This window comes from Strix aluco, chromosome 2 (genome assembly GCF_031877795.1).
Source record: "Strix aluco isolate bStrAlu1 chromosome 2, bStrAlu1.hap1, whole genome shotgun sequence".
In the NCBI taxonomy this organism is placed as follows: domain Eukaryota; kingdom Metazoa; phylum Chordata; class Aves; order Strigiformes; family Strigidae; genus Strix; species Strix aluco.
The window spans coordinates 15,497,382-15,558,287 of NC_133932.1; the positions used below are offsets into that span (position 1 = coordinate 15,497,382).

A 60,906-nucleotide genomic window follows, 5' to 3' on the forward strand; every position below is an offset into this window, starting at 1 on the left:
GCAAGAGAATTCTTATAGGTACTAAACCCAGGTTTTAGTAGAATTAACTCTGCATTGTGCATGGACTCTTTTTCCTCCCATGTTTTTGTGCAGCTTGTTAGACATTGCTGCTTGGCAAAGGGAGATCCTGAAGTCCAAGCAAACCCTGTCACTTTTGATGTTCAGTTTGGAGAAAATGTCACGCTGAGGTTAGCAGCTCTCTAGAGTACTCGGATGTGCTAGTGGGCTGATGCTGGCAAGGTGGTTCTAGGCTCCTATCAGTTAAAGGAGCAGGAAAGACTGCCTCTGAACTGATCGTGAAGGCAGCTGTGGTCAGAAGGGAAAGATTACTGTTACACAGAGATGATTTTGTACATGATAGGTTTGATAAAATAAGATAGGATAATTGCCTCTTTTCTATCTGTACTCACTGGTGAAAGTGTGATTCATCTTCTCTGTTTTGAATGCTTCTCTGTCACCATTGTGTATAGACTGAATCTGGAAAACAAACTTGGATTTATATGCCTAACTTCTAGACAGTCTAAGACAGGTGAGATGAACCCTACCTCTCTCCCAGCACAGCACTAGGTATGTGCAGCACAAGACAAGCTTTTTCTCTAGAGAGCTCTATCACTGGTATCCCGGCTTCCTCCGTGATATCTATGTCATATAGGCAGACATCTCAGCTGTGGCTTGAGACTGTCGCATAGATCTCCTGCAGCCTTTCCCTTAATCAGGAGCTCACTGGGCTGGGGTGGGTCACAGATTAGACTAAGGGGCTGCTCCTGGTTGTGTGAGGGTCTTGGAGAGATGTGAAACAGAAAGTCAAGCTGCCAAACAGGTGTGCATGAGGAAGCTACAGCCCTAAGAGAGAATGATGTGAGTAAACCCAAGCGTCACTGTGTGAGTAAACTGCAAAGTCTGTGCTTTGTGGCAGTGGGTTTTGTAGCAGAAGGAAAGCATGAGGAGGTGGAACTGGCCTGGAAGCCATGGCAAGGGCAAGAAAGTAGAATGCTTCTGAAACTAATCAACATGGGTTTTGTGTTGATTTGGGTCAGAAAGAAATGAGAGTCATGTTTTGATATGCATTACTTGCAGAAGATAAAATCAAGCTGCTTAATACCAGTTCATACGTACCAAGTAATGTCTTAAAGCTAGTGGCCCTTTCAGGTGGAGTGTGTGAAAGTACATTTCTCCACAGAGCTCAGAAATGGAATAATTGACTTACATTAACTTTTCAAGCTGACCTGGAATCACTGATATCTGTCAGGGGAAACTGAGAGAGTAAGCCTATGGTGTGCATTGGCTTGGATTCTTTCAATCTTCAGACTTTTTTTTATATAGGCAACATGCAATTAATGAACCAGAAGGAAACAGCAGTGCTCACTTTGATAAGATGATTTTATTTTTAATGTGTTTCATGTTTCATTTCAGTTTGCCAACCTCTTTATTCTTAGCTTTACTTGGAAACAGAATGCACTTATCTTGGAAAAAACTCAAACCCTAATTTTCATTTTAAAAGAAGAGGGGGAAGTAAGTACCAGGCATTGCAACATTGTTGTGGGTTAGCCATGGCTACCAGCCAAACTCCCACCGGGCCACTCAGTCCCTCCCTCCCCTCCTCAGCAGGACTGGGGGAGAAAATGGGAAGAACAGGAAAGAGACAAAAATAATGGCTTGAGGTGAAGACAGGGAGATCATTTGCCAGTTACTGTCGCAGACAAAACAGACTCAACTTGGGGAAAATGGACTTAATTTATTGCCAATTAAAATAAAAACGTAACTACTAATTTGTGCAGTAGGAAACAAAAAGGCAAACATCGAAACAACACTGTTCCTCCCCCGTTTTCCAGGCTTACTTAATTTCTTTACTCGTGACTCCTCTACTTGTCCACACCACGAACTCTGAGTAGCACAGTGGGGATGGGGGGTTATGGTCACTATACAAAGGTTTCTCTCTGCTGCTCCTTCTTTCTCACTCATTTCGTCTTCTCCAGCGTGAGCTTTCCGTGGGCCGCAGTCCTTCAGGAATATCCATCTGCTCCAGTGTGGTCTCCTCCATGGTCTGCAGCATTGACCTCTGCTCTGGCACATGGAGAACAACCTTCTCCTCCTTCTCGATCATTTTTTTTTTTTGCTCCATTTATTTATGTCATACAAGCAGCCCATATACACCTTAGGTATCTGAAAGGTGCATAATAATGTTATTTACTGCATTGAAGGAATGGAAATAACGTCTACCTCAGCTTTTCTATGTAATCTAGAGAAAATGACATATAATCTTCTTACCAGGTTTAAAGCACATATTTAATGCTATACCTTTTGATTGACTCTTGTTGCAACTTCAATAACAAAATATCATGGTTATTTTTATCTTCTCAGGAGAAACTATGTGAAGCTAAATGGCTGAAGAAAAGTGAAATCTGGAGATGATAAACGTGCTTCCTCAGAGCATAGAGGACTTATTGAATAAACATGCAAACGACTTAAATACTGACGAAGGGAAAGTATTTTTATGTACAATGCTCTTTTTATTCTATGCACCAGTTGCTGAAATACCATTTGTATCATAGTTACTCCCTGTGCACAGGACAGTGGAAGGCTTTTGGAATGAATACTTTAAGAGACCACAGTAGTCCTGAAAAAATTAAGTGTAATTAAAAGCAAAAAAAGTGGGAGTTGGAAGTAATTATATGTAGTAATATGGAATAAATTAATAGATTTTCGTATGCTGCTAAAGCATTATTAAGGCCCAGACCTTACAGTATCACTTCATATGGTTAAAATACGTTGCAGTTCTAGAGCAAATAACAATGACTGAGGTCATAAATATTGTGCTTCAGGCCCTAAGCCAAAGACTAACACACAGACAAGAAATATATTAGTTTACAGGTACATTACCTAACTGTAGGAGTTTCTGCCCTGTAGTTGAAGTAATCTATTGCTGGTTACACAGACGGAGCATAGATCATACCTGGAGCTCCCCTGTTATGAGGTCTGACTACTTCTTTTCTATTCTATACCTCTACACTACTGTGGTGCTAAAGTTTTTATGATTGTTAATGTTTTATATCTTCAAAGATAAATTAATAGAAGGATTATTTTTTTTTAATAAAAAGTTGGCATTTCTCCAGTGTCATTTCTGAAGTTGACCCAAGGAAGGCATTGAGATTGTTAATCATTTGAAAGTAAAGACAGCTCTATAGTTAGCATCCATTGAGGAAAGTACTGTTTTACATCCTCTATAAATATTTAATTACCAAAGAAAATAGGATGGAACTGTTATGGTACAAGTGACTTCCTGCATCTGATTACAGAAATGATTCTCAGTTTGAAGTCCGATCTATTTTAACAATACAAAACATGTTGCCTGAACCAGTTTAGTTTTTCGTTACAATAAAATAACCAAATTTGAGTATTCAAAAGGTACATTGCAAAATTCTAGAAAAGAGTCAAAATGCTCTTCTTGGTTTGTAGTTGTTACCTGCTATTTGCAGCACTCTTTCTCAAGGTGCTTACATTTATTTCCCTACTTTTAGTTGCATAATTTTGCTCTCATATTTACATTTTGCTTGCTACTTTTCTTTTTCATAGCAACTAATTTTGTGAAGTTTTAATGATATATAGATTTTAGCACTGCGATTTTGCGTTTTAACAAGTTGGTGTCTATTTCATCTTAAAAAGACTTATGAAAAGCCTATTTTATTCAGTCTGACTTTGATGTCTACAGTTACATGATAGCATCCTTCTAATATTCGCAAAGGAGCAATAGGGCAGATGAGGTTACAATTGGAAACTCATCAAAGTAAATTGATGCCTCTTTTGGTCCTGGACATTGCTGTTTGCTGTCTTCAGCTTCAGAAGTGGAAGTAGTGACTGAGAAAAGGTGCAAGGCTCTTTTTCAGCTCGGACAAGCAATAAAATTAATTCTGCTGGAATGGATGAAAAAAATGATCACCCAGCAGCTAAACCTGAAGATGAACTAAGTGTAAGTAGGTGACTTAAGCGTTCTTGATTTCATACACTTCTTGACACTACTAGATCTCTTGTGATCTACTTCTCAAATACTAAACTTAACATCACAGTTAGATCTGATATAATTTTCTGTTTTATAACTCAGTCTGGTAATGTCAACATGTGTTTGTGTATCTTCAGGTATGTATTTTCAGGCAATTGAAATAATGGGCTTGTCAATGTGACAATATGAAAAGCTTATTTTGGTGTCATAGCAGCATGTTTTTCCAAAAAGAAATCAATTTCTAGGCAAGAAAGGCAACATTAAGGTAGGTAAAGTGTTTTGCTTTTCCCTGAGAATATATAGAAGGGGGTTATTGCATGAGCGTTAACTCATGACAAAGAAGTAATTAAATAATTTAGTGTATGGTGAAGGTCAAATTGCAACTTTAGCTGGAAACCAATTCTAGAATACAAGAACTAAACTGCAGTAGAGAGGAAAGCTGTATTAAGAATTGTGATCCTTAATAAAGGAAGGGAACAGCTTAACTTTGCCTTTGTTTTTCTTACTATAAAATGTTTACGGTAAACTAATATAATCTAGGGAAATATTTAAAATGTAGTGCATAGCATTCAGTATTCCTATGAATCTTGTGTAACAGAGAACTTTGCCATGCAAGCCTTGATACATGAAGTGCATTTTTTAAAAATAAGGTTGAAATTGCAGTAGACGCAATAAGGACATTAGTTGTTTCAAGTGCATGCTTATAGTCCAGTGATGTCAATCTTGAGCAGTCTTTAATGATCCTTGACAGGATCTAATTCTTAAGAATAAATCTGTCTGGTTAGGTCTATAGCTACAAAAAGGGATGACATGAGAAAACTTAAATATAAAATGTTCTTGAGGGAAATCAAAGTGGCCCAGATTTCAGATGTCAGGACTGAGCATTCATTGAGCTGTCTCGAGCTGTCCTACTGAACACCTGAGTGTATAAGGGAACTTATGCAGAGCGTAGCTTTAAACAAATAGGTAATTTGGTTTTCATCCTTAAACAGAATTGTACTTGGTAAGGCTTTTAAAATATACAGATGATGGGCAAAATGAGTCCTTCTTGAGAACATGTAAAACAAGTGCAGTTAGTTACCTAGCTACAAGATATGAGTCTGAAATCTTCCAGTTCAGTGTTTTCACATTTTGTTTGAGGAAACTGTAAAGTGTACTACTGGGTCTTATTACTCATTATTACTTATTATTCATTTTTCTTCTCACCTTTGAACATCCTCAACTCTGTGGTCAAAGATTGCTAGTCATTTTATTTGACTATGGAACTGGCAGGATATTGGTGGGGATGTTGCTTATGCTCTCTCTGTGATGATACACAAAATTCTCTTATTGAAAGCATTACTAGGGCATAACATCAGAGGATCATACAAAAATTTACATTAGTGGGGACTTCTGAAGGTTTTTAATTTTTTAAAAAACAGGGCTAACAGCAAAACCAGAACAGATTTTCTTGGGGCATTGTCCCACTGAGTACGTCCAAGTTCCCTGACCTCTCTGGGCGTGGCTCAGGCGCATGGCCCTCATGGTGAAATACATTCCCACCACCCCCACCCCACAGTCAAGCTGGAATTTCCCCTGCTGCTGTGTGTGACTGTTGCGGCTGTCTCTTCACTGTGTATCAGTGAGAAAAGTGTGTGTCTCTCTTCTCCATAGCCCACTTTAGATAGGAAAATCTATAATTAGATTTACTCACACTGTCTTTACCTTCTTGTCTCGAGCTAAACAACACCAGGGCTCTCAACTTTTTGCTGTACATCATATCCTCCAGCCCTTCGCCTCTTGGTGGCCCTCCCCTGGAAGCAACATCTCTGTTATACTGATGGGCCCAAAACTGGATGCGGTACTTCAGATGTGGCTCTACAAGTGTTGGGTAGAAGGAAACAACCACTTATTGTAGATTATTTTACAGCACCACTTTTGCAAATGCCTAGTAGTAATGCTTGTCACTTCCTGGGTGTCAAGCTCCATCAGCACATACTTTTTGCAGCCACTGTATTACACATAGCATCCCACACTGGTAACTTGGAGTGCAGTTCTTAGCTGGGTACTTCCTGACTTTCACAGTTTTCTCCCTCCTAAAGTGAAATATAGTTAGTAGGGATGAAAAATGAGCCTTGTGTCCACACCTTTTAGTCTACAACAGGCCACGCACTCTCGCAGTGTACCTTCCGAAGGGCTTCAAAGAATGTAATGATGGTAAACAGCCTGGCAGCTTGTTGCAGGCTTCCTCCTAGCTGCCTATCCCTTGTAGCTCTGCAGAGGATAAGTAAGGCCTATTGAGCACAAGGAACAGTCAGATCTGCCCAAGTCAGGGTCTGCTCTCCTATGTGCGTCTGTTCTAGTGTGATTGTGAATTCCTCAGCGTATTTCTGTGTGGCCACAGAAGGGGATAGGTGATGGGACAGGGGTTTGTCCCTCATCAGAAAGAGGCTATCTGCACCTTGAGCAAATCATAGACCAGTTATCACTGGTCTTTGTCAAAGATTCTTGGTTTGCATTGCGGAGAGCTGATGCACCTCTGAGTAGGTCCTAGACCACAAGTAGCATAACAACTGTGAGATGGGGGAGACCCCTCCCTTAAAATGTATGTAGATATTCCAAAGACAAGGAAAAAGATCTTTTTTTTTAATTTTGGTGTTCATCTTTAAAATGGTGAAGTTCAGTTTCATCTTCGTATATGTGAGGTCTCGAGCCAGGTCTTTTTATCGCAAAGTCTGTTTTGTGCTTCATAGAAGGCTCCCCACTAAACGTTTTGCTGCTGATTTCTGACTGGTGTTTGTAAACACCTCCAGTCATGGAGAACCCACAACTTCCTAAAGCAGCCTCTTGAGAGCTTCTCTCTCACTAGCATCAACATGGGTTTGGAATATTTTTCCTGAGTGTTCCTTATTAATGTGGCAATATTGTGTAACTCATGTTATAGTCATGATATAAGGAGAAAATTTAAGGTTTTATAGTTCTAATTCTGGTGCAGCTGAGTATCACAGCTATGCGTGTGTTCATACCAATGCACTTGGTCATTAATGCCCTGAGTGCTCCAGGAACTCTCCAGCTAACCTCTGCATAGATGAGACAATGAATTGATGTGAGAAAAGGTGATTGAACCTTTTGCTGATCTCACAACAAAGTGTTTGACTGTCACCAGAGGCATCCAAGTGGGATTTTTATGCAGCCACAGAGATTTCCCCAGGCAGCTCCTGTTGTGCCTGCAGCGACTGATAGACATTATTTGTATGCTTAAATGCGTTGATTATCTCCTGCAGAGGAAAATGCCTGGGGCAGTGTCTGGTACAAACAGATTTTCCAGAACAGACCAAACTGTAGATAGATAAGATATTTATAGGAAGTGGAAACTGCTCCTGCAAATGCAGAAATAGTCACATAGTAGTCTTTTGTACCTAGATGAGATGGTCAGGAGATATTCTGAATCTAGCTTTAGAAAATCTGGGACTGTAGTTCTAAATAAACCGTCAAGGAGCTGGATATCCAGGTGATGATCTTGTCCAGGTCCCATCCCAGCAACACGTGTGCTGTGTCCTCTTGTTTGTTGGAGGGATCTTCTCAGAGGGAGCTAGACATGCAGGATGAGGATGTCTGTACCCACTGTTCCTCATCCTGAAAAGAAGTGGAGACTTTTTTCTGAGGAATGAATGGGTTGAGCCCACTTGTATTGGGATAGTTCTGGTCTGAGAAGAAAGTGGCTTTTTTTCGAACAGCAGTGACATTTTGACCAGCACTGTCTACCCTTTGGACTAAAGAGGGCTAATTTACACTAGTGAGGGGTGCACAAGGATAATGGCATTGATTCAGATGGTTAATGCTAGTTAGCTGTTGCATGGTGAGCTCTTATCCTAGGGTAAATTGTGTTTTTACATCCTTATGCAACAGGAACTGACTGTGTTATCAGCGTCTGGAAGAAAAGGACCTTCTGACTGGAGTTTTAAACTGCTACTAAGTTAATTTTAGTTGTGTATACACAGTAACAGACAAATATGTGTGGGAATCTGTTCTAGTCGTTGGTCAGTCAATTGCTGTTGGAAATGTTCCACATTTTTTGTTGTCTTTCACCTTATTTTAGGTAGCCAACATCTCAGCCCAAATGGTAGCTGCAGAAGATAAATTGGCAAAGAGGATTCTGGCAAGGAAAAAGCATGGCAAATTGAAATTGAAGAAAAAAGATAAGTTGCTGTGGAATTTTCAAAATAAAATAATTCTTTTTACCCTCATTCTATTCATTTTAGGAGTTGTAACCTGGACATTACTGTGGCTCTTCATCGGTGAGTTGCTGAAAGCTCATGCTGATTTCGTACATCACTGTTCCCAATAACACTTTCAGTTGGGTTTATGATCTCACTTATCCTGAAGGCTGTTTCTCAAACAAACATGGAATTTACTTAAATGGGGCCTGAAAGACTCTTGGGCATCTTTGTTAAGACTTCAGACAGCTGAATTAAGTAATTTTAAGAGCAGGCATAGCTGTTCTCTTTAGGAAGTGTGACATTTTCTTTTAAGTGTTATGCAAAACATTTTTTTACATGTGCTACTTAATTGCACAGACTCAACAGTTCCTATGAACTTGATTCCTCAAATTTTGACTTCCATTGTGTTTCTTGGCCTACTGAAGGCCAGGTGAGTTCTTTGTGTCTCATGTAGAATAGATTCTAAAAAATAAAGGGGAGTAAAATATAGAAGGCAAATATTTATCTTAAGACCAGTAAAAACACTGGAGAGGACAAGAAATTATCACTTCTGTGGAGTGTTTCCTTCTTGCTTAATGTGTCTAAGTGGGCAGTAAAAGCCACATTCTCCTCTTTAAACCCCCAATGCTAATATTGCCTAAGATTCCTTAGGGATGCTCCAGAATCTGTATGTTGATATTGCCTTCATTATGCTGGTTCATCTGTATGGTGGTATCTTATCATGCATGTAGGGAACAGGTGCTCAATTGACCTTCATATTGTGGTACTCATCTAGAAGAGTTTGGCCTTGAAAACGTAGTGTTCATTTGGTAGTTCTTTTCACTGAGGCTGAATAGATTAATTTGGTTTAGAATTTAATCAGAAAAAACTTCATTGTTATTAAAATTTTTTTTTTAAAAAATGGAGGCTAACTGTCTTTTTTGTTTCTTGCAGTCCAGGCAGAAAACAAAGATGCATTGTATTTTGTTGGACTGTTTCGTGTTGCCAACATAGAGTTTCTTCCAGAATATAGGCAGAAGGAGTCGAAAGAATTCCTCTCTGTGGCACAGAATGTGCAGCATGTGGTAAGATGAGTGGGCAGCTTGGCTAGCAAAAAGAGCAGAGCTGTGAGCAAGAGGTGCAACTTTCAGGTGCCACTGAGTCTGCTGTGGTGTTCTTCTTCCCCCCCCCCGCCCCCCCCACTAGAAGACTGTACAAAGGGTGGCTATCTGGAGGCAGGAGGGAAATGACTGCTTTCAGTTTGTTAATCACAAGCTGAGTTTTGAAAAGGTCTGTTTGACTTTTACATTTGCTAAAAATTTTATTTCCCCCCACAAATCAGTCTATGAATAGAACTCTACACAGCCCTTCAAAACTTAATTGCTACTTTTGAGACATTAAACCGATGAAGTCTTACGCATTGAAATTGGTATCTGCTGCCAGTCTTAGAGCATCTATAATTACCCTGGGGCTCTCAAACATGTTTACATTTACATTTCCCTCTGATGCCAGGTATTCTAAAGACCATTATTCTTCACAAACACCTTGCACCTGGCAAAGCAGAAATAGCACTCTGTTGTAGGCAGTTAAGGCTGCTCTACAGTGGGAAGAGAGGGGTGGGAATCTTGGTTAAGAGAGAATTTGACTTTAAAGTCATTTGATGTGGGGAGGAAAAAGACTTTAACGCCAGGAAATGCAGCACTGTCCACATAAGGATTCAAGTAATAGTAAGAAAACTGCTAAAAAACAAAAAAATGATAATAATTTCAGATGGAACCAAGAAATTTTTGAACAATTGCCAAATTTTTGTCATTTTATAATATGAAATCACGTTCCTGTTTTCCAGCTCTATCTATCTTCCCCCCGCTGGATCACAAAAGACTTGAAAGCAGATAGTCTATTTTTCCTAGTCCCGCACTTTAACGGCTGAAGTGCTTTCAGGCAGGGGTGCCAGATGGTGACCACAAGGATTGTCCTTTCCCCCCTCTCCATGGAGCAGCCCTAGCCTGCTGTGAGCCCTGGGTCTTGCTCTTGTCCCAGAGCACCCTGCTGTTGTCATTGTTACATATGGTGGGGAGAGGTGACAGCAGGTGTGAACTGCCAGCGTCACCATCTCCTACCTGAATGTAACCTGGAAATTACTTTTTTGTCTGTAAACTTTGCCTGAACTCACCAACAGATTTTACATTGCTGAAACTGCTTCTTGGTGACATGACTGTTGGCTAAAATTGCTGGTAGGGATGTCTGGGGGATTTAGGATTTTGTTTTTCTCCTTGAAACCCTTTTGTTCATGGCTTCTAGCCCAGAGACCCTCCAAGTGGTAGTGGAAGAACATCTCAAAATAGGCTCCTTTCCCCTTCGGTAGTAACAGTAATATATAAAATCCCTTGTGGCCTAATACAGGGAAAGATTGAGCTCCACCCCTTTTATTTAGTCATTTAAAATAATTGTTCAAACTTCCTGTGTCAAACCCTAAAGGTTAGGACTAAATAAAAGGACTAATATTGATGCGATTTTTACAGCATTTGCTTCAGAATAATCTCTGTTACAGTCCCTTGTGCATTATTTTAACCATTAAGCAGCAGGATGAGTTCTGAACAGCTTGTTGTACATGCCACCTTGTGGCTTTGCAAGCGTCCCTCTGAACAAGAGGAACGAAAGTTATTGTCACTCTGGTCTCATCACACAATACAAAGAACTGGTGGAATTGGGAGCTTGCTTTCCCCAAAAGCAATCCCACAGCATGAAATCAGCAGTTTTTCCTTCTCTGCATATCTTACACTGTGTATTGGAAAGAAATACGTTAACAAGCTGTTAGTGAAGAAAATAGGACAGAAACTGAATTGAAATACAAAAAAAAAATTGACAGAAACATTAGGAAAAACTGTTTAACTGTGAAGGTGATCAAACACTGGAGCAGGTTGTCCAGAGAGGCTGTGTAGTCTCCGTTCTTGGGGATATTCAACTGGATGTGGTCCTGAGCACTTGGTGTAGTTGATCCTGCTTTGAGCAGAGGGGTTGGACTAGATGCTCTCCAGAGGCTCCTTCCAATCTCTGTCTTTCTGTGAAAAAACCTCTGATATGTGCTGTTAACTGCACCTTGGTACCAAGACACAAAATGTTATAAGTACATGCTTATTTCCTGAAGGCTGGCCCCAAGTTTCAGCATCAGGATAAGGAAGTCCTCTGTGTGTGGGGTTTGCTGGGCAAAGAACGTGCACTCTTTTCAAAACTCATTTGTTTGGACAAAGCATTGCTGTACATGACAGCTGGCCATGGGCAGAAGATTTGATGTTTGCTGTGACTAGTGGACTTGTTATGGGCGCATTGAAGAGCTGGTCTGTTCATGTCTGCTGCTCTGCCTCGCTTGGCTGCTGTATGTCTGGAAGCGCGCGCAGATTGCATATTGGTGGAAAAGAGGATGTTCCTAGGAAAGCCTAGGTATATAACATCTCTAGGTATGGCTGATTTTCAGAAATGCTGAATCTTTATGGGCTTAATACTTTCTCTTTCAGATGAACTTGGTCTACACAACTTCCTCTTTCTCCAAATTTTATAAGCAGTCCACAGTTTCAGAAGTCAGGTAAAACTGTAGTTAATGTAGTTGTATATCTGTTGGGTAGTGTATAATGTAATAAGCCTACAAAAGAAACCTATTTTTGGTGGTTATGATTTAATCTCATTGCTATGCACTTGTACTGATAGCAAAATGCATTTATAACCTGTACCAAGTCATTTCACAAAACTAAGGGCAAACTAAAGTCATGTAAGTGGTTCAGTATTGCTTGCCAGGAGTATAATCAAAGGTAAACAGAAATAATGTCCCTAAAGAGGTTTGGTGATGTTTTGGCTGATAGGTCACACAGACGTTTAACCACTAAAACATGCCGTTAGAGCACAAGTCCATATTATTGACCATGTTGCACATATTTTATAAATAATATTATTGGTATAAATCTGTTTTCTACTGACAGAAGAAGGGGAAAATCCCTATGCTGCAATAAAGTACATTTATTCTCATAGTATGTATGCAATTAATGCCAGAAGATTAGTTATTCCAATCCAGTGATATTTAGGAGATAATCCAGCTTTAATTGAAGTAGATATGATGATTTCCATAGAACTCAAAAGTGAGGAGCCCTTAGGAAGTCAGCCTAGTGAAGATCCCCAACCGGGTGTGAGGAGTGCACTTTGGGCTTTTTTTTTTTTTTTTAAACTATTTTTTAGGAGAGAAATACATTCAGTATGTCAAAGCAACAAGGCAAGATGGAAATAAGCCATACTCTTCTAACTTTGTACTTCAGAAGCTCATGCTGAGAATCTAGTCTTCAGAAAACTGTCAACATGATGGTAATCTGTAGGACCTTTTCATTTCAGTAACAACAACAATGGAGGCCTCCTTATTCATTTCTGGATCGTATTTGTGGTACCACAGGCGAAAGGCCAAGTGTTGTGTGAGGATTGTGTGGCTGCCATTTTAAAGGATTCCATTCAGACAAGTATCATTAACCGGACCTCAGTGGGAAGTCTTCAGGGCCTTGCAGTCGACATGGACTCCATTGTACTAAGTGGTTAGTATTAAGCACATCCCCATATCCTTGAGGAAACACCTCGTTGAGCAAATACTTTTATCTTGGAGTAACAAATTCTATAAATAAACCAAAATCTTTATACAGCATTTTTAGCTTCTAATATTAAAATTATTATTATAGGAAAAGGGAAAAAAAAAAAGGAAAAGGAAATTGAAAACCAGATTTGAGGTCAAATCAAGGTACAAAGTATCCCTGTGAGCATTGATTGCAAAACTTCCTTTACTTGGAGCGCTTATGTCCAAATTCAGGAGCTAAGCCTGACGCCTGGTAGCCAGCTCAGATTTGAGCTTTTAAAGTCTGTGACTTTAAAAGTATAAAAAGATGAAAGGTTAAGGTTTCCACATGGATAAGACTTTAGCCCCTCCATTGAGATTGAGATTAAGAAACGGGTTATAAAGCTGCCCATTCATTAAACAACTCCTGTGCCATTCCTGTCTGGGGAAGAAATTAGCAATGTAGGATTCAAGTATCTGTTTAATGATATTAGCTGTAAAATGTTGTATGATTTTCAGCTGTGTGTTCAAAGGACAGAACAAGCTTCATTTGAACAACTCTGTCCAACTGAAAACTGAAAAGGACTGTGGCCAAGGGTAAGAAAATGACCTCCTGGGTACCTCTGTCTCAGTCCTTCAATTAAATTTGACTGCTTAGTTGACATGCAGTCTCTTCTTGCCTCAGGGGCTAAGATGTCTGGGGACATGATACCTCCAAAGCTGCTTGCAGAATTTGCAGAAATGAAGGGGGCTTGGTCAACCCCCCTTGTTGAGATACCTGTTCTGTCCTGTGTTACGATTAAAGAAGTGATTAAATGATTAAATTCTGAATTCTGGATTTTAGGCAAATGGGAAGACTCACACAACTCTTTTTCTGTACAGCAGGTCTTCGATCAGATTATTGGTCAACCACAGGAACAGGTAATTCACATTTTGGCAGCTTCCTGACAGAGCAGAGGTGGAGAACAAAGTTTTTACTTCATGTCTTAGACTCAAAGATACTGTTCAGAGGGTTAAATTCAGCCTTGGTATTTATGTCCTGAGTTGCTATAAGAGTGACCAAGAGTCTTGCATGTGACAAATACAGAAACTGTCTGCCTTTAGTCTGACTGGTAAATTTTTCCGATGTACCGGTTGGCATGGCAGGAAATAAACTCAGTCAGTTGTTTGCTCTTCATTCTGTGTTGAAGAGAAGATTAAGCTTTTCTACACTGGGCAGTACTGAATTTAAATCTATTTATTGGCTTTTGAGATAAACAATAGCAATGCTTTTGTCCATTCTTTATCCTCCTTTACTCCCTTTTCTCCAAGGTTGATGATGAGTTTTTCTTTTCAATGAATTCCCTAACAGAAAGTATTTTAAGCAGTTCGGTTTTGCCAGGGCTGTGGGAGACACTACTTATATATCTGCTTGGTTTCGTGTTGTAAACCTCAGAAGGGTTCTCTGGCAGTGTGCAGAGACTTCACAAGCAGCTTAAAAGTACAGCGCATCTCTGTTCACTAGTATGTGGATTAGCTACCTAGAAGAAATGTACTACTAGGCTACGGAATAGTATGCCAATTTGATGGAGACACCTGTAAGTCTCTGTTGGGCCAGCAATTGTCAATCAGGTAAGGGTGTGTTGGCCTCCCTTGTTCCTTGACACGGGCTTGCTTTTCCTCTTGTGAAGTTGCACCCTTTCTTAAGGGCTTTATACTTTTCCATGCCTGTATTTGCCTTTTCTGAGACATCAACTTGTGTTATTTCAACAATTACATTTCTATCTGTGATTTCTTCTTCTGTTATCTTGCAAGGTTTTAGCCTGCTTACTTTCTCAGAATTCAACAATTACTTTTGTCGGTGCAGCCAAGTAAAGGTCTCCTAGTACTGCTGTCCACCGGTCTAGTACTGCTGTCCACTGGTGGACTTTGCATCACAGACTGGGGCCCATGGTTTGCAATGTTTAGATTGATATCAGCCCATAATTTCTCAAATTTAAGTCAAGTTTGCTACAGCATTCATTTGCTCAAAACTGTTCCTGACTTAAACTGCAAAGCATAGCAATACCAGCCTTTGTCACATCTCCTTGCATGCATTTTAATTATATAAAGGAATTTTGTGCATTGGTTCTAGTATAGCAATTTCATCTCCCAGTTCAGTGTTCCAGGCCAGAGGAATTAGTACAGTTGGGTCTTATGTTTCAATTTATTCCAGAGTGCATTCCCTAAAGGAGAAGAAAATAGGAACAGTGAAACAAAAAAGCCTTGATTCTAAGGCTTTTTTAGGACTTATGTGGTATCTTTGACACAAAGAGAGAAGGATGATTTGCTATATTGCAGACATCTTTCAGAGACTTACAATGCCACAGATGGCAACTGGTATCTATGAGAAGTGCGGTGCTGGCATGCAATGAAGTTACAGCAGAACAACAACAGGGATTGCCACAGGAGTTGAGAAAGTCGTTGCAGTACCTTGAGTGTGCCTGCTTAGGACTACAGAATACAGTGCGGAGGTGACAATTAATGAAGCAGCATGTGAGGAAGGTGCATCGCCTGGTTGTATTTTGAGAGCAACGGAGTTACTTTGGCATGAAGATGCACCTAGTTATTAGTTCAGGCACAGCACTGGAGTGCACATTTATTGAAGAATGGCTTGGAGAAGGGACTTGTACACATTCACAGAATTTCACAGAATCATCTAGGTTGGAAAGGACCTTGAAGATGATCTAGTCCAACTGTTAACCTAGCACTGACAGATCCCAACTACACCATATCCCCAAGCACCATGTCAACCTGCCTCTTGAACACCTCCAGGGATGGGGACTCCACCACCTCCCTGGGCATCCAATTCCAACTCCCAACAACCTGTTCTGTAAAGAAATGCTTCCTAATATCCAGCCTAAACCTTCCCTGGCACAACTTGAGGCCATTCCCTCTTGTCCTATCGCTTGTTACTTGGTTAAAGAGACTCATCCCCAGCTCTCTGCAACCTCCTTTCAGGGAGTTGTAGAGGGCGATGAGGTCTCCCCTCAGCCTTCTCTTCTGACCTGATGCGAGTGACTTGCATTGCCATGGTATCTGGCTATGCTGTATGACTGTATCCAGCTTTGGTTTCAAGCTGATATGCTTGCATTACTTATAGTTCCAGAGCTAGCTCTGAATTCTCTGCACCGTGCTCCACACCAGCAGTCAGTTATTAACCACTTAGTAGAAATAATGGTAGTCACATAATTCTAAAGATTATGATCAAAGCTGGCTTTGATAAGGGTGAGTAAATAAGCACAAATAACTCTTATGAAAAGAATGTTATTGGAAAAAGAGAAGAACAAAAGGGAAGAAGGAAGAACAATGGTTCAACCAAAGCTTTAAATAGTTATAGCAGTAATTCAGTTGAACGGCACGTGACCCCTACAGAACATTCATAGCATTAGTTTCACCACTGTAAATTAGAAGTGGAAGTCAGACAAAGCTTGCCACTTCCTGTCTTGATAACTCCTGGTTAAAAGGCCGACATTTAATTTGAGTCAATAACTGATAGTAAACTCTCACTGTGCTCTAATTGGTGTTCCACGATAGTAGCTATTTTGGAGACTTGTCTTTTTAATTAGCAGAAATTAATGCAAATATTTACTTTAGATCTTATTGTTCCTAATTTCCATTTTCTGCCTTCTTACCTTTCAAAGAGCTATGTTAAGAGTTTTAGATATGACCAAACAAAAAAATCCCTAAGCTTTTTGCTGAATGGGAGCTGCAATACTGAACTGAAATAAAGACCTCAATATGTTTGACTTGAAAGCAACAATTATTTCAGCTTAATTGGAAAATTGGATGCAAGTAGGGTAATTTTCTAGCGATTTTTATCTAAATTATGACACAGCCTTTTTTTGCCTCTTTTTTTTTTTTTTTTTTTTTTTTTAATAGAAGTGTTTTGTAGGCTAGGCTACATTGTTTACATTTCACAGTACTTCCATTTCTGACAGTGACTACTAATGGTGCAAAATTTTTCAAGGTTTGACAGGACTAACTCTCAGTCTGAATTAATTTTGACCCTGCTTTGAGCAGGGCATTGAACAAGAAAGGTCCTAGCACCCCTTCCAACCTGAATGAATTGATGAATCTGAATTTAGTGGTGGCACTTACAGCTCATTTCACAATAAAACATGGAGAAGCCTGGTGTTTGATCATTAATCTAAACAACCCAGAGTCATACAAAAATTTAGCTTGATTTTTATTTTGTGGGGGTTTTATTTATTATGAATATCCTAATATCTGTAGGGGCAAGCAGTTGATTTCTGCCTTGATGAACATCTCCCAGTGAACAATTATTTGATTTAAGTATTTTATCCTCTGGGGGCTCCACAGATCTTTAACTGCAAATACCTGTTGTACAAAATGTCGGCGCTTTTGTGCAAATACCGTACAAAGACTTATTTACACATAGCGCTGTTTGTGACGTTCTGTAGTTTTATGAATAGACTTTTCCTTGACTACAGGCTTGTAACTAAGATGCAAAGAAAGTGGCATAGACTACTTTGTTTTCACGTTTAGCTATGGTTTCATGTGTTGCTTTAGTTTAAAATTATTTTTAGGATTATTTTTTTGTACTCCATGAGGATTTAACAGTTTTGTAGTGAGTGTCCAGTGTTGAAAATGCGATGTTTCCACAGGAACAAATTGTATGTATGATCTATATGCTGATCGCCTACACGAGCACTTTCCTCTGGATATCCGTGCTACCTCAGGGGGAACGATCTGCTATTTTAAGCTGATTGCATCAGTGGGCCATCTTATTCGCCTTTCAATAGTATCCCTTCAGATTGAACCAGATAACTGCATCACTGACTCACTAACCATTTATGACTCTCTGATGCCAATCAAACATAAGATACTTTACCGGTGAGTATAAATTTTCATTGAGAATTCATTGACAATAATTTGTTTTGGTTTTTCTTCAGTAGATTTGTTGAGTGCATTTTTGGTGGGATTTGTTTTGTTTTGTTAAAAATACTCTGATTTCATGCATTATGCACACAACACCTGGCAAAATACTGGAAAATTTGATCTTGTTAATAAAAAAAAAAAGTTAAATAGTCTTTAAATTCTTTATTCTTCAACTGGAGTGCATCTTCACCTAGCTACAGAACTATGAGAAGTTCACACATTACTGGGCGGAATTTTCTGTTTCTTATCAGGAAACAGGTGCTAACTAAAAAAAAAAGTTAAAATTTCCTCCTTTAAGCAAATGCTTCTTCCATATGAAGGTTAGTGCTCTTCATAGCTGCTCTTTTGAATAGTTTAGAGGGTTATTAAAATCTAGAGTTGAAGCTCTGATGGGTTGAGGGATATGGACTCCTTTTTTTTTTTTTTTAAATATTTTTCTATTTTTTTTTTTTTATCTCTTTAATGATGCAGTAGGCTTGTTTGGTGATTTTTTTGTTGTTGTTGTTTTAAATTCCTGTTAACTAATTCCATAGGGCTCTGTAATACCAAAAGGTGGAGACAGCACCTCCATCAAGTAGATGAAGAGCTCAGTGTTTTGACCCCTGAAATCCTATTTTCTGGACTGTCAGTGTGTGTATAAGCCTCAAAAAGAGCATTGTCTTTTCAGTCCTCTTCAAGAGCTGTCCTCTAGTAATCTGAATTACTCACTGACTTGTCTATGAAACAGCAGATGGTGTTCACTTACTTGTCAGTATCTGTAGAGGACTGAGGATATCTGCTAGGTAATGCATATGGAAAACAACATTTTATTTTTTTGAGATTGGCTCAGGTCCTTAATTTCTGACTTGAAGAATAACTTGCTTGTCTTTGCCACTCTCCAATCCCAAGCGAAATCTGTTGGTTTAAAAATAAATTTTCTCTTTCCACAAGCCTTTCTTTACTATTGGCTTCATTCATTTGTGCTTGGAGTGAAGGTTGAAAGTCAGCATTTTCTCCCAGAGCTAACCATTCCATCTTCCTTTCATGTTCGCAATTTCTTTCTTTTTTGTAAGAAGTGACTTTCCAATACTGAGTTTCTAACTGGACTTGTAACAAGTACTTTTGTGTTTAAGAGCATGGAGTTTTTACTAGGTTTTTGAAGTTGGTAAGCTCTACACCGGTGGAAAATTTATACAGAATGAGAGCCATGTGTTGGGGTTTAGTTTTGGTTTTTGTTGTTTGTTTTCTATTGAATACTCTCATATGCTTTCTCCTTTCTTCTCCCTCAGAGCTTGTGAACCAGCCAATTCACTGGTGTCACTTGTGTCCACAAATAATCTCATGCTGGTAATGTTTAAGGCAGCACAAATAAAGGAACGGAAGGAATTCCATGGCTATTTTGAGGTCATTACACAAGAAAGTAGGTTTGTTCTGTGTTTGGAAACGTGTTTATTGTACTGTTTCTAAGATCCCAAAGTGGCTGTCGTGTTCCTGACAATGGCTAAATGACTCTTGTATCTCAGTTTCTTTTTTTCTACATGCCTGTCTCTCGCCCTCATCTCCTTTGCATTACTGGGTTTCTGTTTTCCTCATAATTTAATCTGTGCAGATTAGCTGTTTTGAAGTGAAATATGAAGGCAGAAGGCTGAAACCAGCACTGACTGAATTCATTCGGTCAGGACTGCGATGTGCCAGTAGATGGAGTTGTTATTCCAGGTGTAGCACTGCTCTGGCCTCTCTCCTGGTTTGGGACTCGGTGGTGATGTTAAAGGTGGAAGGAGTTCAGCACTAAAAACTGCTTTCAGAAAATAAAACTTCAGTAGCTTTTTTCTGCATTTTCTATCGATCCCTGCCTCCTCATTGGCGCAAAGGAGTTATGTGCGTCAAATCTATCATCTGTTTTTTATTGCTTTAATCTTTAAGAAGGGGCTAGATCATAATCACAAATAGCACAAAGAACATCATGCTAGTAGCACAAGGAGAAGAATCTAACACAGCCCAATACAAGGAAATCCAAACTGCTCAGAAAAATGCTGCATGCTTTCCATGTTGAGAGTAATTAAGCATTAAAATACCATCATAAAAGCATGTGATGAATTCTCCATCATAAGTAACTTTAAATTCAGGGCTGTTATTTTTGGTTGGTTGGTTTAAATTCAGGGCTGGGTTTTCTTGTTGGTTTTTGCGTGTGTATTTTTGTTTTTAATGAACTCTCTAAATCTATTGAGCAGTCATAACAGAAAGTTTTGGTTTCCAGGAAGCTGGTTAGATTAGCACGTTGTCCATTTCTCTTCTAACTGGCTGCATTTTAAGACTAGAAGTCCTCATGTATCACTGCAGCGTGGATGTATTCATGTGCAACATTGTTCACTGAGACTTATTTGCAGAACTGCCTTCACTGAAATAACCGATATAAAACTTCACAATGTTTTCTCCTGGTTCTGCAGAGTCCAGCAAGCATTCCTAGACTTTTACATTCCTCATCTGTCTGCATTATTGGGAAGGGTATCTTTTTACAACCTGAACCCAGATAAACACAGTTCCTAAGCTGCCCTGTTTTTCAGTGGAAGACTTCTGATAAATTTGAATGCTTAGCCCACTGAATAGCTTTGCTGGAAGAATACTAAGGCTTACCAACTTTTGCCTCCTTTTTTCCGCTAGGGTGTGGAGAAGCAATAGTGACAAAAGAGAAAATTGGCTATGAAGGGAGAATCACAAGTCCCTATTACCCAAGCTATTACCCTCCAAAATGTCTTTGTGCGTGGAACTTCCAGGTAACATGAATCTCTTGGGCACTGTTGTGTGTTTTGGGCACACAGAACCTGCAAGTATAGCAGAAACAATTGTGTAGGGAGTAACCTGCATCCTTACAGCTGTGGCAGTTTATAGAAATAATATAGCTGAATAGCTGGCTGTGCTCAGGTTTTCTGTATTGGGGGTTTTTTTGTGTTGTTTTTTTTTTTTTTTTTTCCTGTGCACTTACTCGTAATGAAGAGAACATAGTTCCTAAGCTGTCCTATTATAAAGGTGAGAAGCTGAGGTAAGTTTTGATGTTTAGCCTGCAGAATTATTTCATGCCAGAGAATGGAAGACTTTACTGTTTTTAATTCCCCTCTTCCCACCCCCAAAAATTTGGAAAAAAAGTATGTATAAAAGACTCCTCTAACCTATCTATTACTGCTGCTTCTCTGATATCTCTTTTCAGTCTATTTTGTTATGCTTAATAAATTGAATTTTTGTCTTCTAAGATGGTCTGTCCTACCATCAGAATCCCACAGACTGTTTTTTCTTTGTATCCTTTTTCTGTATCTTTTCAGGTATTTTCCTGAAAGCAAATGACCAAAAGTTTACATTGATCTAAAATAGTTTTGTCACGCCTTGGTTGATGACATTAGTGGTTCCCTATTGATGCTGCTAAAATATGATCTTTGACTTATGGTTTGCCCTTCAGTGTTTTCCTCTCTAAAGAATATGGCAATGGATATGATGCAGTCCACTGTTTACCCATCTTTCTGCTTATGCTACTCATGCTTCGTTAAGCTAGTGGTTGCCCATGTTGAACCACACCAGTCTGAATGGAGTCCAGCTAGCCATGACCTATGGCCTCTGCCCCTTCCTTTTCTCAAAAGCTAAGGCAATCACTTTCTAATGAAATTTCAGGTCTTCAATTCACCCTGGACTTCTGAGGGAAAAGTTCCTGGATGCTTAACATAGGCAACCCCCAAGACTTATTTCTCAAAACAGCTTAATTTCCCCGTAGTTCAATGCTGAAACTTCCCTCATTTCCTAAATCATGTTTTCTGTAAGAGAGAAGGAGAAAAACCTCCATTTCTGGATTCTTGTCCTGAACCAGCCCTTGTTTTTAAAAGAACATTGCTGTGTCTTGCAAAAAGGTTCAGTTCCTTTTAATAAAGGAAATTCAAATTAATTATGGACCCCATGATACTGCCAGGATTAAAAATCTTTTGTACAATGTTAAAGAGTGCTTGGCTGAGCAGGTGCTAGCAGAAGACTACAATATTATGGTAGAAATGACTCCTAACATTACAGAGGTGACACAGGTATTCAGTGCAGTATCTTAGCTAACAATCCACTGGGGCTGTGTGTCCCTCCACAGGTAAATTTGGATGTGTTTGAGTGCTTTGATCTTGATACAAAAGCTGCTTTCTATGGCCAGTGGCTTTTTGAAGATGAAAGCACTGTTGGCTAGAGGGGAAGAAAGCCTGCAGCTGTGGTGGGGCTTTGCCAACCTTTGCTTTTACTCAAGACTGAATAGCTGGCAGGTGTCTCAGGTGCTGGCTGTTGAGATGGCAAAGTCAGCGCAGCTCCCAGAGCGTGGTATTGCCAAGCACTGTAACTGCTGAGATAAGCCTAAAGACTGCTGTACTATGTCCACAAAAGAAAAAAGAAGACTGCTTGCACTGTCTTTCTTGTTCACAACAGACTCCACAGAGGAGCCTTGGTATAGCTCTGAAGTTTCATAATTATACCATCAGTGAGAAGAATATTAAAGGCTGTGAGCGAGGATGGTGGAAAATTAATGAACGCATGTAAGTACTTTTGCATGGGTTATTAAACTGTTACCAAAATAAACCTTCCTATCACCACTGCAGCTCACTCAGAGTTCCCACAAACACTTCACTGGTGTCTCTTACCATTCTTTCACTTTGACTGATGATGTAACCGAATCTTTGTAAAATATATATACGTATTAAAAAAATTCTATTGAAAAGTATCAGACAGATGAAAAAAAGAGCCTTTGATATTCTCTGGAGAGAAAGAAATGGGAAGAGTTGCGTGAAGGCAGATGTCTTGTGAACGCTAAAATAATTCTGGGATTTCTGGGATCATTGACCAAGGTCTGTTAAAACGCTTTTAAGTGTAACTTAATTCTATGATTGCTCACAAGGACACCAAACCTAATTAACTCCTCAGTGAAAGCTATTACAATGAGATTATTGGGAACAGAAGAGTAACTTCTTCCACATTCCAGTCACTGGCTCTTGAAAGAGAAACCGCACAGGTTGGCTGCCAAGGTATCACTGTATTTAAGTGGTTTTTATTAAAATATTGCTGTTATTTTTTAATTAAAATACTGCTGCTGTCCCATGCACATTGTCCACCTATTTTTTTCCTCAATTTTTAAAATCATCTTTCAATCACTGGGTGATGAGGCAAGGTTAGATTTGGGATGTTGGAAATTTGGATTTTTTTTAACACTTTGTTCAAATGGAAACCTCAGTAAGATCAGACTTGCAACTGAATTTCTGAACTCGTTACTGAAACTAAGCAAAGTCAGTCAGGCCTTTAAAAGTCTAACTGAAAAAATTACAGAGAGGAGAAAAAAGTTTCTCTGTTCTTTGATACCATGTTGTACATATACAGAGAAAATTCAATTCATCAGAAGCTCCTAAAATTGCGCCTTGATGGGAATTGGTTGCTGGACTAGATGGGCACATAAAAACACCAGTCAAAACAGACAAGATTTGGTGTGTTTGTGGAGTTTTTTGGTGTTCTTTTTATGACACAATTGGAAAGTTTCGAGATATTAGGGATGGCTGAGATATGAATCAAATAAAAGCAAAAGCTGGAAAAAAAAACCAGTGATGGGTTCGAATTGTAAGAATTCTCTATATGAAAGAGCAGCTTTTAAATAAGCCTACCAGTTACACATTCCACAGAATCAAATGTCAGAGTGTGACCCTTAGAAATGCACTCGGGGTTACTTTTGAAGTACTGCACAGGAATGCATGCTCCTGATTTCTGTTGCAAGTTGCTGATGATATAAGTAGACCAAGACAAGTTTTCCTTTGAAAGCATCTTCACTGAAAACAAGGCTTTTGAACCTCTAAGAATTTCTGTTCTATGTCTACTTTCCATGGAAAAAAATATCATTTAAAGCACGAAACACTTTGATATTTGGTGTGTGGTCTGTCCCGTGTCGTCTCCCCCCCCCCCGCCATATTTTAATGGTTAATGTGATGGGGGGGAGGGGACCCCCACCTTTTCAGCTTCCTGCAATTGAAGCTTACAGCATGCATATTCTGCTCTCTAAAGTGAAATGGGTTCAGAAGCTTCAGGAGGCTGATCTTGGTAAATAAAGACTGCTACTGTGAAGATGGTGCAGGTAGGGTTCCTTCAAACATCTAAGGGCAACTTTAGCTAACAAAAGACACTGAATGCAACTATGCAGTTCTTCCTTCTCATTCTTCCAGTGGACGTGCAAATGTTCCTCTGCCTAGTTAGAGGAGTTACAGCTGATGAACTGCTTTTGCTGAAATTCTTATAGGCAGAAATATCAAGTCTCTGTGAGCAGAAGGTTAGAGGTTTATGTGAACAAAGAGGTTGCCAGTGTTTTATTTTGGTTAAAACTGTTGGTGCGACATCCCGTTGTCTCTGCTACAGAATGCATGTATCTGCTCATCCCCTGGAAAGGTATCTCACTCCCTGCTTCAACATATGGGACTGGATCCCCTTAATTATTTTCTCTCTGTAGCAATGGTAGAGCTACAGATGGTGACTTGCGACCTCCATTTACCCTGGACCTGGAGAAATGGCTAGAAAAATGCCAGTAGAAGGCTCTGAACGATCTGTAGCTCAGTCTTACAAATCCCACAAGCATATGGCATTTCTCACTGTGTGCAGGGAATAGCTTCCTTGATGTAGCTGTCTTGGCTCTTCCGCAGATGTGCCGGAGTTTCCTCTACTTCTGGTGAGATAAGGTGGTTTTATGTGGCTGAGAAGTGGTCAATGCAGCCTGCAGGGGTTTTTTAATAGTGCTAAGGTTTGTTGGAGGGAAGTTGTCTAAGTCATTGACAGAAGGAAAAATGTAAAAACTGTCTGTGGGCTAATTGAGGGGAATCAGATGGTTAGGTGACATTTCGCTGTGCACTTTGGCAGGCTGTTTTAGGTTGGGAACATTGATGGCAGAGACACTAAAATGAGTGAGAATATGACTTCACTCTTAGCCTTGAGATATTTTTTTTCTTTTTTTTTTTTTTTTTGACAGTTAACTCTCCTTAGTCTTTTAGACTGATAAGTACTTTTCTTGGCAGGAGTCTTAAAGCCAGATGTTTTTCTCATAAGCGCTGCATTTTTGGGACATTTTAGTGGAACCAAGGAGAGGATACTTATTTCTACTTCTAGAACAACCTGTACTGTCAATGTTCACTGCTTTACTACATTTAAAATTGTCTCCAATTTTTAAAGCACGATCCAGCAACCTTTCCCTGTTAAAGAGGTTTTTGGTTTGGTTTGGTTTTTTCCCAGCTAGAGTAGCATCTAAATTCCAGTTGCAGCATCTTTGATGAAAGGAGCAATAGAAATGCATTAGCAATGTATGGATTAAATGTTTGCTTGAATCAGGGAGCATTCAGGTTTCTCTGTGTTAAGTGGCACCTAGGCAGAAGTCCCAGGAGCTCTTTGCCAAAGATGTGCACCCAAGGGATTTTTTTTCATCTAGACTAGTTATTTGAAGACATGACTTTCAAAGGTAAAATTCCAGAATATTAATGGTGGATGAAGGCTGGGTGACTACTTAGAAATATTTTCAGTTTCCCTAAATCTGTTCCCTTCTACCTCCAAATTAGTTGGATCAATTTTATCACAGTGCCTTTATGCACCCTTCTTTAAGGGCAATCCTCAAGATCAGAGCACTGTGCTGACATTTCCTCTCCTACCAAATTTACTTAAGTCTTCCCAAAAATCCAAATCTTTTGAAAACAGGTATCAGAAATGATGACAAAAGTACCCATGTTTGTCTTGATAAATTTCCTCATTACATTTCTGTTCTTCTAGACTTTCTGGCAAAACATCCTGCTTGCATGTGTGTGGCCGTGAAGGACTATGTCCAGCATTTTGGGCAATTTGCGTACTGTTTCAGATTTTGGTTCTTAATTAAAGTATGGCAGCTGACTGTATTGCTGAATTTCAGTGATGTTGACATTTAAATTATATGTAAGGCAATTTTGATGTGGAGGCTGCTTTAGAATTCCACTGAACACTTTTAGGTACTGCGGTTACTATGTTGATCACCAAACAGTCTTCCACATTGCAAGTTCTGCTGTCAACATTGAGCTTCAGTGCAGCTCGAAGGTCTCGGAGAAGCCACTTCTGGTGGAGTATGGCAGCTATAACATCAGCCAGCGTAAGATGGATTTTATCTTTTTCAACACATCTTTGCATTTCAGACCCATGAAGCAGCATTTTTCAGGTCCAGTAAGACTTAATTAGATTTATGCAGGAAATTCTCTGTTGGGTTTTTGTTTATCTTCTTTTCTAATCTTGTCAAGTTAGGAAACTAGCAAACAAAGAGCCTTTTCTAGCTCATCAAGGCTGTGCAGCCAAGGTTTGTGGGCATGTGCAGCATGCTCTGGTTTCCTGTATGCACACAGTCTGCTGTCTTCTGCACAGTCCTTAAAGCTTCCTGCATGGCTATGGCCCCAGTGCAGTCAGCTGAAGTATTCTGTTCCTGCTTGGTTTCATCCCCAACGTTTTGTTTGCAATGTTTCTATTACTACAAAGAAGAGAGAGTACCAAATAACCAACTGCCTATTCCAGTGTTTCCATCAATTTAAATGCAAGTAGAAATCTGAGCTGAAAAACATCTCAAAACGTTGATAACACAGCCTACTGACTGTGCGTTTTTCCAAGTCCTGGAACATACAACTATTTACTGATACTTTTTCCCCTGTGTTAATCTTACATATTCATGTTGTTAAAGTAGTAGAGAAGCAATGGTTTTGAGTCATGGTTACTTGTCACATTAGAGCCATTTTATGCATTGCATATATGTGGAGTAAGTAAAAAGATGGTAACTTCATGATTTTATTGTAAAAGGCAAACATTTATGTAAGTCATAAGTCACCTCAATACAGGTTACTAACCAAAGTTGCAAAGTGCTGCAAATTTTGGTCATCGAAAGCAAGACTGTCCTTTAAAAGAAGATGCTATTCTGAGCTGTCTTGTGTTGCACCATAAAACACTGGCTGATTTGATCCAGTCCTAGTGTAGAGCTGCAGTACATATTGCAGTAACAGCTGAATTGGAACTTTAGAGATGTTTTTTCTTCTTTTTTAAATCCCAGTTTTAAACATCTGAATTTAAGTGCTGCAATGCATACAAACTATTAAATTCAGATCAACTTTGTCATTCTTTGGAACAGCTGAGTGACTGTAAATTGAAATGAGCTGGCAATATCTCGGAAAAGGAAATTTTAAGTTGCTTTTTTTTACCTGCAGCATGTCCACCTGGACATTTCAAGTGTTCTACTGGCTTCTGCATCGAGCAGATGCAGCGCTGCGATGGGATAAACAACTGCTTCGATGAAAGTGATGAACTCTTTTGTGGTTTGTATTCACTTACTAGAGATCTTGACTGGAAAACTCAATGAATGTATTCTCTAGTCTTAGAAGGCAGCTGAAACAAGGTGAAATTTTTTTTGGGGGTGGGGGGGTGGGAAAGATGTTTCCAGCTTCTTTTCTATCTCCAGGTACAGACTACCAGTCAGTCTGTTGAGTGCTTAATTGATAGTTAACAAGGGACAAAATTAAGAATGAAGAAGATATAGTACTGGAAAGCATGAGGAAGGAAGAAAGATGTGCAAAATAGCCATAATAGGCTATATTTTAGTTTTCCCTTGTGATAAATGCTGGTAAAGTTCTGTTCTATTTTGACATGAACTATTTTATTTTCATGGGGGAATGACCAATTAGGGTGCATAGAGTAGGTGAGAGTGATAATAAATGTCCCCTGTGAAAGAGAGTTAGAACTTGGGCCACTCCACTGGGTGCAGGGTGTGAACTGGGATAGGTCACTGAACTCCTTTGTCCTTTATTTTCTCTGTGCATAATGTGGCATTCATACTCATCCTTGTACCATATGGTGGAGGTATGAAAGTGGTACCCGAGCATAGTCAGAAGAGGAGTGGTAGCATTACAAGCACACTTCTGTAGCTGATTTGACTTATGTTTTTAAAGCTGTCCCTGAGTGGAACTGTAACTCCAGCTTCACCATACAGGATAACCTGCTTGCCTGCAATGGTATAAATGATTGTGAGAATGGAAAAGATGAGCAGAACTGCACCCACAGTAAGGCTACTTTTGTGATTAATTTTTGTCTCTCTTCTATTATCTGTCCAATCCTGACTTAAATATGGATGCTGTATTCAAAGAGTTAAGAGACACTATTGAATCTAACTCAGGCTATATAATTCTGTTCAATTTTCTGATATGCTTATAGACAAGCCACTATGGATTTTAAACTCTTTCTTTTTAATGAGCTCATGAACATCTTCTGCCAGAATTTTGCTGAAACAGAATTAAGTATTGTGGGTGCAGGATGGGGATCTAGGGATTTAAATCCTGAATCCCAGATTTTATCTCTTTAAAGCATAATCTGTGCAAATTATTTCCTAGATCTGTTTTATCATCTGTAAAATAACTATAAAAATGACAGTTTCTCTGGAGCAGTTTTCAGGATTATAAGGTTAATGTGTTTAAAATGCTATGGAAGCTATAAATTTAGCATTAGGCGCATGAAAGTTTTTAGTTGGCCATTTCTTTAACTTTAGAATAAATGGACACCAGGACATACGAAAGGGAGCACAACTGGGAAGTGCTACAAGTAACCTCCTCAGAGTAAAGTAATGTTTTTCAACCTGCTTGACTAGACAGTCTGCGAAAGTGGTTACAGGATACTTCTGTGTGTTGACAAGAAAAACAGATTGGGGTTGATTGGCCTCATTTATTGCAAGCCACAGGGAAATGGGAAAATGCCAAGGTTGGGAGTTGCAGTTTAGCTGAATACAATTAGTAAGACTGCTTTCACTGTGGTCTTTCATTTCATCTTTAATACTGAAGTATAAAGGAGGGCTTCTTTCCAGAGTACTGGATGCTTTTTCTTTCTGGCCTAACACTTGCTCTACAGCTAAGTTTTCGCTACTATATCCATGTTCATTAGTGCTATGGGAAAGGACGGGAGGAAATCTTTGTTCAGAGTCAGCTAACTTGATGCAGGCTTTAGTATAGATGCAGTTCTACTTGAATAGTTTATTCTACTTAGAGATTGGCTTAAGCCATCTCAGCCAAAGTGCTCTTTCACTATGTTCCCTCCCATTTATTAATACATGTATGAATCTTTTATCTGTGCAGACATGTCTTCACGTCTTAAGCTGAGCCAACAGTACTTTTTTTTTCCCCACAACTGTTTCAGGTATTCCTTGCACAAAGCACACATTTAAGTGCAGAAATAACATTTGCATTAGGAAACAAAACGCAAAGTGTGATGGGACTGTGGACTGTATTGATGGAAGTGATGAAAGCAGCTGCAGTAAGTCCCTCTCAAATGCTCATCTTTTGAACTTTGACCTTTTCACACAATAAAGCCCTTTATTTCTTTCTGCTTTGGAGTGGGTACAACTCATGCAGCAGATACTGAGTTTTTATTGCATGTTCTCACTGATAGTGGGGTAATGATCAGCTATCACTTTGTTCAGGTCCGGTTGCAGAATTCTCTAAGTTCTTGTGGGAGGGTGATCTTACTCTTATGGGGAGTCTTAGTCAGCTGTAATGCTTATTATAGCTATGTTAAGGAGCAGGGAAGCAGGGTTAATTGCAGAGTGAACTTGGCTAGCTGGTAAGGCAGCATTTTTGTTGCCTGCAGCAGTGTCAGGTGTTTCTGTTGGAGGCAGACTGTATTTGGATATCAGGACTGATACAGCTGCAATGAGATAAAACCCACAAACTTCACTTCTCTGTATCTTCTGGATGGTGAAGACCCCAATATTTCATAGTATCAAGCTAGGTTCTATCTAGGTTCTCAAATCTTCCTGAAGAAACCTCTGTACAAGCTTTTGTTTTGCTGTAAAGTGAGCAGATGACTGTTACTGCAGTAGCAATAAAAGTGGGGTTAGGATTAGTTGCTTAAACTGAATGTTCTTGGGTATTTTGTTTGGCCCTCAGCTGTTTCTGCCATACTATGTGTAAATCAAATCCGCTAGCACCTGTCTTGCATCCAGTAGGACATCTTAAAAGACTCACCTATATGCCTACTTGAGGTTGGAAACAATAATGTTGCTTTTGACTCTGTCTGGGTGCTGGAAAGTGCCCAGAAGCATTAACACCAGGCTTTATGTCCATATGCACTACGATGGGCACGAGGCCCTATAGAGAGGTCTATCTGCCTTGCTCTTCAAATTAGCGTGCAGATTTTTGTGCTGAAACATGACTTTTTCACTCGTGAGTTAGCAATATACAACATTTTCAGATTTTCAGTTGTTTCCATGCAAATTATTGATTGGACCACCTGGTTTCTGAAATGATAAATGACCAAACTCCACCTATGTGGCTGCTACTATAAACATATTTCTAGTATTGTTCCCACTCTTTCAGCAACAAATAAGGGTCCTGATGATGCTGAGCTTCCTTCCCTCCTGATGGACTACTTTCAGTTCAGGGCTGACAGTATTAAAAAGAGATGAGAGATTGTTGATTTCTGTATATTCATTCTGACGCTTACGAAATCAATGGATCCTTTGACATTTCCAGCAAAAGAAATATTTAGAGGCCAAATTTTGCAGCAGAGCTGGAAAAGAAACTTATTAAATTTCTCAGGTCAGTGCCTTTTTTTTTAATGATGTCACCTCTTGTTTCAGGAATAGAGTAGCCAAATAGAGAGCCAAATTAGAAGAGTAGGGCAAGGAAATAGATTTCAAAACATTTCAAAGGGTAAGATCCTTTAATGCCCTGTGTGGGAAACAGTCTCATTAAAGGAGAGCACTGGGGATGGGGATTATAATGTGAAATATCCCTTGCAGGTTGTGGCAGCAGCAAGAGCAGCAATCCCATCTCTCGGATTGTAGGAGGTACGAACACTGAGGAAGGTGAATGGCCCTGGCAGGTCAGCCTCCATTTTGTGGGAGCTGCTTACTGTGGGGCATCAGTGATATCGAAAGAATGGCTTGTATCTGCAGCTCACTGCTTTCAAGGGAGCAAGTAAGCAGTCTTCCCCCTAACTCTGTCCCAAATATCACCAGCATCCCCAAATGCCATTAGCTTCCAGAGTTTGAACTGCACTGAGGTGGGATTCGTCCTCCTCTTTCACCTGCTCCACTGCCAGCAGGTGTTTTGGGGTACTTTAAGAGATGGTTGTTTGTTTGCCCCCAACCAGGCTGGCTGACCCCAGAGCATGGCGTGCTCACCTGGGGATGCAAACGCAAGGCCGTGCGAAGTTTGTATCTACGGTGAGACGGATCGTAGTCCATGAATACTACAACAGCAGGAACTACGACTACGACATTGCGCTGCTGCAGCTGAGCAAGCCGTGGCCGGATACAATGAGCCATGTCATCCAGCCGATCTGCGTGCCTCCCTTTTCACACAAAGTCCGCAGTGGTGACAAGTGCTGGATAACAGGTTGGGGCCAAAAGCAGGAAGCGGGTGAGTTTTATAGCTTCAGTTGAGCTAACTTTGTTCCCAGGTAAACAGCAGCCTTTGGAGCCATGGGTGTGTGTGCAGGACATCTACTTTTGTTGCATGGCTGAGGTGTGCAGAAAATCATAATGCTTTGAATTTACTGTCCTATGAAAGCGGATTCCCGTGTACACATACCTTCAAACACTCAGGAAGATTGGCTGTTCCTCCTGTGGATCTGGAAGTCCTGTGTACTTGTGTTGTTAGCTAAGACTTGCAGAGAGCTACACTTACTCCGAAATAACATGGTATTGTTTTTCTGCTTTGTTACTCTTGGAGGTGTGTTAGCAAGCCTAAATGGACCCTTTGCTGCTTGCTGCAGGGAGATGAAACTGGTGAGTCTCCCTCTCCCACCTTCAGCCTCTGCAGGCTGAACAGCCCTGTAGCGCTGACCCCAGCTGTGAGGTGCCATCTCCATCCTCGGAGTGTGTCTTCACAAAATGGCCACCCCACTGACCAAATGGCCACACCTGTAATGGCAGGCTGCCCCGTGGCAGGGGTAGGCCTAGCCCTCCCACCGGCTTGTCCTGAGCTGCCTCTTCCCTTGTGCGAAAGCTGGTACCTTCTGCCCCTCTTGTGGCCACTTTTCTGAAGACCTTCCAGTGTAACAGTAGGTGTGATGGCTTCCCTTGGCGTAAATCATGTAACCGCCACCGCACCGAGCCCTGGGTCTGCCAGCAGGGGTGGTTTGTCAGCCCCTGCAGAGGCCCAGCCCCACCTGCCTTCTCAGGGCTGCCGGCTCTGTGCTGGCCCGGCCATCCCACCACTCTTGGCGGGTTGTAGGAGCAGCAAATGTATGGTGCGAGGAAGCAGCAGGTAGTTAACCTCCAGTATTTTGACTTGACGTTCACAGCGACAATTACCACCTGCTAAATTACATTCAGCCTCTCTATAAATTGTGAGACAATATATGGTTGTGAACCAAGCGCAACCACCTTGCCGGGAAATGACGGTGGTAAGGGCGTGTGGTGTGGTGTCCCTTTTTTGCCTACTGGTTAGTCATATGTGAAATTTAAAAGCTAACTGTTTGAAAGATAAATGTGATGCCTCAAAAAGAAAAAAAGGGTTTTCTTTTCCCCTTCATCAGTTTACACAATTTTATTGCGAAGTCAGTCTTTTAAGTATTCTTTAAGTATACTTTATTTCATACCAGCTTTATCCAATCCTGAAACAAAGTTTCACAATGTAAACCAGCACTTGCATATTTGAATATATTTGTGAGGTTTCTTCGGCTATATCCAGATTTTGAGAGGATTACATGATAATATTATTAGAGCTGTTGTACTGAAAGGAGGGGACAATCCAGTTTAATTCTGTTTATCTGTAAGTATGTATCTTATAAAAAGGAGATCTTTTACCAAAACTTTCAGAGGACCACATTTTGAGATATGTCCAAGTTCTTTATGCTGCCAAAAGAGCAATTTGCATTCTCTAACTCTGACTCATCATCTTAATTTCAGATCCCACACCTTCAGAGATACCGCCTTAATTGCAATTCTGTCTTGTGATGATTGGAAAACCTTTGTAAAATCCTGTTGCCTTTTAAAAATAAGAGAAGAACAAATTATGAAGTCTTGAGACATTTGAAAAAGGCATTAGAAAAAGGTTTTTGGCCAACCCTAGTGATAGAAAAAGCTTTTTGGCCAAACCTAGTGATTATGTCATTGTATTTGGTGCAGCTAAAGGACACAGATATCCGATACTTAGAACAGGCTTTCTGTGTTATTGTGGTTAATTATTTGGAACCTGGAATAACTTGGAGGTCAAAAGTATCTGTGGACATTTTCTGAAGACTTCTTGTTTTGTATTTCAGTGGATGAGTAAAATGTTAAGCTCTGTTGAATCATCCTTCTTTCTCTTTTCCAGATGATGAAGGTTCAGCAGTTCTTCAGAAAGCAGAGGTAGAAATTATTGACCAAACATTATGTCATTCCACATACGGGATTATCACAGCTAGGATGTTTTGTGCTGGACTACTGTCTGGGAAAAGAGATGGGTGCAAAGTATGTATCTTAGCCCACTTTGCATAAAGTTTATCTTGTCTTTGTTGCATGATGATACGTAAGAATTTACTGGCAGACCAATTTGTGGTCTATACATTTCAGTTCTGAAAAACAGCAATGAAAGAGTTCTCTATCAGCAAATCTGTCATCTGGGTGTATTCAGAGTTTTGCTGCTTTATTGTACATGAGTAGCATCACTAAGTTTCAGTTGCAGGCCAAGGACTGATCAATTTGTAAGTCCCAATGACAAGTTGAAGTCAGGCAATTTTTGGCACAACAGTCTCTCAGTTGAAGAAAAAAACTCAGAAACTAGCTTGTCTCTTTTCAGGACCCCTCCCTCCCAACTTGGAACTACAGGGCTATCTGATGAGATGCAGATATATTTCAAATGCGTAATATTTGTGATCTGGAAATGCTGAAAGATAATAAACATGAAATTCTGCATTTAATTCTAGTGAATAGTAGTACAACTATATATATATACACACACACTATATTTATATAATATATAATATTTTTATTATAATATATAGAACTTATGTAAATCATGTATATTTACTACTAAAATAGTAGTAAATTTACTGCTAAAATAATAGTAAAGTTACTTTTTTTATGATGGAGATGATCTGGAGTCTTCAAGATGTTCTAACTTTCACTGGTCTACATAAAAAGTGGGAGACCACAATGGCTCTCAGGACAAGCAATGTCTGAGGGCTTTCAGAGGGAGTATAATGCACCAGCTGCTTTTTAGAGATTAGCGAGACCATTGACATCAAGCATCATTTTCACTAACTGGAGAATTTTTTTCTGTAGTTATCTGTATGGCTACTCAAGATATAGCTAAAGAAAGGAAGAATTTACATATTTTTTTGTCTGCATTTCTGTAAGGGCAAAGGATCTGTGACTGTCTGACTGTTAGAGCTGATAGAAATGTGGGATTTCTGTTTTGTGAAAAATGCTGATGTTCTGCTTTTCTTTTGTCTCAGTAATTAAAGAAAAAACTTGAAACTTGACTATTTAAATGCAAAATCTTAATTGTCAAGGAAGGAAAAAATTATCTTCTAAGCTAAATCTTTAACAATTTTGTGAGGCAATTCAAAATAATCCTTCTTTGAGCAGCAGGTGACTTTACTAGATCATCTCCTGATGTCCCTTCCAACCTGCATATCCTAAGACCCTATAAAGTTAAAGCAAAATAGTTTGATAGCTCTAAAAAAATATAGGACTAGAAGGAAGGCACTTCTCCTGCAAAGCATTTAGATTTTAACAACTCACCTTTTGGTTTTGGAAGTCCTTTATTGCATCCAGTGTTTTGGTAAAGTTTACTTTGCTACTAGCTGTCTTTTTCAGAGCTGTTGTGTGTACAGCAGAGTCTATCAGGAAAGTATAAACTCGGTTAAGAACTTTTCCCCAAATGGTGGCACTTTTTTTTTTTTTTTTCCTGAACCTCTACCAATATATTTCCACAAGAATATCCTATACAGGAAGAGTACTATTTGCTTTGTCCTGTATTATGGAATTATGTCATCCTGTATAAAACTTTGACACCTATAACAGACTTCATTTTAACTGCTCTAATTGCAAAGACATTATGTGCCCCTAAACATTACATGCTGGCTTGTATCTACTAGAGGACAACACTTTTTTTTTTTTTTTTTTAAATTCTATAAAAACCCAAATCAATTAAGGGATTCAATCTGTTTTCATTTACTTTTAGCTTGAAAGAAGTTATATCATTATTAAATATTGTGGTTTATTTTATTTATTTGATTTTTGAGGGGTTTTTTTAAAGCTTACTGTTTTTTTGAGTTAGGTGTGTAACCTATAAAAGAACATACATATTAACTAGCAGATTTGGGGTCTAGCTGTAGGTTTGAGGGTAGGAAACAAAATGTGAATTTCATATCTAGTCTATGAAAAGTAGTATTTTTATTAGTGTCTTTAAAGAGTGAGAGCTAGTCCTCTCTCCTGTGAAAGAGCAAACTTTGGTACAACTGTGCAATGCCATCAGCTTCAAGGAAAAAAACCGTGTTGACTATCTAATGGTTTGAACTATGTGAATGGGAAAATATAATTGTTGGAATTACTCAGGTAAAATATCTCCTGTGGAATTTTGTCTCAGCTTTAATGATACATATTGTAAACACATAAAAATCAATTCTTTTTAGGGTGATTCCGGTGGACCATTGTCATGTCAAAACAATGGAGATGGAAAATGGTTTTTGACTGGCATTGTTAGCTGGGGTTACGGATGTGGAAGACCAAATTTCCCAGGTGTCTACACAAGAGTGTCAAATTTTGCACCATGGATTCACAGATATGTGCCTTCAGTCTTGTAACTTGAAAACTGTTTTCCTGGAATAAAATATGTCCTGGATATCTGCATTAAAATTTATATTTGGTAAAACTGTTCAGTGGTGGAATTTCTTTGCATGTCTACCTGCTGATTCTGAAGTACACATATGGAAGTAACAAATGCCCTTTTTTCAAGCCTTGGTGAAAGAGGAAGAGACTATTCCTTGTGGTGGTTGTTCTATGCAGATGTCTGGAGACACTGCAATAATAAACTTCTGGCACTTTGTACTCGTTTTCCAGGCACCAAGTGCATGTGTAATCATCTGTCAGGAAACTGAAGATACAAATGACCACCTAGAGGTAGAGCTTAAGCTTTACTCAGTCATTTCCTCTGAGATGTGTATGGCCCAATACAGTAGTAACTGTGAAGTAGCAATCAACTGTTAGTACTCTTGCAAATACTACTTTCCCTACCTCCTCTACCAAGAACAGCTGACAGGGAGAGGAGGGACTGCAGAAAGTAACTCAATCCTCTCAAATCCATAGGGCCCTCGTTTTTGGAGATCAGAAGTTTTGCAGTTAAGCATGGAACAAACCATTAGTTTTATTCCTTCTCCAGCTTTCATCTTAATTACCTGCATGATGTGGAGCTACTAACTCTTTTCCTGCTTAATTTCCCCATATTCAACTTCATCCACCTGAGAATTTGAATTCTTTATCTTCAGGTAACGTTAACAAGATGAGTAAACATGGTGATGTGTGTTATTGCAATAATCTTGCCCTTGCCCAAATAAAACTGATGCTTCTACCCTGAGAGGTATTGATATGGAATTGGGTTCTCTGAATGTATATAATTTTCAAAAAGTTCTGGTAAAATTTTTAGAGATGATGCAAAAGAGCTTTTGTTTCCTCTAGGCTTTTTCTGTGAGTTTCTTTTCCATGAGGGAAGCGGCAAAGTATCAGTCAGTCAGCAGGTTGTGTGTGTAGTGGAGATAGGCTGTTGGAAAAAAGAGAGGACTTGAACAAAACAGTCTGTCTACAGTTGTAGTTTGCATTCCTGAGCTGTGAGGATTGCTTTCCATTTAATCCCTTTTGTAGTCTCTGTGTGATCTGTGTTGGGATTTATTCCCTTTTTGTTTCCTGGGACTGAGATTTCTTGGGCATGTTTTGTTTTTCTAGGTTTTGTTCTTTGTGCTCGCTTGCTCTCTCTTTCTCAACGTGTATATAATACGTTTTTCCCTGCATACATCCTTGATTTTCTTATTTTACATGCAGAATACCCTGAACTTGTTGGTTTGCTGACTTAAAACTCTTTAATTTCAAACAGGAAATGTGATCATGAATTGCTTTGCAGTTATGTTTATTCTGAGGTACCAGCTTGAGGATGGAAAATTCAGATGGTCTGTGGAATTATGCGTTTTTTTGCTTTCATAAATATTTCTGGATTCCACCAGGTGTTCTTTAGAAGTTGCCTTGTTTACCTTGCTTTGGGACATTTTTATCTGTAAATTGCTTTCGTATCCTTTGCATTGTGTCATAAATTATTTCCTCCTCTTGTATTTCTGAAAGAAGTGATCTGTTTTCAAATGATCATATCCATATCCTACTTAGCCAGTTAGGAAAACAAAGAGTTACAGTGATGGTAACTTCTCCTCCCCACCTTCTTTGATTGCAGATCAGCTGGCTCCAGCTTCAAGCAGTATGGCAAAGGCGAAATGAGAGAAGCCTGGTGTGTGTGGTGGGGAGAGCAGCATGTTTAAGAAATGAGGTTCATTTAGGATTTTGTTATTAGGTTTGTCCAAAGGAATTGATCAAGGCGTCATGATACGGTCTTTCCCCTCCAGCCGGGTTTCTGTGTACAGCATACCAGCTCCATACGACTCTGAGCAGACTGCAGGGCAGGTAAGAGACACCAGCTAAGCTTTATAAGTAGGCACACAGTAAATGATCTTTCTGTCCACTCTGGTGTGTGTTGACCTCTGTTCTTCATATGTAAATTGCTCCTTACCAAAGTGATAACAATTTTCCCCCCACTTACATAGCTTGAAATGCATGCCACAAATAAGCAGCGGAGAAATATGTGGGTTTCATGTGTGGCATAGCTGATAAAATGAAAGACGTTATCTCAATTTAAACCTCTTTAAAAACTAGAAGGGTAAATATACTAAAATATGGAACAATAAATAGCTCTTCTTCTGTTATCTTACTAACTGATGCCTTCCCATGTCTTTCTCTAGGAAAATCTGCATATTCACTACTGCCCATCCGACAGAGAAGACTTGTGTCAGAAGTACTGTTTCTTCAAATGGATGAGGCTGTGTTTCTGGAGAAGATGGCTTCTAGGAATATTACCTATAGTTTCTTTAATAGCTACAGTAATCGTGCTAGTCCTGCACTATTCATTCCGTAAGTCTTACTCCCCAGCATGGTCTGGATGGGTATTTTACATTGTGGGGATGATTAGTAGAAAAAGCTCTGCACAAAGCAGCTAAGCACTTAATGCATGTATAAACTACTGACTTTCCCTTCTCCTTAATGTCTGCTAAAGCAACAAAATGCACAATAATTAGCAGTTAGTAGTTGCATAAGAATAAAGAAGGTATGTATTTTATCTCTAACCCTTTTGTCTCTGCTTGTGAATACCATCATTATTATAACTGTCGTCTTTCCCAAGAACCTATAGGATTAAACTGTCTATCTTCGATTCACTTTTTCAAAACCAAATGGGTACCTAACTTATGTATGCTCCTTCCCAGATCTCAACACATAGCCATAAAAAACGTATCTCTTCAGAAGGATAACACTGCAAAAAATGGAAATTTAACAATTAAAGCTTCCTAGTAGAAATGCCTCTCTGAACCTGTACCTCATTGCTCTCCTTTCCTTCTGGGCATTATTCTGCTAATTGGACTTACTCAGCACTTTGGCTATTACTGCATGTTTCTCTTAAGAACCTAGAGACACCAAGGACAAGTACATGCTTCTGTAAGCCTCTTGTTCCAGAAGCTTTTCCGTAATGTTGTTAGGTATGCTAATTTTTTTATTCTTCTTTTTATCAGTTCCAGCTTTCTCCTTTATTTATATTGGTGGAAGTGTAGAAATTCCTAATTTGACTTATACAAATGACCTCAATGATCCAAAGTCACAGAAATTCCTCCTGCAAGCAGAAGCAATCCAAAACTATGTAAGTTCCCACATAAATATAGCGATAATTTCAAAATATTGACTACAGAATCAGACTTGGTATGGGGAGAATACTCCAGTTAATCACAATTTCTTTTCATTCAAAATTGTAAGTTTAAAGCTAGCAAGTGTCTCAGTGGTGTACAGGTTTAGGGATGTAGATAGGCAGCGGGGGGTTGTGTGTCTCGTAGCAAGGCCAACACTTTCTAGGTAATAAAACCTGAGGGTTTCAAGGTTATGGACAAATTATTCTTCTTAAAGGAATTAGGACTGTGTTTTCTGTTTTGTTTTGTTTTACTTTACTCAAACACTCTTCTTTGCTACATTTTTATCTTTTTTTTTTTTTTTAAAAAAATTGCAGTTCCAATTCAATGCTCAACTTCTTGTTTTCTTTTCTCTTATCCTCCACAACAAAGCTTGCTTTCTTGCACTTCTTACGTGAGTTACTATTTGTGAGATCAATGCTGTTTCCTGGGTACATGTGAACAGCAGACTTAAACACAAAGCCGTTCTCTGTTAGCCTGTATTTCCCAAAAGAGCTTAATCTAGTGTCTCAAAACTGCTTTGTGCGCAGCCAATACGAGTTGCTCATGTCCAGATTATATGCCAGAAATTTAAAGACTGAAACAAAAATATAAAAGGTATTCATAATTCTTTTTCATGGCTAATTATCAAGAGCTATCTCAGTGGTCTTGAAATGTGATGTGATTTAAAAGTAAATTTTTTTTTTTTTTAGTGGAAATGAATGCACATTTATGATGTTTATTTGATACATTTTGTGAAAATGATGGAGAGCACTTGTAATATGGGAGGACTGAGGAAGAGGAAAGGAAGAAAAAGACAAATACTTTATAGTGTAAGAGATTATACTGACACTAAAATGTAACACTACATTTTCTTATACCATTATTTAACTGTCAGTTTGCAGAAACATATGGGTCTTCCTCCTTGAGAAAGTACTACCTGAAGTCTGTAGTGGCTGCTTTCAGGTGGGTACTGTTACAGCATATCATATAAATTTGAGATATTCAGTTGTGTTTGTCTTACCTTTTTTAATGCATTTTAAATTTGTTATGTGAAGGAATATGCAGATCTCTGTAACACAGAATGAAAAATGCAGAAATGCACTTAAGTATATGAGCTAAGAGCTAAATAGCGTGACTTCTGTCTTACCCTGTAGAACTGTGAAAGAAATGAAACCTGATTAATTGTTCCTTGGGTTGTGGGTTGCTTTGTAGTCTGTTCATCTACTTTTGATTTTTGAAATCACAGTTCAGCAGGTTTTTCCTCTACCACTTGCAGAATCTTATTTTGGTTTTGTCTGTTTAAATGAAGTTCCTTTTTTAACATCTCTAAACAAAATCTAAAGGTATAATTTTGGGCTGGGCACTCTAATTTAGCTCCTGGTGAGAAATGTAAATACATTGAGCAGATGGCTACTACTGTCCTGGTAGTCTCTGAAAATTTCTGAAAGGTCAGTCCATAGGCCGTTTTGAAAGGAGGAGTGTGATGGACTGTCTCTTTGAATCACTTAAGTAATACTTTGTATATGTACACATACAGGTTGTTTATTTCAACAAGAATTGTCTGAAATGTGGTATGAAAGTATGGGCATAAAATTATATTGTCATATGGTGCTAGCCTCAGTTAAAAATTATTAAGGAGAATGTATCTGGAGCTGTAATATTATCTTAAAATTGTAGAATTATACAGCAGGGATGGAAACATCCAAGTCCATAAAAATTATTGCAAGGATTTTCTGAGAGGTATGTTTTTCAGTCTCAGTATGTAACTGTTTAAGCAGCATATCTTCCAAGTATTTCTACTGTACAGAATAAAACAATTGTTAAACAAGAGCTTTTTGCCACCATGTTCAGCTGCAACCCTTTGCACAGCAGTTCAACTGGCTATGAAACTGCCAAAGCCAAAAATGCAGACCAGTGGAAAGCATGTCCAAAAATACTAATTAGAGTGTATTTATGATGTGGTTTTTTTTTTCCCTCCACAGTGAAGGAGAGTCTGGACTCCGAGCTTACTACTGGAATACATTCTGGGCACCACAAGATATGGTTGCTTCTCTTAAAAAATTAACTCCAGTGGAACAAAAAGAAATCAGTAGTAAACAAGCAGCTCACATGTTCAGTTCTTCTGGGGAGGAAGATTTTGATCTTGTTACAATGGAGCTTTTTGGTAACAATGTACCTGTCATTTAATACCTATTCTGTCTATTTTTCTTTCTCCAGCCTGTGTCTTTGGCTTGTGTGGCTGATAGTTATTAACTTTCAGTTTCAGATTCCACAGAATATGATACGATGCTAAAATCAGGTAATTATGCTTCAATCTGAATTGATATTACTTGGGGGGAAAAAATCCTGTAAAAGAAAAATAGCAGTTTCCCAGTTATCCTTATATCTGTAGGGCCTATGAACCAAACCAGACTAGGGATCTCCCTGGGCTGGTGTTCCAAATAAAGGCTGGGGTGAAAATACTTTAGTTTTTATTCTGGTGTCCTGACTAGAATGGTTGAAATTTAAAAGTTCCCATTGAATCGCAATGAACTGTGGCTCCTTTACTTTGACATCTTTTAAAAAGCTACTGTACAAAATTATACATAATTTATTTGCCTTGTGACTAGATAATTTTGGTTATTTATAGTTAATAATTAGTCAAATACTGTAGAGCTGTAATTCACTTTGCCTGGTTTCTCCATATCAAGCACACCTTGAGAATGACTTCATATAATTAGTGTATTTGTTACATGGAGAGGGGTGAAGAGAAAATGGCAAAGGAAGCAATAGGTTTCAAGCAGAGATTGGTAGCAGTTGCAGCCAAGTTGCACATTCCTGCTCGCTGAGTGTTCGATGCGCCAGTGGCGGTGAGGTATTGTACTTCCTTGACCAGAGCAGGAGAAGGTGATGCAGCCTGGTAGGGAAAAGGGGATAGAGTTGTTAAGGTAAGGGAAAAAAGAGATTAGAGTAGTCAAGAAGTGCAAGTAGGCGATTGTTGCCACCTCTTCTGAAATTTTACCCAATAACTTAATTTATCTTCCAATTTAACAGTTTTTCGGTCACTGATCTAGCTTCTTTTGTATAGCAGTATCCTTTGACCTGTATGCCAAGCCAGGTAACAACAGGACTCTAACTCTGATGAATCCCAAAAAGTCTTCTTATCAATGGAGGCTGCGAGTTCCTTCCAACTATGTGGTGAGACTTGTAGTTATCACTTTGCATGGTGTCACTCCAGAGAGCTGTGCATCACACCACTTATCAGCATATGATTTCCTTCTTCCTCTGCAGAACAAGATCATTACAAGGTATGATAGTACAGAGCAAAGATGTTTTACTGAGCTGAACAGAAACTCTCTGAAACTGTAACAATGTCAAATTGATAATAAACAGGCTTCCAAAATACAAGATTCCAAATACAACTTAGTTGAAAATCTTGTATAAGGCAATAAAAATATCTTCCATATTATCCCCCATCCCCCCCCCCCCCCCCCCCCCAATTAAATTCATAGAATATCTTGAGTTGGAAGGGACCCATAAGGATCATCATTCCTCGCAGGGCTACCTGAAACTAAACCATATGACTAAGAGCATTGTCCAGAAGCTCCTTGAACTGACAGCCCTGGTACCATGACCACTTCCCTGGGGAGCCTGTTATAAATTCCTGTGGGTTTTATTCTACTTTATGACTAACTTTTAATGGTTTTGATTTCATACAATTACTGTCACAACTCAAAAAGATACAGACTTTCATTTTTTTGGAGTATTGTATTCTATTACTTTTAGAAAATACATGTTTTATAGCAGTTCAGTCACAGGCAAATCCCTGTTCATAACAGGGCTGTGTGTCTACAGAAGTCTTCATCCTTAGAGTCACTGTGTAGTCCATTTGCATAAGTGAGATCAAATGATATTTAACCTTCAGTGGCCACACTGCTCCTGCTTTCCAGAATCAAATTTTATGTGTGGACATGTTATCCACCATGAACCTGTCTTCATTAACAAAATAAATAAAGACGTTTTAGAATCTGAGGATGGATGGTTTCAAGGAGGGAATTTTTAAAAATTTTCTTTTTTTTTTTTAAAGAACTTTCAGGAAGAGGCTAGCTGAGCATGGAGATTCAGTTAGCAGTGCCTGAAACACACTTATTTAGTAGTGTTTTAACTTTCTTGAGTAGGTGGTCATCTTCAGCTCTCTTAACAGACTTATTTCTCTCCTTATGCAACAAGACATGAGATCTTACTACTGTTGGCAGACTGTCAGAAGGCCAGGCCTGAAGTGAACACAGGGTTTTATAAGGAGTTAGTCTCAGATTGTAGCATAGCATGGAGAATCCCACTCCTGATGCTGGGCTGCATCTGCTCTGTTGCTGATTATGAGCTATTGCTGGGACTGTTACTCCATTGTGTGTTATTAGCAACGGCTCAGCTTTTTAGGAACCAGAAACGTAGTCAGCCATGTGCGTTAAAGCACCTGGAAGCTAGCAGAACTAACACAGGTGTATGATATAACATGTTCAGAGACCATCAATGCAGTAAGCTGTAAGACAGAAGGTTCAAGAACGTGCATTGCTGTCTGTCTATCAAAGAACTGGAACAGAATTTGGTGACTGAAATGATGTTAAAAGCCTGATGGTACCTCCAAAAAAGTTGACTTTTTTTGGTTATTTTTATTGCCACCCTAGCAAATGTGTGGTTTTGCATATGCCTTTTAGTTTTCTACTTAAACTGAAAGCAGCTAGTGACATACATTGACAGATGCAGTAGAACTAATAATAATATCTTCAATATCCACAACAGCCAGGAATTACTGTATTATAGCCATTATTCCCTGATGTTCAGGTCTAGGATCACTCACACACGGTGACTAAAATGATTCTCATCAGTTTTTGTAAACTGCAGTAATGTAACTGTTCAGTGACAAATACTAAAGAGTAAGTGAGCTGAGATTGAGAGATATACTGTAAAAGCGGTTGTCTCATGTGGACAACTCTTCTCATATGTGCTTGCCTTCCTATTCTGATGATACTCTGACAAAAGGTACAGCTAGAAGATAAGCCAGGCTATCAACTGGGTAGAAGATCAAGATGCTGAAAGATTCCAACATAGTAGTGTGGAGGGGACTCAAATTGTTCATTTTATAAAGGATTTGACAGGTATTATGATAAAAAGGATATAACAATGTCTGCAAAAGAGAGGCAAATCACAGATCCATTGTCTAGTGTCTCACATGAAACGGGAGCAGGGAATAGCCTGCTAAAGCTAAAGATGAATACTTTCAGTTTAAAGTTCAAATATATATTTGATTTTAATGCTGCCACTCTGGATCTCAGTGATTTCAAAGAACTTGATGCAGGGCTGTGATAGAAATATTCCATTACTGTGAGGTCTAATCTTAATTGCTTTCATTTGTTGTGCACAGAAAAAGAGAAAGTTGTTAGAAATCTTTCACAGACAGATTTGTAAATGAATGAAAAGAAATCTGAAATATGCTGTGGATTTCAAAATGGAATAAATATAAAAGTGAATTTACAGATGCAAAAAGTAACCTTTCAAATTACAAGTGGTAGTAAGTTTTCAAGCTTCAGGATATAAATTAACTCATCGTTATTTAAACAGAAGAACAAGAAGAAGAAATTGTTGCCATGCATGGGGCTTCATTTCTTGTGTGACAGCTTTTGTAATAGAATGGAAATGCTCTGGACTTGTTATCTGTTGCATAGATGCTGCTCAACACTGCTACAATGGTTCCTGTTGCCTTATCAGTGTTACCAACTACTTCTCAGTGCCACTATCACTACTGAGGTAATATAATCTGGCACTGCCTTTCTGATGCTTCTACAGGTCTGAAAACTCCAGGGCACCTGTTATGCAAGAATATCTGTGATGTTCACCCTGGGTGACTAAGCCTCAATGCTGGGAAACTAGCATCTTGTGTAGTATCAGTTGGGTAGAAGAATAAAAGGGAAGTGGTAGCCAGGGGAATACTTCTGAAACACAGACAACCAGAACAGTGTTACTTCTGCCCAGTTTCTCAGCAAAGATGACTGAAATGTGGGAAATGTTTTGGGGGTTTTTATATGCAATTTTTTGTAATATTTCAGATGGTGTGGACCTGGGGCCTGGACTCCTCCTGTTGTACGTTTAACTTCGTCAAGTAATGTAATGTTGCTTACCTTCTCACTGGACCGAAGAGAAGAAAGCAACATGTTAAAAGCTCACTTTCAAGCTGTTCCTAAAATCAGTAAGCAATTAATAGAAACAAGCGTCTGATGTGAGCACACTTATTCCTGTTGTTGGTTCTAAAAAAGCTGATATTACCTGAACATATCTGGGCTGAGGGAATGTTGGCACGTAAATCAGGGAACTGTCATTCCGATCCACTTAAAATGGCTGAGAACTGAACAAAGAGAGCTGAACAAGTAGAGAATATCCTTTGGGCTGGGAGATTCTTTTGTCTTCGTGGTTACTACCCAAGCCATGCTTTCCAGACATTAATCTTTCTGCATGGGTAACACTGAGCAATGGTAGCGGAGCAGCCAGCCAGATAGCACCACAGGCACTATATGTCTAAGCAAAACTAGATAGCCCAAATGATACAGCAGTGCTTCTATCAGTTTTGGCAATCTATCCTCAGCTCGGGGAATGCGTCTTTAATGAAAATGGAAAACAAGAGCAAACACTTCTAATATGTCTTTGATTCCTTTCTGAAAGCACTGTTCAGTGTAGTTAAGTGTATAAGAAAAAAGTATTCAAGACCGAAGAAGCGTATTCTAAACCTATGGAGTGCTATGAATTTTGCAGGAGTTCTGGGTGATTAGTGAAATGTTTTGAATAATGATAAACTGTAGTGTTTTACAGGAGATATAGGGGCTTCACAAGTGAAAGTTTAACCACAGTTATTTGGTAAGGTCTAAGTGAAAGAATTTTGACAATGAGGCAAGTGACTATTTTTAAACTTGTGGAAGAAATCATAGGGGATAAACTTCTCCAAAGCTTACACATTTCAACTTATATCTCCGTGGATGCAGCTTAGGCAAATACTCATCCTATGCACATTACAAATTAGAATTGCTTAATTGCTCTGAAGATGGCCATTCCAAATTACGTATAGCCCAGGTTTTGCCACAAAATGTTGCTATTTTCAAAAGTGTCTTAATTTCTGTTATATTCATGTTTGCATTTACTAAGTTACCTAAAGGGAACTAAATGCACTAAGAACTAGATATCCAAGAGATTTCTTTGTAGAAAATAAAACCTCAAAGATATTGTTCAAATGTGGCATGAATTTTCAGACTGAGAACTGACACACAAAATTCCTGTTTTACATGAAATTAATCTGAGGTTTCACTTCATTGGGTTGATTGCTTTTTAATTTTTGAAAATGTCTACAGGAAGGTCAGGAGTAAATTGGAAGGGGGAGGTCTGCTGTGTCCACATTTAATTGCTTCTTCCACTTACCATGAAAGAATGTTTTTAGAAAAACCTTCAGAGGAGTTTTGTACTTATCCTTAATTGTAACTGGATCTAAAACTAAGAGAAATTCAGCAGGATGGGGAAGTAAAAGTTATGCGATTTTCTGTTAATACAGGCAAAACTTGAGTTTAATACTGTCACAACACATTCTTCCACCCCTGTACATAAAGAAAGGTCCTAGCAAGTGAAGTAGGCTCTGTACTTTAGCCCCACTGAGGTAACGGTGTTCCTTGCTGATATATTTCTCTCCTAGTCTGTGGTGGTCATTATATTTCCTGGAATGGGACACTGAGTTCCCCTTATTACCCAAGTTACTACCCACCAAACATTGACTGCAGCTGGATCATCAGAGTAAGTGCTGGGAACTCTTCTGAGTAGTGCTGACTTTGCTTTATGTGATATAGACATAAAACTGGGAGAAATGGCTTTCAGTGTGGGTGAAATGGAGGGAAAACATACTAAGACCACTGCACCTGACTTCTTCTCAGGCACCCATTTCTTTCCTGTCCTATGTATAAGTGCCAGCTATGGGAGGGAAACATTGCCAACTTCCAAAAGTTTTATTCATGACAGAAACAAAGTTGATGGGTAAGATGAAAACTCACAGCAGCCAGAGAAAATCATTTTGCTTCTATATCAGAAAGAAAAAATGGTCATGTAAATCATGCCTCATACGATGGATACCACATTGTATTTCCTTGAACTCTGCAGAAACAGGACCTTTTCTGGCTCAGAAATTCAGCTCTGGATTTCCACCAAGCCCTTTGGCAGAACTTAGAATCTGCTCATGATTTCCACCAACTTCCTGGTGTGTTTATCTGTTACTCCATTTAAGCATTTAACTACTTTTTTGACTTTCCCTGGAAAGTTCTTCATGTCTATGAGTTGGTAACAGTCTCTACCTTTCACCTGCTCAATGAAAATTATTAGCAGCTTGTAGCACTAAACTCTTATCTATATGCAGGAAAAGGAAGAAAAAGGCTTTCTAAAACAGAGAAGTGTCAGCTAATACAGTTGAGTGACTAGCTGCCATAGATATCTTAAATCTTTTATTTGACCTACTGGAACACGTGGCAGTACAAACATAGCATGAACCTCAGATATAGTGCTTTGTGTTGGCTGCAGGAAAGTGTACACTCCTTTATCTGATGCAGTCTGGCCAAAGTTGGGTCTAAAAATATTTCTATACATGTTTAAAATAGCAAAGTTTTTTGGTTCTTCAAAGGTGCTGGTTTGCAAAATAAAAAATGTAGTATATTCAATCTGATAAGTCAAACAAGATTTACCATCTTAGAAGCACAGACCTTTTCACAGGATCACAGAATCACAGAATTGTCTAGGTTGGAAAACACCTTGAAGATCATCCAGTCCAACCATCAACACAACATTGACAGTTTCCAACTACACCATATCCTCAGCGCTATGTCGACCCGACTCTTAAACACCTCCAGGGATGGGGACTCCACCACCTCCCTGGGCAGCCCATTCCAATGCCTAACAACCGTTCTGTAAAGAAATGCTTCCGAATATCTAGTCTAAACCTTCCCTGGCGCATTTTGTGGATGTGTGTATCAGGATATTTATCCTTTCATTTTTAGGCACCATTGCCTGGCTACAAGCTGTCATTAAAAATCCTCATAATACAAATTCAAGAGAAGTCGCCAGGATCCAGTAAATGTGATAAAGACTGGTTAGAAATTGATGGGGTTAGGTGAGTAAATACGCTATTTTCTGACATATTAATTTGCACTTTGATGTTCTGCACAACATACTGTACTTAAGAAAAAAATGTCTTGCCGCTTCCAGTGCAGAAAGATACATTTCAACAAAAACTGGCATGCTTCCACTAAATTTCAGCAGAATAATGTTCTTAATCCTGCCCTAGTACTAAACATTTGTCATTATATTAATTTAAGCATCCTGCTTTTTCTACAGTGTGAGGCACTTTGTTGCTCCCCTCAAGAGCAATGAACGACATAGAAAACTGCAGGATTTTATGTAGTTGCAGTTGAAGTGTAAATTCCTGGCAATGGTCTTGACATGGATGAAGAGCTTGTGTCATCTGAAGCTTCATTGTTCTATACCACTTTTCAGTGATTGTAATTGTTTTCTGTAAATAAGACAAATTGCAATGTGTGTGCTTAAAACATCAAAGAAACAACACCACCCCACCCAAAAAAATCCCCAAACTGAAAATCCAGTGTTCAGAGTAGTTTTTCTCTTGGAAGGAGTGTACTGAAACTGGCAACAGCTGTTGGATTTGGTTGTATGATTCCATTACTAGATTTTTAGCCTTTGGGTTTGCAAACCTAAACGGGAAATCTGAAATAAGCATACTTAGAAGTCGTTTGTATTTATAAGGCAGATTCTAACATTGATCATCTGGCTGTATTTTGTTTCAAAGTTTGCTAGTCCCAGAAAAGTTGTGGAGTGGAAGGAATTTGTAAATAGGCTTTCTGCTGGGCTGTTTTAACACTAAAAAGCAGCTGATCTTTATCGTATTGTTTTAAAGCTTTTTGGCATTGCTAGCCTTCAGTAAATGGAGAGGTAGCTGGATGGTAATGGTCAGTTTAGTTAGAAATTAATTATTCTCACTTTTGCCTTGCTAGATACTGTAACGCTCTTTCAGAAAACAGAAATGGAGAATATGGTTATTCTGTCGCAATCAACTTCCATTCTGATGAACTGGTCACCCACAGAGGGTTTTATATTGAATACAAAGCCTTCAGTCACACAGACCGTAAGTGAATAAGTGTGTACTTTGCTTTTTAAGGAGAAACCTTCAAGAAACCATGCTTGACAGACCAACCACATACAAATCAACCTGCCTTTTTTTCTTAATCTAATTGCAAGACATGAATGTTTAAAATGTTATTATGTATTTCATTGAACAAATAGATGTACAAAATTAGGTAAAAGATGCTTTTAGAAGCTAGTACTTATTTTCCAACTTTTAACAAAACTTCTATACAATGAGAAGTAAAAGTAAAGTTTCCCAATGGCTGTAGATCTAATTATTTGGCATTTTTCTAACATCTTAAAATAGCCAAGCTGCAAGATGAAAATAGTATGGCAGAGAGCCTCTCAGCATGCCTCTTCTGCCAACAGGAGTTAACCGTGAATAGTTAGTCTCTTTCAAATCACAACTCGGCATGTTCTGGATCAGCTTCCAGGTTTAGAGAAACTATTTAAGTTTTCATGGGTAGTCAGTGAGGACCCCTCGCTAGCAGGTGTTATGGAAATATGACTGGGGTTCTTATAGCCCTTTCCTGACTCCCCAGTCTAAGCGCTTCTGGATCAGTGTTAGATTTTTTGGGGGATTTCCAGAGGGTGGAACAGGGATTTTCAGGAGATACACATATTTACTTGTGATATTTCTTTGAAAAGACACATCTGCAATGTATTCTTTGTAAATGCTTTCTCTTTCCTTTACCCAGCTAATGTCTAAAGTTCTCTGTGATTTCAAGAGATCTGTTCAGTTTGTGAAACCTCTCCATATCCTCAGCTTGCTTGACCGAGTGTAGTTCTGTTCATTGCTGACTTAAAAGTAATTTTGTATTAAGACCTCTGGTGTAGATTCTTGCTTCACACCTTTCATTAGAAATAAACAGCAGATTTTATGGCCAGTTGTTCTACAGGACTCAGATATTTTCAGGGATTCCTTTTTCCACTGATGTGTGTCTCTTTCTACGGGAAAAAGTTACAAACTATACTGTGTCCTGTGCTTTCTCTGGTTATTGCCTCAAAAACGGTTCAGAGGCGAGTCAAAGACTAAGAATACCTTTTTTAACAGAGAAAATCCCCAGTCTTTATTGCATGTACAGGTCTTTACTCCCTGTGTGCTCTGCTCAGTTTCTAGCACTGAGCGGGCAAGCAGATGGCTCAAAGTTGTGTAATCAATTCTTAGTCACAATCTTAAGGATCTGTATTAAGAATCACCAGGAGGGGTAAATTAGCTGTGATGTGTCAGTATGAAGTAGAGGGCTATCTGAGAGAGTAGAATGTATTGAGAGCACTGGTCTTCCACAACAGCCTTGCCTATAGCAATAGTAAGGGGGGACGGGGGGCAGCTAAATTAATTTTCTCCCACAGCTTTAGTACCTGCAGTCACCCACCTCCGATTAGCTTCTTTCCATTGTTGGGAGCCTACCAAAGCATGGTTACTAAAAAATCACAGGCACTGCTCTGAGTTGACCTGGAAAGGAAATGACAGCCATCAGCTGAATAACTTCAGGGAATGATGAAAAGAACCCAGAGAGACTTCTGCTTTGAGCTAGAGCTGGCTGCGTAGTGTGCGCTTTCCACCCACTGGTGTCACGTGCAAGGCAGTGAAGAAGACTATATGACTCCTGATTCAAACTGATTAAATAAATGTGGGACAAATGTGTTTAGTCCTTCAATCTGATCTAGCTGTTAATTTGCCTGTGGTGCTAGAGGGGAAAAAGAAACCTTAGCATCGATACTAGTTATTAGTTGAAGTGAAAGTGAAATAAATTCTTGGTGAAAGGTGGTTTCGTAATGGAATTGCTAGATTTGAAAAGTGTTTGATAAAGCACTTATTCACATTAGACGTGAAGCTGGAACGTAGTAGCACAGAGATGAATTTCTACAACATTTTAATGTCAGAAAATTTGTAATACTAAAGAGAATTCTCTGTTTTGACTTCTTTTTTTTTTTTTTTCCCCTCTCCTCTGATGCTCCTGTGTAAAACACATTATCTTAGCACATTGAAGAGGTGTTCGCTATTAGTAGTAATTACTTATCTGTGCTGAATCAGTTTCAACCCTTAGAGTGAGGCAGTGAATGTGAATTTAATTTTCTAATTCCATTTATGTGAATATTGATTCATTTAATTCAGATTGCTTGATAAAAATCTTTGTCAGATTATGCCAAGAAAGATAGCATTTCCTTTTTTAACATTCAATTTAGTTTATAAATAACACTAACTTTGGTTTTTAATAGCCATTTTAATATTTCTTCATAGTACAGTCCTGCGTTAACACATTTAGACTGTAACAGCATTTCTAGTGCCATTAATTTCTTATTTTTCTAGTTTGTTCTTAGATGTGCAGATAGAACATGCGTTCCCTCAAGTAATCAGTCTGAAGGCTGGAAAGGCTGCTCAGATGGTAGTGATAGGGTAGATAGACTGTGGTAGGGCAATTATTTCTTATTTGTGTTCTCCTGTAAAGTTTGTTCCAGGAAGTTTAGAGACTGGCTGAAATTATCTCTAAAATATTGGTGGTTATCTTTAAGATCACATGAAGGATGTGGGTGAAGATCTAAAAGTCTGGAGAAGAGGCTGTGTAATGCATCTTTTTAAAGAGTGGGAGAATAGAAAAAATTAGGAGGCAATTTTACACCAATCTTTACCAGTTAAGCTTAAAAAAAAAAAAAAAAAAAAAAGCAAGAAGTAGTCAACTATCTGTAAACAGTGAAAAAGGTATTAAAAACCAGCATGGAGTTTTTAATTTTGTTTTAGTTCTCTGCTGTGAGAGAATAAATAGAGAAGTTGTACTTTGACACTGTCTTCTGTGACAAACTTATCAGTAAGTAAAGGAAACACAGTGAGAAAAAAAATATAGGAAACTGTTTCCAGAGAATGATTGCCAGTGACTCATTACCAAAACATAAGGATTATTTTTACTGTCGTTCTGCCAGTATCTGCTATGGGACACCTCTCAGTTTTTGTTAGTGATCTAAATGATGGATTTGAGAAGATGCTTGTGAAATAGGAAAGTGTCACACAATAGAAAGAGGGATGTATTTAAGAGGGATGCATTTATAAATGATCCTGACAAGCTGGATAATGTATATGGAGAAAATGATACTCCATTCAGTAAAGACAAGATCTGAATTTCAGTAAACAAATAAACATGTGGATCGCTTTCCTGCTGAAAAATGGCTGGGGGGTGATAGTGACTCAAAAGCTGACTTGAGAGTCACAAAGTCATACAATTTTCTGTGTGTGTTTTGTGTGTGTTTGGTGTTTGTTGTTTTTAGTTCTTTTTTTTAAGTGTCACGCTAGGATGTAAGACAGGAGTTTAAAAAGATCTTCCCAGTCACCACTGGGAAGATTTCAGCTAGAGACCTGTATCCAAACTGGGCACTGCACATCAAAGATAGTGAACAATGAAGGGATGCCAGAGAGAGTGACCAGAAGGTAATCCAAGGTCAGAGAACACAGCACAAGTTAGGTAAAGCAGCAAGTATCTGTCACTGGAGGCCATCAAACCCAAGGTAGACTAATGCCTGGCAGCGATGGCACAGTAACATCAAGGTGACCTCTGGTAGGGAGTGTAGCACATGGCTGCTAGCCAGCTACTTGGACTACAAAGCATTTACAGACCTTTCTTCTTCAGGTTGTAATCCAGAGAAGTTGAACTGTGGTGATGGGAAGTGTAAGCATCAGTATAAGAATTGTAAAGATGATGACAGCTGTGGGGAGGACAGTGATGAAAACAACTGCTGTAAGTATATATTTTTAGCTATTTTCCAAAAGATGGTGGAAGGACAGAAGCAGGAACATGCTTATTTTAATGGATAAATGTAGCATTTCTCTATATTTTTCTCATAGCACAAAGTACAAGCTTTGTAATAGTGAAAACAAAGCATGCAGAGTATAACTAGTTCTTGGGAAAGTCTAGACAGGAAATTAATGAAGCAAAATCCAAGATAGCAATGATCTAAGTTAGGTGACATAACCGCAGCTTGCTGGTGGTCCTGTTAGAAGAGCACTTTTTCCCCAACTGCTGCCAGATCAGTACCAAATAATGTAAGGGAGAGAGACATAACAGCTTTGGGACTTTTGCCCTTTGTCACATGCATGGTCCCCTTACTATAGATCTACCATGGTTACAGGCATTGCTGATACTACTAATGTCTTCCTAGTGTCTTGCTCCATTTTGCCTTCACGATTTTTGCCTTGCTTTGAATCTTCAGTCCCTGAGGTAGGCAGGAGTACGTCCTTGTTTGTTGAAAAAAAATAATAATAAATAAATCCCTCCCACTGTTTAAAGGTTACTGTAAACAACTGATAATAAGAATGATAGTAATGGAGAGATCTGTCAGGATTCCCACATAATAAACTGTGATAGTCCTTAGCCAAAAATTTATCGGAGGGAGGTATAAATCTCTGCCACAATTTTCTTAACTTTTACTTAAAAAAGGTTAACTCCCAGATAATACCTGCTGTGAAGATTTATAATTTGTAATGCCAGTAGCGCTGGTGAAGGTAAAACAACAGATCTGACAAACCTGGCTTGCTCAGTTTAGAGTTAAGTAAAATGGGAATGAGGACAGTTGGGGGCTCTTCTGTCTTTTTACTCATGGGCAGTGGAGACTGAAATTAGTGTGATCAGTAATAGGAGCGGAACACTCACCCTGTCCCCTCTCCATAGAGGGTCCAGTTTACACGAGTACAGACTATGACTTCAGGCAGATTGGAATGTGTATCTTGGAACAACTTTCACCAAATAGGTTGAATGTACAAGGCTTTTTAATCATTTAAAACCATGATTCCAAACATGTGACACTATCTTCTCTCTCTTATTTCAGCCTACAGAAGTTGCTCCCCTTATGCATACAAATGCCTCAATGGAAAATGCTTGCTGAAACCAAATCCTGAGTGTGATGGGAAAAGAGACTGTGCAGATGGATCTGATGAAATGAACTGTGGTGTGGTAACATTTATTTAAAAATTAGTTAATGACTTGGGAAGAGGAGTCAGTAATTTGTGCTATGGTCAAGCATTATTGGACTAAGAATTAATTAAATCAGATGTGGATTAAAAAAAATGAATCTCCTGGTAACATCTGTATGAGAATGCCTGTCTTGAATTTTACACTGTTTCATTTTAAATCCACTGATCCATTCTGTCTACGATGCCTTATTTCAAGCAATGCACACTTCCAGGATAAGCTGGTAGGTCTTACTGCTTGTTTGAGCTGAATGAAATGCAGTCAAGGAGCTGTGAATGTAAGGAGGGAAAAGATATGAGATTTTATTCAAGTGAACTTTTGGAAACAACCCAGCTTAGAATTGTGCTTAAATGTCTTTTCGAGTTAGTAACCTCTTTATAAAGCTCTAAGGGAGTATAAGCAAAGATTGGTTTATTTCTGACTTGTCTCCTGAGTGAAAATGGGCAAGTACCCTTACATTTTTGTCAATTCCACAGTAAGGAAATACTTTTTTTCAACAGCATTGAGGTCTGTGGATAACTGTGTGTTAAACATAGCAAAGTGAAATGAGCTTGTGTCTTTTGTTACTATTTTATTCAATTATTTCTATTAGCTTGTGGAAGACACCAGCTTAAGAAAAACAGAATTGTTGGAGGTGAAGATGCAAGATCTGGAAAGTGGCCTTGGCAAGCAAGTTTACAGATGGGAGCATATGGCCACGTGTGTGGCGCGTCTGTTGTTTCCAACAGGTGGCTCATATCTGCTGCCCATTGCTTCCTGGATTCTGATTCTGTGAGGTATGAAGTTATACTGTCATAGATTATTTGCAGTTTAATAACCTCACAGTGTTGCTTTCAAAAGTCTGCAGTAGCTGTTCCTTGTCTAGATGATTCAGGGTATAACTGACATGATATCACTACATGAATCCTCAATATTGTATTCTGCTGGCTTCAAAAGTCCTAAGTATCTGAAGTAATTATTTTGCCTCCATTGTCAGTGAATCCTGCATGATAAAACAAAATGTTTTGTTGGATTTAGGGTAAACACCACTTTTTTAGCAGGCAGGAATTTTCCGAGTAGGACCTATGGCCTTTTCTCCCAAGAAAAGGACTATTTATTGGTAAGTGGGGTGTAAAACTCACCAATGTTCAGCTTAGATAGTGTAAATTGAAAAGACATACCTCCTACATGTGGGGGAGGAAATACAGTTTAGTAATATGTTTTTCTGACTTTCAAAGCATGGTGCATTGCAAGGAATTGGTCTTATAATTTCCTGGAGCTATTATTTTCAAAATAATAGGTAAAAACATTACTTAATGTTTTAGGAGACAGAGACTATAGTACATCTATCTTCCTAAGTGGTATTCTACTCCATTCACTTTGGTTTTGATGAATCCCATCAAATACCGAAAAGTAGATAAAACGGAGTGAACTGACACTGCATTGCTTTCCAACGGGATCTTCTAAGAACATTCTCTTTACAGATACTCTGTTCCTTCGGGGTGGAGAGCATATATGGGCTTACATACTATTAATGAAAAGAGCAGTCGTGTAGCTGTGAGATCAATCAAAAGGATTATTGTCCACCCACAGTATGACCAATCTATCTCAGACTATGACATTGCCCTGTTGGAAATGGAGACGCCTGTGTTCTTCAGTGAGCTGGTACAGCCCATTTGTTTACCCAGCACCTCTAGAGTATTTGTTTATGGAACTGTCTGCTATGTAACTGGCTGGGGAGCCATAAAAGAAAATAGTATGTTCATTTCCTGGATATACTTCTTGCAAGTTTGGCTTAATTTTAAACTCTAACAATGAAATATTTATAATTGTAAGAAAAAAAAACCTGTGGTTTACTTAGTAGGTCTATAAAAGGCTAGAAAATGTCCCCTTAGCTACAGTCTGTGAATTCTGAATGTTTGCTTGGGTGGCAGGTGATAAGTGACAATATTCATACTCAGGTGTCACAGACCATTGAAAAGCAAATGACTGTAGATTCACAAAAATGTGCCCATCTTCATGCTCATGGCTCATTTTGTGAATAGATCATAAGCAACCTTACAGGTAAGGAAAACAGCAACTTGCAACTACTGCAGAGAAAGAATTTGTCTCTAAGACTGTGTTTGACAATATTGGGCCATGAACAGCAATAACTGCAAATATATCGTGGAGGTTTTTTATTTTGTCTGTCTTAACCAAAGGCAGTTTCACGTATGCCCCATGAAGAGTTCTGCCTCTGAGCAGCTTGGAGTAGCATGCTGCAAGTGAGGGTGCAGGAAAAAAGCAAACGGAGTTGGAGAGGGGCGGTGGGGTAGCCCATGGGATATTGGCTCTGTTTTGGCATTAAACAGGAGCCAGCTTTGGAACCTGGGCTTAGACAGCTCCTCTCAGCATCGCAGCGGTCCCCACAATTGTGCAGAGAGCTAGTTCCTCATGTTTAATCAGAAGCCATATGCTATGATAATTCTGGCTTTCTTAATATGCCTTCTTAAAAAAAGGTTTAAAGCTAGATAATACCATAATAGCTTAATGAAGTGCAGATGGCTTTGCAATTGATAATTTATTACAATTCTTGCTTTTTAACAAAATAATGTAGGTAATATCTAAAAGTCAATATAGTGGCATGTGAAAAAAACATTTTCCTATTTTACCTGTTTTGTTCCCAACCCACTCTCAGAGCTGAAAAAGCAGCCAGACTAAAACCCAGTACTTCCTCTGGCCATCCAGATATTGAAAAGGCTACATTCACCATTGGGCCAAAACATGACTGAGGATATTTAGTTCACAATGACACCTTGTGCCAATACTATAGTACAGAATTAAGCTCTTAGCATCACTTGTGACTTACAGGCTTGATTTTAAAAAATTATTTCTTTTCCCCCTCTCAGTTTTTCACTCCTCAGCTCCTTCCTTAGAAGTGAGAGCATGGAAAAGAATGTAGAAATTTCATCTAGTAGGACTTGGACAATGTTCGCAGCACAACCATAGCATAAATAACAACAAAAAGCTTTGGGCATAATTTGAAATGGCATTCAAAATTAGACACACTGTGTGGAATCTTGTATTATATTCATAATTTGAATGGCTTTTTTGCTACTTTCTAGCAGAACAGGCTCATAAGGATAAAGACTAAGGAAATGGAAAGGTGGTGCCTAGGGACCTTGTCCTGGTTTAAACCTGGACGGCAGCCAAACACCATGTAGCCACTCGCTCACCCTCCCCTGCCCCGGGGGATGGGGGAAAGAATTGGACAGATAAAGGAAAAATCGTAGGTTGAGATAAAAATAGTTTAATAATTGAAATCAAATAAAACAATAACAATAACAGGAATGCACAATGCGATTGCTCAGCACCACTGACTGATACCCAGCCTGTTCCCAGCTAGTGATCCCAGAAAAACCAAGATCCTGCAGTCGCAATCCCGGAAGCAAGAGAGAACGCCCCCTTCCCAGCTGACCCTCCTTTGTATACTGAGCATGACATTACATGATATGGAATATTTCGTTGGCCAGTTTGGGTCTGTTCCCTGGGCAGGACATGGGGAGTTGGAAAGCCCTTGATCTCCAAGCAACAACTGAAAACATCAGTGTATTATCAGCATACCAAATCCCATGCTGAATGCAAAGCATAGCACTATTCTAGCTACTAAGAAGAAAAATTAACTCTATCCCAGCCAAAACCAGGGCAGACCTCTGTCTAGAGTGTAGTGTAGACAACAGCTTTGGAAAGCTGAGGGCAGGCAGCAATTGAAGGGAGAGGGATTACTCACCTGTCATCAGCTGGGTAGATTTTGAGTTTGGAGCAATTATTTTTTGTTTTGACAAGTGGTATCTCTGTTAGAAATCTGTACTACCATAACCTCTGCCATACCATTTGTATTTTTTCTAGGTCATCTTGCCAAAACACTGCAGGAAGCTCGAGTGAGAATAATTAACCAAAGTGTGTGCAACAAGCTGTATGATGATCTTATCACATCACGTATGCTGTGTGCTGGGAATCTTAATGGTGGAGTTGATGCGTGCCAGGTAATCTGGATTTTATAGAAAAACTACAAAGGAATATTTGCTTTCATTGGAAAACTGTTCAGAGTTGTGGGTTATTTGTGGGTTTTTTTCTTTTTTTCTTAGTAATGGAGTGAGATGTCTTGAGTGCATGGTTAATTTAACATGGCAGTTAAAGGCTCTCCAAAATAAGGAAGGAAATTTGCCATAGATAATCTCTGAATCTCTTGAGAAATGTTGCTTTGAAAAGACAAGGGATAAAATGTGTTGAAAAGAATTCTTTTTCTTCTTCAACAGTTACATTTCCTATAAAATAACAGAGATATAAGGATAAATGGAATAAAGTTAGGGCTGTCTGCAATTTTTTCTCTTAATATTGATTTTTTTTTTTTCTTTTTTTATGTCTGGGTGTGGGTTTAATAAAATACTGTAACATTAAATGAGTAGTGTATTGTTACATTTACAAAGAAATGCAAAAGGCAAAGGTAAGCTAGGTTTGGTAAATGCAGTTTCAATGCTGCCTTTTAGTTTCAAATGTTCATTCATGTGTATAACTACAAGTTCTGATTACATCATGGTATCATATGACCTAATTTATTTGCACACACAATCAGAAACCGCTCTTGGAATGTACTTCAACTGTCTTGACCCTGCCTTCCTTCTCATTCTCAGTTACTAGACTAACTGTGTACTTTACCAGTATTTAAATTTATCACGATGAATATCCATTTTCAAAATTACCAACATGGTTATTATACCAGTTACTGTGTAAAAGGAGAGAAATGTGTTATTGATGTTTAGACTGTGTTAATTTGATAAAATTATTGGGCAATATATAAATTTTACTGCTTTAATGTAATAGAGTAGTTTTTGCAAGATCATAGCTCATAATGGGTCAAACTTCTTTACACACAATAGACTATTGGCAGGATCTTCCTGCAGTCTCTAAGTTCTAACTCAAAGAATTATTATTTTTAATTCTAAATTTTAATTAACTATGTACAGTTTGCCTATAACCTTAGGCCTTGGCATTGTTTTACTAAAACATGTTGATTTAGAGGCTCGATGTTCCTCCAAAAAATGTGTTGCTTAAGAAATGCCCTTGAATTTTTAGATGGACATATTAACCAATTCAGCTATATACCATACTGGTCACTCTGGTTTCCAACATAATATGCTGTGTTTGAGTCCTAGCATGCTGGCCCTCTGGGCCTTTAAGTTCTTACTCTGGGTAGTACCTTTGCTATTTCTTTCTTTTCTGTCACTAGTATATTACCTGTGCAGTGCTGGGGAGGAATGATGCTGGCAGTTCAGGAAATTCCCACAGCACACTGAAACCCTTTTACTACAGTTCCAGACTTGTGGGCATCTTGATTTGTTTCATTTCTTCATGGACACATACACTGTGCATGTACTGGATGGGTTATGTGAAACTTCCGAACACCTTTCCTCTTTAGAGGATGTGATACTTACAGTGAGAAATAAAACATTTACTCTTTCAGACTCTGTTTTCTTATCACTCCAGGATGGTTTTTGATCTTGGTTCCTCTTTTTAGGATCCTTCCTCTCTCCACCAGCATACAGCCCCTTCAGTCTTTCAGAGCTGGTGGTGTAACTGGCTGGACTATGTAGCCTCCTTTCTTAAATCACTTTGAGATCAGCCTTTTGGATTATCAAAATTGCCAGTATGACACCAGCCTGTTTCTGGCTTCTTTTATCTCTAGATAATTTTGTTTGGGTGATGAAGGCTTTCTCTTTTCTTGGTACATGGCTTTCTTCTGAGCTCTTCCATGTTTTAGCTCCAACTGGGGGCAACAAATAAACCTCAGGGTCAACTTGGAGGCCACTGGCTGCATTGTATGCATAAGGAACAGCTGCAGACATAAGCTGCATTCAGAGCTGCTCGGAGTTCTGTGAACTGGTCTGTTCACAGAAGGCATACAAATTTAAACTGATAAAGGGTACAAAGCGTTTGTGAGCCCAAATACATTTTGATTCTGAGCTGAAGTAAATGAGAATTTTTACTTTTCTACGTTGCTTTACAGAGCTGTATGTTCCCGTTGAGAAGCCAGTTCTTATTTGCACATTCCTTAGTTTTTGTTCCTTCCTCTCCCTCTATGAACGTAGACACAGTCTTGATTATGAAACTACTAATAATACTTAATTGTGCCTCATTTGGTTGTCTGGTTTTGTGTTTGGTTTGGTTTTCTTGATTGGCGGTATGTGGTATCTTTCTGTTCCTATTTAATACAAAATATAAGAGCTGTGGCTTCAACCTGTGAACAATTTATGGTCAATTGGTAGCAGAATTTCCACTTTTCATCCCCGTCTTCTCCTCTCCCCATTCAGCCTGTGATCAGTTGCTTTATGAATCCTGTAATGATACATTAACAATGAGTAATTTTTTTAAACAACTTCTTGCCATTGTTATATATTGATTAGTGTGGTACTTCCATAACTTAAAATAAATTTTACATTTAGCTGGGTACATTCTATCCAGAAATAAGATTATAATATTAAATTGTAATTTGAGAAAGAGAGGGGCAGGTATTTACTGTCCTTAAATAACCTAACAGTGCTCTGTGTGTGTGTGTGCCTGTGTGCACTAATGGCTGAACTCCCTTCATTTTAGGGAGATTCTGGAGGTCCCTTGGCCTGCACAGGAAAGGGAAATAGATGGTACCTTGCTGGCATTGTGAGCTGGGGTGAAGGATGTGCTCGACGCAATCGTCCTGGTGTATACACTAAGGTGACGGCCCTTTATGACTGGATTCGTCAGAATACAAACTGATCTGCCAAGGAGAAAATGCAGATCATCTCCCTTATGAAAGCGGTCTCCTTCCATCATGTCCACCTCTGATGATATAACATGAGAATGCCATTGACTGTTTCTCTGTGAAAGAATGCACTTTCTTTATGAAGAAACTATCGTGTGTTGTTCACCTAGCAGTAACTGTTCAGATTCAGAGCAACTTCAAATTCCTTATGGATTCATTTTCCTTATCCCCAGCAGCAGAAACAGCACTGCCTTAAAAACAAAATAAAATGGATTAGAACCCGTAGCAAAAAATCCAGCCAAACATCTCTTGCAAATCTTCTCCCCTCCTTTCATCTCCCTTGCTACCTATATGTCTCC

General features: G+C 38.9%; 2 protein-coding genes across 2 annotated transcripts; both read left to right on the plus strand.

Moving 5' to 3' along the window:
• Nucleotides 1-3,901: 3,901 nt before the first annotated feature.
• TMPRSS7 (transmembrane serine protease 7) lies at nt 3,902-35,470 on the plus strand. Its single transcript, XM_074816826.1, has 18 exons — nt 3,902-3,967; nt 8,076-8,274; nt 9,130-9,260; nt 11,691-11,758; nt 12,553-12,746; nt 13,643-13,681; nt 17,407-17,635; nt 18,949-19,079; nt 20,321-20,433; nt 22,103-22,209; nt 25,669-25,805; nt 26,899-27,006; nt 27,637-27,747; nt 28,871-28,987; nt 30,474-30,651; nt 30,827-31,095; nt 32,995-33,131; nt 35,300-35,470. Exons 1-18 carry the CDS (start codon nt 3,917-3,919, stop codon nt 35,468-35,470), a joined length of 2,490 nt encoding a protein of 829 aa, XP_074672927.1. The 5' UTR covers nt 3,902-3,916.
• Nucleotides 35,471-37,247: 1,777 nt separating this feature from the next.
• On the plus strand, nt 37,248-60,561 carry LOC141920122 (suppressor of tumorigenicity 14 protein-like). The gene is made up of 17 exons (XM_074816825.1): nt 37,248-37,328; nt 37,664-37,832; nt 38,486-38,610; nt 39,531-39,598; nt 40,618-40,799; nt 40,896-40,934; nt 41,706-41,922; nt 44,719-44,858; nt 46,344-46,441; nt 47,689-47,801; nt 48,700-48,830; nt 52,453-52,560; nt 53,648-53,767; nt 54,383-54,566; nt 55,254-55,525; nt 57,658-57,794; nt 60,403-60,561. Exons 1-17 carry the CDS (start codon nt 37,248-37,250, stop codon nt 60,559-60,561), a joined length of 2,343 nt encoding a protein of 780 aa, XP_074672926.1.
• Nucleotides 60,562-60,906: the final 345 nt, after the last annotated feature.

Excerpts from the sequence above, each read along its gene's own strand:
- TMPRSS7 (XM_074816826.1), top strand. The coding sequence starts at position 3,917 with ATGGATGAAAAAAATGATCACCCAGCAGCTAAACCTGAAGATGAACTA. Across the intron at positions 19,080-20,320 it reads TGAGGTCATTACACAAGAAA|GGTGTGGAGAAGCAATAGTG; the intron begins GTAGGTTTGTTC and ends TTTTTCCGCTAG. Across the intron at positions 30,652-30,826 it reads CACTGCTTTCAAGGGAGCAA|GCTGGCTGACCCCAGAGCAT; the intron begins GTAAGCAGTCTT and ends GCCCCCAACCAG.
- LOC141920122 (XM_074816825.1), top strand. The coding sequence starts at position 37,248 with ATGATACGGTCTTTCCCCTCCAGCCGGGTTTCTGTGTACAGCATACCA. Across the intron at positions 38,611-39,530 it reads CAGAAGCAATCCAAAACTAT|TTTGCAGAAACATATGGGTC; the intron begins GTAAGTTCCCAC and ends TTTAACTGTCAG. Across the intron at positions 48,831-52,452 it reads AGCCTTCAGTCACACAGACC|GTTGTAATCCAGAGAAGTTG; the intron begins GTAAGTGAATAA and ends TTTCTTCTTCAG.